At 34.2% G+C, this 72,089-nt stretch overlaps 3 protein-coding genes across 11 annotated transcripts in view; 2 read left to right on the forward strand and 1 right to left on the reverse strand.

Annotated features, from left to right (window-relative positions):
• The first annotated feature begins 1,376 nt into the window (after window positions 1-1,376).
• On the forward strand, window positions 1,377-38,712 carry LOC143253278 (uncharacterized). Of its 2 annotated transcripts, none has more exons than XM_076506878.1 (5): window positions 1,377-2,550; window positions 14,286-14,352; window positions 23,459-23,675; window positions 27,377-27,526; window positions 35,697-38,712. In XM_076506878.1, the coding sequence occupies exons 1-5, from the start codon at window positions 2,047-2,049 to the stop codon at window positions 35,743-35,745; spliced, it is 987 nt and encodes a 328-aa protein (XP_076362993.1). In that variant the 5' UTR covers window positions 1,377-2,046; the 3' UTR covers window positions 35,746-38,712. The 2 variants fall into 2 exon arrangements, with proteins under 2 accessions (XP_076362993.1, XP_076362994.1); XM_076506879.1 differs by having other exon boundaries at window positions 23,474-23,675.
• Window positions 38,713-47,801: 9,089 nt separating this feature from the next.
• LOC143253280 (caveolin-1-like) lies at window positions 47,802-58,289 on the forward strand. The gene is made up of 2 exons (XM_076506889.1): window positions 47,802-48,134; window positions 54,166-58,289. Exons 1-2 carry the CDS (start codon window positions 48,078-48,080, stop codon window positions 54,511-54,513), a joined length of 405 nt encoding a protein of 134 aa, XP_076363004.1. The 5' UTR covers window positions 47,802-48,077; the 3' UTR covers window positions 54,514-58,289.
• A 13,648-nt stretch (window positions 58,290-71,937) lies between these two features.
• Window positions 71,938-72,089, reverse strand: part of LOC143253279 (uncharacterized) — an 18,833-nt gene continuing 18,681 nt past the window's right edge. For all 8 annotated transcript variants that reach the window (XM_076506886.1, XM_076506883.1, XM_076506881.1 and 5 more), the window contains one exon: window positions 71,938-72,089. This exon is cut by the window's right edge and continues 5,172 nt beyond it. The gene's annotated coding sequence lies outside the window, so the exon portion shown is untranslated.

Consider the following 72,089-nt stretch of genomic DNA (forward strand, 5'->3'; position numbering starts at 1 on the left):
GATCGAGATTTGCCTGCTTTCAACGACCAATGGCGTTGTTGCGTTGTGCTTCAGTCAGTCTTGGCGTAACTGTATTGCGTGTCGGTGGCTTAACACTGAGCTATGGAAACCGAGAACCCGTCACTTTTATAGGGATTTTGCACATGTTGCACTTGCAGAACATGCAGATCTCTCAAATAAATTTATTGGACACGCATGCGTTTTGGCGAAAAATCCGATGTTATCCTCCGTTTTCAAAGTGCATTTTATTGTCAGTTTGGTCTGACAATCAGTGCCTTAACACGTGTAACATCACATACTCTGAGCTTGTAACGTTATTACATATATTTCTCTTAAAAATAAAAAAAAATCCCTTTTGCGTTTCTTGTTTTGAAGAGTATATATGGTACCATGTTTTGCCACACCTGTATAAAACGTTGTTATAAAATCACGGTAAACTTGTCACCCCATTTCTAGTTAATTCGTACAAATGAATTTAAGTTCAAATTCTGAACAACTCTTGTCAAGTTTTACTTTGACAAAAACTGCAAGGTATTAACAAAATTAAAGTCAGTAAGTTAAGGATCATATATTCGTAAATGTGAATCGCCAAGGGTTATATTACATTGGCATTAAGTCGCCAATCTTCTTTTGATATGTATATATCTGAGGTATATGTTCACATATCTCATGGTCAAAACCAGTTACTAAAAACTTGCTGAGTCAGCGGTTTAATACATTATTCGGGAAGGTTGAGTAAATTTTGTTTTTTTGAAACAAAAAGTCAAGAGTGTAATAAATAGTGTAATTAGGCCATGGATGAAACTTTTGTTTAGAAACCTTTAAAACTGACAAATTCATACAGGTTTGTTGTCACTCCATCGAATGCACTTAGTGTCTTTTAAGTTAGGTCATCTGTATCCGAGGTGTTTAAACCAGTTTGTCTTTTTATTCGTGACTAGGCTCGAGGCAATATCATAGCTGCATTGATACGTTGTTAAATCGTTCGCGGCATGTGAGACGCTTGAACATATTCTAAGATTAGAGTACGTGCTGATATTAACGTACCGTAACTCAAGCAAGTCCTTTCAAGCTTGTATCTACTGTTAGTTGATGGAAAGAATACAAGTTTAACCAATGCGCTTTGCTTCACTCAGTCTGTAGATCACAATTCTGTGTCCGGTTCAGATTAGTTATAGGTATTTATTGTGTCAGTCCATAAAATATATATGGGAGTGTAATATACGCGTTTTTTAGAAGCTGTGCAGTAAGTGTCAGTACCTTCACAAAATAATACGATCTATCATGTTACTTACATTATCATGACGTTATTTACATAGGTGGCCGTAACAACGGCTCTAACTTTTCGAAATACTTAGAATTGTATTATAGGTTAGTTGTATATGTACTTGTATTGTCAATGTTTTTTTTTTTTCTTAAGATAAGTTATGTGATTAATTTGCAAGACCATTCACACTCATACAGGCATGCAAGACAGAAACAGACTGTAGTTGTAATTTTAGTGACCAGTCATGATAGTTGTATAATCTTAGCAGGTGATCAGAATTAATAGAAAGACTTTAAAACTGAGTAGAAATATGACATTTTGTGCGAAAATCTAGCGCGTAAGGCGTGCGACTCGTAATCCGAGGGTCGCGGGTTCGCGCCCCCGTTGCGCTAAACATGCTCGCCCTCCCAGCCGTGGGGGTGTATAATGTGACGGTCAATCCCACTATTCGTTGGTAAAAGAGTAGCCCAAGAGTTGGCGGTGGGTGGTGATGACTAGCTGCCTTCCCTCTAGTCTTACACTGCTAAATTAGGGACGGCTAGCACAGATAGCCCTCGAGTAGCTTTGTGCGAAATTCCAAAACAAACAAACAAACAAACTTGTGCGAAAATATCGGATATCAGGCTTCTCTAACACATTCGTTCTGTTCAACACAAAACTGTTTAGTGACATTAATCCTTACGTCTTCAGAATTCAGAGAAGAAAAGTGCTGTTATCGAGCTTAACTATGAGGTTTTAAAATATTCAAAGACGGAATAAAAAATTCTCAAATAGAGAGTATGAGTATGAAGGAATGTAAAACAGCGAGAATGGGTAATACATCAACTGTAAAAACAGCGAGGATGGGTAATACATCAACTGTAAAAACAACGAGGATGGGTAATACATCAACTGTAAAAACAGCGAGGATGGGTAATACATCAACTGTAAAAACAGCGAGGATGGGTAATACGTCAACTGTAGAAACAGCGAGGATGGGTAATACGTCAACTGTAGAAACAGCGAGGATGGGTAATACGTCAACTGTAGAAACAGCGAGGATGGGTAATACGTCAACTGTAAAAACAGCGAGGATGGGTAATACGTCAACTGTAGAAACAGCGAGGATGGGTAATACGTCAACTGTAAAAACAGCGAGGATGGGTAATACCTCAACTAGCTCTTGCGGTCGTAGCCCTTCACCCAGGTCGCTTGAGAAGAGAACTGAAGCTCGGGAGGTTCGAGGTCGCTTGCCGCGTATACAACCAATCAGTAGAACTCGAAGTCAGGTGGTGGAGACAAGGGTAAGAATACCTGTTTGTTTGTTTGTTTGTTGATTTTATTGTTCTTGCTTGTTTTTCTATTGTAGTTGATTATTTTCAGCATATCCAAACAACGTTGTCTTAATAGTTATACATCTTGCTGTTGGTTTGAATTGCATGTCCAGCTTCATTAATCTAAACAACTGAAATAACTAAATGTATAATTTCATTTCAAATAGGATAGCGGTGTTTAAAACAAGCTTATGAGCTAGACAGGCCTACATACTGCACTTCTTTCACGGCATTATTGTGTTGTGTTTAGCGCAAAGCTAACCAGTACGCTATGTACGCTCTGTCCGCCACTGGGAATTGAACCTCAGATTTTAGCATTGTAAATCTATAAACATACCGCTCACTCACCTTGACGGACATTTTCAAGAGTTCTGAAATAGATTTCATGTAGGTATGCGTACACTAAGTGTCTAAACTGATTTTGATTACGTCTGCAGAAATACCAACTATTTCAAATGACTGAGCGTAATGATTGTAGACAGAGCCCTTTATCATTTGCGGCTACTATACCTGACCAATGTCTATAAGCTGTTTATTATTATATTATTATTATAACTATTATTATTTATTACTGCTATAGATTGCTCATTTATGACTGTGTTTTGTGTATTTAATAAATAAATTTAAATAATTCTTTTCAAATTCTTTTTCATATTTTGAATTCTTACTCATAAATGTCGTTATCTGCATCGTTTTTATCTTCGCCTCAGCCTTTTGTTGGTGAGATGCCGATTTTGTATGTCTAGAACAATCGTTTATCCCGCCATGCGCCACAGAAAAATCGATGTGACTGCCACTGACTTTTGATGCAATGACCGGATATTTTGCACTATACTCTTTCCTAAATTTTTGAATCACAGTTTAAGTTCTTTTAGATTTGCCAGAAACAAGACAATCTGGTGAACGAGGCCTCATTTTTCTATCTTGTGAACGATTGTATTGGTGTTTCTATGCCGCTTAGAAAACGAGAAATACCCATCTACGCGAGCGCTGATTGGCTGACAAGCACTGATGACGTAACTATGGATTCCCTCACGTACCCAGTATGGAGAAGCACCGCACTCAAACTATTGGTAGACGTTGGAGATACAAATATTTTTATTATTATTTCAAGCACAAATGGCCCGGCATGGCGAAGCATGTTAAGACGTTCGACTCGTAATCACTTTAATATTGTCCAGCCATGACCAGGTTGTTAAGGCGCTCTACTCCGAGGGTCACGGGTTTGAATCCCTTTTACACCAAACATTTTCGCCTCTTCATCCTTGGAAGTGTTATAATGTAACGGTCAATCCCACTATTCGTTGGTAAAAGAGCCCAAGAGTTGGTGGTGGGTGGTGATGACTAGCTGCCTTCCCTCTAGTCTTACACTGCTAAATTAGGAACGGCTAGCGCAGATAGCTCTCGAGTAGCTTTGCACGAAATTTAAAACAAACAAACAAACAAGCACAAACATGATTATCGCAAATAGCCATTTGGACTGTGTCTTTTATTTATTATCAAAATTTATTTGTATCTCACTACAAATTTTCTTTTCACCCCTTTCAAGCCCTGGGGGAACAATTTATCACTTTATTGTATAGGCTTATATAATATATAATAACTTGGGAGTTGCCACAAGTCGTAATATTTGTCTGTATGAACGTATAGTCGTAATGTATACACCAAAATCGTAATGGTTGTCATCTCTGCGTATGACGTGTCGCCTCTTGGACTTAGTTTTTTTCAAATTTTCACACAAAACTATACACAGGCAACCTCCACATAAGTATAATTAATTGTGAATTGGTAAATTATATGGAAAACAGCTACACAGCAACAGTTGTCATTATTCCTTGACTGAGCGAATACTGGAATTCGACCGTCACTCTTATAGCCGCACCTACAGTCCAAAAGCACCCAATACGGTTTTGCAGCTGCGGGATGCGAACCATGAATTCTAGTGTTCACAATTATGGAACGCTGATCACTAAACGAGTCCGGTCTTGCTTTTTTGCGAAAGAATAATGAGAAAAATTGAAATGCAAACCATCTTATGTTTTTAGTTAGGCTGGGTGTCATTTGTCTATCCATGTTTAGATCAAATGAGTACGTACAGTTGGAATTAAAATGCTTACGAAAAGCAAGAGAGAAAATACAAATAATAATAATTATAACATCATCCAATAGTTTTAGTTTTTTTATCGTTGTGCTCCTCTCACATTACATTCCTGAATACTTTCTGTAAAGTTATATAGAATTGACATCAACAGTGTGTGACAACTGTATATTGACGTGCATACAAAAATCTCAAGCACGAGAGTATTAGGACACAACGTAGTGCCTACGATTGAATGTTCCGCTCAAAAACGCTTGAGCCAAAAAAAAAAATCCAGAATTCTGTTTTTGCTGAAACAGTTAAGTGATAAACACAGGAAATTAAAGCAATTTGTCATTTCACACACTGCATTATTTTATTCGTGTGCTGCCAATTTGGCTTTTAATTCGCTTAAGAATCATCTCTGGGACATGCTGAAAAAAAAATTGATATCGTTAATTAGGAACTAACTGAATACAAATTCACTTTCAACATCTCATGAATGAAATATCTATGTCCAGCTGTGTAGATCTGTTAACAATGTTGTTTAGAATAATTCCAAGGGCTCCTTATTTTAATAATTCAACTAGAAATTCTAGTTTTCAATCACAACAGTTTAAATAAGTTTTAGCTAAAACACCTACCCTTCTTTTATGGTAATTAACAACATTGTTTTTAATCCAATATTTCTGTGCTGTGCGTATGTATTTTAGGTTTAGATCAGTTATACTACTGATCTTTTCCGTATACTGTAATTATGCAGATTACTACATATTTCGTTTCACATTTTTACTCAGAAGTTTTCAGTTATTTTATGTTCCCATGATTTAATGTATTACAGACTAAGATAAAACACCTGCACTCTCCGATATTTTACGATATTTGCTTGCTCGATTATATGTCATAATGTACGTGAAGTATAGTGTTCAATTGTAATATATACAAGTTGAGTTGTCATGATAGAAGAATCATATGTTAAAGAAAGCTAAAAACATGAGAACGCGTCCTCAATTATGTAAATGACTTAAAGGTAGAACTAAATATGAAAATACAAAAAATACAAATACAAAAAAATACAAAAAGTATTTATCTTGTCACGTATTATAAGTCTTCGGTTTATTGTGTTACGTATGTTAACATATTACGATTTCAACTAGTCAGGAATTTTAATCTTAATTTAAAATCTAGCTGAATGTCTATATGTATCATATTTATAACATTTGCAAATAAGATTGATACACACAATTTTCTCTCTTAACGCAAATATATTTTAATATGCAAACAACAATAGAATTTGTAATAACGGTTATTAATAATAGTTATTACAAATGATGGCTTATATAAAAGAATTTTAGGAACTTACAGAAATATTGAGTCTTATATCTGGTCTTCAACTCAATATTTTGTCGTTGGTTCAAGTCCACGACGAGCAAATTAATTCTGAGTTGTTAATGTTACGCCTCACATAAGCTAACGTTGTCTAATCTTGGTTGGCTTCACACCAGTTACAAGCTGACTTTTTTCTGGAGAAGATATTGAATGTCCTCGAAGAAATAATAACGTCCAAAGTAATTTACTGAAGTTGAACGGTTGGTAATGTCAGAAATCTATAAACTTTATCGGTCAAATTCTGTAGTTTTCTGATTATTAAGCGTTAATCACAATTATAACTTCCAAGGCTAGTAGTGTGCTGACTGTAGCTGACCAATAATAATCAAACAGAGTCTTGGCGCATTGGTTTATACTGTTTAAGGCGAGATCCCAGAACGTTCAATAATGTTCGAAAATATGCTAGTGTTTTCGTAAAACAAATATTGTTGATTCTTACTCTTAAGAACCTTTTACAAATTTAGATACCAGGCGGGACTTGAGAAATACACATCTAACAATATAGGTCACATACATAGAAAAACTATATTAAAACAAACGTAGGTATTAAACCATGCGTGTAACGGTTAAATATTTTACAATCTCTATGGTATTCTCAGTATTATAACAAATTAGAACAAATACATCCTTTCGTTGCTACTGGGAAGGTATGTCAATTGGTAAAGTTTTCCAAAGGGGAAAAAAACGCCAATAGTGCTTAGAAAATGCAGCTCTCGTAAACTTCTTCAACCATGCGTGTCTTATAGTTACGACTATTCTTTTCTTGTTGAATTTGAAAAGTTTACCAAATACGAAGATCAAAGTCTAAATAACGAGTTCAGCTCTATACTTCTAACGTTATTGTCTTCAATAGGGTTAAAACATTTGTAAGTAATATAACATTTACCGAAACGACTTGGATAAGTTGGTGATATTTCTTTTCATATTTGACATTTTTAGAACTACTGAAATAAATTTATGCTTTATATTAGCCACAGAATGTAGTATTTATTCAATAACATGAAGTAGGCGGTCTCTTATCAACTTGATTATGAATTATACATAAAGGACCCTGTCCTGGTTTTAAAATAAAGCTTCTTGTTTATTTTTGATTCAAATAATGAATAGATCTCCGTATTAATTAAGGAACAGGTAGTATATTACACGTAAAGCAACTCCAACATAATTAGCAATGCTGACAATGCTGTTCAATAAAAGTTTCATTTAATTCATAAAATTCATTTAGTTTCCGATTTATTAGTTTTTCTGAAACATTATCAGTCCCTAAAACGTCTTTTTCTCATGAAAACAATATCCTTCAAGCATTATAATATAACCAGCTTTTAAACATGTTCAAGGGCAATAAGCTGAAAAGCTCATATCCGTGGCGTTGCTACCAGTGAATGATAGTGTATGAAAATTTCACATTCATGCTTTCTATTCACAAACTTTGATACTATGTCACGGGGATCTTGCTTAAGTGCCTTATGATACTTTATAATTTCATTTCCCTTCATCGCTTTTGTTTTAAAAAGTGTTATTAACTGCTTACTTCCTGTGCTGAGCCTGTTTCTTGCTGCTCAACCTAAATAACGACCCTAAAACACTGTATTTAATTGTGGCTTGACCATGTGATAAGATTTCTTTAGTTTGTATATGAAACTTTTACCTCTGTCAAATTAATTTCTTGCTGTAAGAATTCAGAACAATTCTTCTAGTATTATGCTATGATTACAATATTATTTTCTCTAGAGGAGAATGACAGCGGAGATAGCTGTAGATAACTAAAAAAAACTACAATCGTGGTGTAATCTTGAAGTATGAAATTTCCGATGTTAAGAAAACAACAAACATTAAAAACAGAAAATATTTTAGTAGATTTTAATCTAAAGAGTGTTTGTTTCTTTGCGTGTAGTTAAAACGCAAAGCTACACAATGGACTATCGGTGCTCAGCTCACCACAGTTATTGAAACCAGGTTTCTACAGTGTAAATCCACAGATATACTGCTTTGGCGCTGGGGAGAAGTGTGTGTGATAGAGATACCTTTAATGACAAGAAAGTGTATAAATTAGATATTTAATATATGCTTCTTTCTAAAAACCGTTAAAGCTGGGCATTTTTAGCCTTGGCAGTTTAATAGCTTATTTTCTAATACCTTCTTTCAAAAGCCCGAGCACAGACATTTCACCTGCGGGTCACAGGATCGAAACCCATCACTAAACATGCTCACTTTTAAAGCAATGAGAGCATTATAATGTTACGTTTAATCCTACTATTCGTTAGCAAAGTGTAGCCAGAATGTTGACTGTTAGTAGTTTTGACAAACTGCCTTTAATTTAATATATCGATTCAAAATTAGGATCAGCTAGAGGATAAAATTGCCTTCGAGCAGTATCGAGCGAAATTGAACAAAACATACAGTCATAAAAATACTCAATGAAACAACACTTTTCCAGTTCCAACTTAAATAGTCCACTTGTAGAGAAATCCATACGCGCTGCATTCGACGACTTAACTGGTATGTCTTCTTATAAGGAATAGACATTTAACGCTTTTGGCCTCACTTTTGTTTTAATTCGTCATTTTTTTTATCGTACACAATGTTCTAGAACATTGGTCTGATAGCAAGCAAAGTTCACCTTGACCTTTGTATCCAGTGTTCTGATTCCAAACCCTTATATGGCGCAGTATATGGCGAGGATCATAACAAATCCATTTGAAAATGTTTTGTGACATGCAGTATACCACTTTTGGAATTTTTCACGCCCATGACTTATAGAAAAGGGAACAAGATTTCTTACAATTGTCAAGATACACACATGATTTGTTGAAAGTTGAAACGTATAGTCATATCTTTAAGATTAGGTAATGTTTTTTTTCTAAATTTGGCTTTCCTTTCTTGAATATGTTGCAGAAGTAACTCAAGTTTCTTCTACATTTGGATATGTTGTGGAAGCAACTCACACACACAATGTATTCTTACGCTTTTGTGGAAGCAACTCACACACACAATGTATTCTCACGACAGCTAGTATGGGTATTAAAACTTTAATTAAAATAATGTACAGAACAACATTGCGATCTTCTTAGGTCATCTTCAGGTTTCAACCTGCCATTTTTCTATGTCATCGCACCACCTTCGAAACGCTACAATTTACATGCAGCTTGCTGATTTGTATACTCGAAATCACTTTAATATTGGCCAGGCATGACCAGGTTGTTAAGGCGCTCGACTCAGAGGGTCACGGGTTCGAATCCCTTTTACACCAAACATTCTCGCCTCTTCATCCTTGGAAGCGTTATAATGTGACGGTCAATCCCACTATTCGTTGGCAAAAGAGTAGCTCAAGAGTTGGCGGTGGGTGGTGATAACTAGCTGCTTTCCCTCTAGTATTACACTGCTAAATTAGGGATGACTAGCGCAGCTAGTCCTCATGTAGCTATGCGCGAAATTCAAAACCAAACCTTTCTTTTGCTCATGTTGCGATCTGTAGCTTGAGCTAGATATACACGACTGTTTTAATATAACTATAGCGCGATTGTTAAGTTTAATTATTTTAAGAAGCGACAGTTTACCACAGATTTGTTTACATAACTATGTGAATCATACGTTGTGTAGTTCAATTGGAAGTTGTTGTATTATTGCGACATGTTATTAGAACCTCTTAACTTTCTCTCAAGTATTATTACATCATACTATCTCGTAGTGTGTGGAAATGTTTGGCCTCATTTGAGCAATTTATAAGTACGCGTCCAAAATTTAGTTCAAGTAAACAAAGTTAGTGTGAGAGGTAGTCAGATAGATCTAAACTGTGTTCTAAAGTCATTGAACAAATTAGTGTGGACGTTTGGCCAAGGAACAATTACCAACAGTAACCGACATTATAATGTTAGTGTAATTATCACCGACTGTATTGTAACAACAAAACAGAGGAAAATAATTCGTTTCGTCCACTTGGTTCTAAAATAATTGTACCACAGTGTGTGGTCTTTGACAAACAAAGACGATTGTTAAAAGCTCTGAATATAACTGTGACGAATATTTGAAAACACGTTTGTCTTGTTCTAATATATTATTTTAAGACTAGTCGACCGTGTACTGTTTGCTTAATTGTACCCATACATACGCAAAAACTAGACGACTTGTATTTGAAGTCTCATAACACTAAAAACTTGGTATCGATACCTGTCTTGCATAGCACTGATACTCCACTGTAAGCATTGCACCTAACAACAAACAAACAAAATCAGGAGAGTGCATATGTCTACTACGTCTGGTCTGAAAAAACAAAATTTGGATATTGTCCGTCATTCAAACTGCAGAGGAGCAGCATCACAGCGTACTTTTTAAACCACCTCTAATATGTTTTTCAAATTCGTGGCCGATGGGTCATCATGTCGCCATAGAACAACAACCTTCTTCAGTTATGTTTTATCGAAGAAAAATGGTTGAACAACATTAAATTATTTAAGGTCACGTCAAATTACCTTGTCTTTTCCGTTCTCTCTAGTTCCTCCAATCAAGTATCGACAATGATGGCAGTTCTTTTTCATCGTTGCTCTAAAGGTTGGCTCTTTTGACCAAAATACCTTAGGGTCGAAGAGTTGATCCAAATCCTCTGCACCAAGAACCATTCACAAACCTCCACACGCTTTTCTGTGTAGTTATCTGTCATCTGCTATCAGGGACATGTGTGACTTTATAAGGATTTTGATTATTTTGCTTTATAATGAGCTGTTGACTTATGTCTCCAAAACTTTCCCACAGAACTGTGCCCTAAAGAAGAGCAAAGGATCAAAAGAGGTTATCTACCATGAACATAAAATTCCAGGTTTCAAACTTTCTAAAGATACTATTTGGCACAAATAAAATACAGATAAAATATGGTGTTTTTTAAAATTTTGAATGATATTTTAACTTTTTAGTTATTAGTTTTCATTGTTATTTTGCTTAAGAGATGGCGCTATTGTTGATGTTTGTTTGTTTGATTGTTTGTTTTTGAATTTCGCACAAAGCTACTCGAGGCCTATCTGTGCTAGCCGCCCCTAATTTAGCAGTGTAAGACTAAAGGGAAGGCAGCTAGTCATCACCACCCACCGCCAACCCTTGGGCTAATCTTTTACTAACGAATAGTGGAATTGACCGTCACATTATAACGCCTCCACAGCTGGGTGGGCGAGCATGTTTGGTGCGACCTATTGTTGGTGTTTAGATTTTTTTCACTTTTTCACACATTTGTTAGTCTGTAACAAAAAAAAAATTCATTCGTAATAGTGGGTCCAAAAGGTTTGTTTGAATTAGTACATATATCGTTTTTTCTTTAATGTCTTCATTACAAAGACATTATATTTAAGACATTAAAATAAAGACATTATAGCAATAGTTATATGTATTATTTTAAATATAAATTATAAGAATTTTTGTTGATTGGTTGATTCACAATGAAAGTGATAAACTGTGAATTTTTTTTTTTTATGTAACTATTAATATTGTTGTTAGTCTATGTATTAGAAAGTACAAAATGAAATGTGTAGATAAACAAATTGGAAAAATATTTTTTTTCATTTCTTAGTTCAGTCTATGTTGTTTAAAGAGGTTTAATTTTTATTAAATATGTTGGTGATATAACAGAAAATAACTTAATTTAGAAACGATTTACATTTAAAAGTGATATTTTTACCTTCGTGATAAATTTTGTGCACTTGTGTCTAGGCTAAGTGATCCACACTAATTTTTAGGCTTATTATACCAACATTCATTACACTTATAACGTTTCACAACTCCCTTGCACCTCCGTCACTAAAATCTTAATGAGGAGAAAACAATTGAATTATTCTGTCTGGATAAATGCATTTTGACTCTAATGACTCTTAAAATTTCGAGAAGTCAAGCGTGATGTAGCACACACTACCTTTTATATAAGTTAGATAGCGCGATCGCTAAAGTAAATTAGTTTTAAAAGCTGTAATTGTGGCAAGTTTACTTACGTAACTGTTTATGAATCATTTGTTATGTTGTTCTGTTGTTATGAATTGATGTCACGCTACTCCAACTTTCTGATTTTTTCTCGTTGTTTCATTGAACTTTGTTACGTCATAACATCTCGTATTTTGTCTTGAAAGTTTTGAACCTTGTTCGGACAATAAAGATATATATATATACATACATAGGCGACAAAGTTAAAGTGAAAAAGTGAAGTTACACTGCGTGTGAGCTTATTTGTAATTTCTATAGTGAGTTTCAGTAATTGTATTGTAATAAAAGAAATAATTTGTCCTGTCAAATTGAACTCACCTGCGTGGATTTTGACCGAAAAAAAAGAATTATTTAAAGCTCTGAACAACTAATACTGTAAAATATTTGTGTACATATATATTTAACTGTTTTGAACATATTATTTTGATACAAGTGGACTGAGTGCTGTCCGTTTATTGTTGAAATATATATGCCAACAAGTCACAGACATTTACTGTAAAGAACGCGGTCTTATAAAACCTGACAGATAGAAAAAGTTAGTCTTTAAACATAAGAATGTAAAACCCATGCAGATACAGTGTTAGTATTGCATGTCCACAGGCAACAGGTATGTGTTAAAGCTACATTAAATAAAAGCTAAACTTCTGAAATTTCTGTTGGTTAAACTTGACTAGAATATTAAAAATTTTGCAAAGAATTTACTACAAAAGTCTTGCACTACTTTTTCCTCATTTTCCTTTGCAAAATATCTACTTGTATTCTCACTGTGCAACAATAAACCTTTTCATGGATAAAGATTTTACACTACTGCATCGATAGCTCAATATTCCTTGTGAAACGTACAAAATAATTTGGTAAGTTTGTGAATAATCTTAACACTATGGTTTTGTTTGAATTTTGTGCAAAGTTACACGAAGGCTATCTGCGCTAACCGTCCCTAATTTAGCGGTGTAAGACTAGAGGGAAGGTAGCTAGTCATCACCACTCACCACCAACTATTCGGCTACTCTTTTACCAACGAATAATGGGATTGATAGTCACATTATAACGCCCCAAGTGCTGAAAGGGCGAGCATGTTTGGTGTGATGGGAATCCGAACCCGCGACGCTCGGATTACGAGTCGAGTGCCTTAACTATCTGACCATAAACATAAAGCATATAATGCTATTCGAGTCCCACGGTTGGTAAACGATAAATTTACTAAAGTATAATACTAATGCGTACAGCCAGTTGTGTAGTTTTTGTTTTGTCATACAAACACAGTATTGACAACAACATACTAATACTTGAATACAACTACTTGAACACCAAGTAGCGATAACCCTCTCACTTTATACAACTATTAATCATCACCTACCTTAGTCTAACTGAATGGAATGCACTGAACAAATTATTTGTAATTTCTAATATATCAGTCCGGCAAGACCAGGTGGGTTAAGGCGTTCGACTCGTAATCTGAGGGTTGCGGGTTTGAATCCCGGTTGCACCAAACATACTCGCCCTTTCAGGCGTGGGGGCGTTATAATGTTTCGGTCAATCCCACTATTCGTTGGTAAAAGAGTAGCCCAAGAGTTGGCGGTGGGTGGTGATGACTAGTTGCCTTCCCTCTAATCTTATACTGCTAAATTAGGAACGGCTAGCACAGATAGCCCTGGATTGGCTTTGTGCGAAATACAAAAAATTAACAAACAAAAGATCTAATATGTCATCAATATTTACTTCACTCAAACATTAACTTAAGTTGTGGTATCTGTTAGCTAAACGTATAACACAAATGTTAAAGATCAACATCAGGTGTTCATATTTAAAAAAAAAATGAAAATATATTCCTACAGCCCATAGCCTCATACAAAAATTACCAAGGCTGATGCATTTTCCAGCCGAGTGACAATGGATGTATACATTTTCCTCCCTTCCTAGAACCTGGTACCCACTGAAAAGTAGACTTTTCCATATACCCTTGATGACGACAACGTTTGTTTTCTCTCTTTACAGCGCCCGGCATGGCCAGGTGGGTTAAGACGTGCGACTCGTAATATGAGGATCGCGGGTTCGCGTCCCTGTCGCACCAAACACGCTCGCCCTTTCAGCCGTGGGGGCATTATAATGTGACGGTCAATCCCACCATTCGTTGGTAAAAGAGTAGCTCAAGAGTTGGCGATGGGTGGTGATGACTAGCAGCCGTCCCTCTAGTCTTACACTGCAAAATTAGGGACGGCTAGCGCAGATAGCCCTCGAGTAGCTTTGCGCGAAATTAAAAAAAACAATACTTTCTTTATAGACGATCAGAGAAATTCATACGCAGCAGCTGTCTGAATTAGGAGGAAAGAACAACTGTAAGAGACCAGGTAAGATGTTTATATTATTTATATCTAAAAAAAACAACTATATTAATTGTTTTGCGTCTGCTTTGTTGTTAAGTTAGCTTGGCACGACAACAACCGCGGGATGTAACGGAAAATCGTTTCCCTAATTGGAATTGCACGGAGCTATTATTCAGAAAAGTTAGTTTTTAAGACAGTTGCACCAATTTTGAAAGGTGTAACTTATTATTGGGCACTTAAAAAAGGTTAAATATTTAGAATGTTACTAACCTAACATTTTTTTGCACTTATGAAGATATGTTAAAAGCAAGATATGGCATTAGCTTTATATTAAGTTTATATTTTGGCGATTTCATAAAAACAATTGTAACAGTGTAATTATAAGTAAGCAAAAAGAGGTGGGATCGCGAAAGTGTATACAACTTCAAAACTCGTTTTGTTTTATTTGCTTTTTGATTGCTGAATTTTCTGGAAATTTTTCGTGTTAGATTTGTCCCTTGCTTTTAACGTTTTGTCAATACTATAGTACTCATCTGTTTGTTTATAATGGTCTAACATTAAAACACTGATGAAACAAGGTTCCTGCAGTTGTTGTATGATCCTTTCACTATTGTGTAACTGATCTGTGAAAACCTTGTTATTGTTAAGACAGAACTATAAAATAACGTTGGGACGTCTTTTTGACCGCATTTTTGTGGGATTGACTAAGGTCATTTTATTGTTCTCTTGCTTGTGATGACTTTTATTTTTTTATTATAGTAACATCTCGAAAGTAATAGTACTAATAGTATAATAAAGCGATAACAAGATAAATGTTCGTTGTAAATTTTTTGTTAATTTGTTTGTTGAATTTTGTGCAAAGCTAAAAGAAAAGTGGGGCTGTCTACTCTCGCCGTCTCTAATTTTGAAGTCAGAGATTAGAGGGAAGGCTACTAGACAATGGGCTACTCTTTTACCAACGACCCTATGAATGAAAGGGTGAACATGTTCATGGACGAGTTTAGATCACGTGAACTGCAGATTGCATAGATCGCACTCTATTTAAACGATTTGCATATGCTCGTATAATGATGTGGCCATGAGGTTAAGAAACATGGACAACGATATGCTCAACACTTATATGTCTTGTTCACAGCGAATTTTTTACCACTCTGCATAAAAATCTTTCCAAAAAGAAACATTTATACAGCAAGTTTGTACAAGATTTATAGCCAAAGGAAACGTTTTAAAGAAAGGAGTCGTCAGTGTTGTTCTTGGAAGCGAAAATTTGTATAAAAGATTTATGACAGCGACAGACTTCTAAACCACACCCATCTCCTTGGGAAGAACTACTTCATCTATACAGTAAAGGCTGCTGATATCACCAAAGCTAACCCTACAACTTAAATAAACCAAAAAAAAAAAACAATTTGGATAAAGCTAGGCATATCTCCTGGTATCATTAACAAGAGTGTAAACAGACTTTTTTCATGTTGACAAATACAAACTAGATATTCACAAGCATCCCGTCACAATTCGAAATCAACGTCTGCTTTCACAAGAATGATGGCCGAAGATATTATAATCTCAACATGAGTCAACAATTCCGTCTTTACCGCATGTTGTTTAGTTCACTGACTCAATAAAATTTATCTTTGTGTATGTGTATTTGGTCTTCTTAAATTTGGTATTAGAAATCGATGCTCACTTACAGTGCAGAGTCTGTGAAAAGTCCGTCAAGACGTTTGGTTTAAGATTTTCACCATCATTTACAGAAATGTGTTACAATATAAATTTCAGTGTTGGTTAATAATGTGTAACCACATTTCACACACACATATATAATAACGTGTTTTCATTAGTAAAATATACGTCAGTCTTAACTCGATCTGAAAAACAAGACTGGCCAACAAACCTTGATTCATACCTTGAAAGTAAAACTTCCATGACATTTAAAGATGTAGTATAGGTTTATTACATAGATGCCGTCTGGTGGGACAGTGGTAAATTTACGATCGTACAACGTTAACTTCGGAGTTCAATTCTCCGCGATGGACACAGCAGATAGCTCGATATGGCTTTTTTCTAAAACAAAAAAGCATTACATACATCAGTTTCCACATATAAAATTTAGCATGTTGACTTTGAAACGCATTTTATTTATTTATTTTTATAAATTAAAATACTTAAAGTACAAACGCTCCTTGTGCATTGTAACTAGTCAAATGTCGCTATATTTTATAAAATATTTAAGACTAACTTATAAGTCATCAAAAGTGGTAGGACACGTACTACCAACCCCACACGATAGTGTATCTAACCTCACATTTCACAGCAAACTGAAATAAATAAAATTTTCAACATCAAACTTCACCAGCAAAAAGGTAGAAAAGTGCAATCAAATTAATAAAACGTAGGTAAATTTCTTTGTGAACCAATCAAAATTAAGACCACACATGAAATAGATTCATGGCATATTCACAAAATAAGTATCAGTGAAAATCAGATTAACAACTTCTAATGTATGTAGTGAAACCGGTACGTTTTGATAACACTACGTTCCAAAAATGGCTTTTATGTCATGTCGCTTAGCAAAATAAAGTATAATCTAATATTGCTATTAGTCTATGTGTTGAAAGTACAAAATTAAATGTATAGATAACAAAAGATGTGTTGTTTTCTTTTAAAGCGTTAGTGATATAACTGAAAATACCTTAACTACCTGGAGTACCCGCCCCGTGAAAGGAAGTTATGTAAGTTCTTCATTAATGAAAGGTTATCTTAGTCGCTTCTCTCATATGTAATTCTAACAAAAAAAAACGTCCATAAAAACTGCAAAACATAAAATCTGTAACTGTAAATTTGCATGTTTTCCTCATGGACCCAACAAACCTTCATGCTAAATTTGGTGAAGAACCATCAACAGGTACTGAAGTAGTGGTAAAATACACCACACACCAAAAACGCAAAACTGAAAATTTGTATGTATCTTCCCATGAATCCAGGGAACATCCATAACAAATTTCATAAAGATCCATCAATAGAGGGCGAAATGGTGGTGAAAAATGCCCACCAAAATGCAAAACTGAAAATGTAAACCCGCATGGCCCTAATGAACCTCCATAAACTTTTAGTGATGTTTTATCCACATCCTGTGAAATAGTTACATAGACATACAACTGACAGTACTGTTATATTTATATAGGCTCAGAAACGATTTAAGTTTAAAATTTCAATCGATATTTTTACTTTAATGATAAATTTTATGCTCTTGGCTGTAGGCTACATGATCTCACAATACTTCTTTAGTCTCAATACTTACTACACCCATCCTCCCTTGTGGCCTCCTTGCATGATCCGACGATACTTCTTTAGATTCAATACTTACTACACCCATCCTCCCTTGTGGCATCCTTGCATGATCCCACGATACTTCTTTAGTCTCAATACTTACTACACCCATCCTCCCTTGTGGCCTCCTTGCATGATCCCACGATACTTCTTTAGTTTTAATACTTACTACACTCATCTTCCCTTGTGGCATCCTTGCATGATCCCACGATACTTCTTTAGTCTCAATACTTACTATACCCATCCTCCCTTGTGGCCTCCTTGCATGATCCACGATACTTTTTAGTTTTAATACTTACTACACCCATCCTCCTTTGTGGCCTCCTTGCATGATCCCACGATACTTCTTTAGTTTTAATACTTACTACACTCATCTTCCCTTGTGGCATCCTTGCATGATCCCACGATACTTCTTTAGTCTCAATACTTACTATACCCATCCTCCCTTGTGGCCTCCTTGCATGATCCCACGATACTTCTTTAGTTTTAATACTTACTACACCCATCCTCCTTTGTGGCCTCCTTGCATGATCCCACGATACTTCTTTAGACTCAATACTTACTACACCCATCCTCCCTTGTGGCATCCTTGCATGATCCCACGATACTTCTTTAGACTCAATACTTACTACACCCATCCTCCCTTGTGGCCTCCTTGCGTCCCCGTTACTAAAATCTTATCTTATCTTATCTGAATAAATGCATTTTGGCTTTTACGACTCTTCATATTTCGAAAAATCAAGCATGAAGTGACACATGCTGGCTGTTATATAGGTTATATCATTTAGACTTTTATATCTGTTTTGTGCTTTCTAGGTCATAAACGTATAGAATATATTCCAACTTGCTTACATATACGCACACACGCACATATATACATCAATTCTGTGAAATTTACAGACAACTGTACTGGGGCTTTTAAAACACTGCGTATGAAAATAAGTAATAAGTGATCTTCAGCCAGAAAAAAGCTATAAAAGTATGTTAACTTTTATGATGTTTTACAATCCATATCTGTAATGAGACGTTTAATGAAGAAAAAAGTCGATAAGAATTCTTAGGTCGAAGAGCCCCCCGCTGGTACAGCGGTATGTCTACGGATTTACAACGCTAAAATTATAGGTTCGATTCTCCTCGGTGGGCTCAGCAGTTAGCTCGATATGGCTTTGCTATGAGAATACAACCACACAACTTAGGTTGAAATACTGAACGAGAGATTTACAACGTATAACGATTGTGAATACGATATTCACTGGTTTGACATGATTTAGAGGCCCGGCGTGGCTAGGTGGTTAGGGCGCTCGACTCGTAATCTGAGGGTCGCGAGTTCGAATCCCCGTCACTCTAAGCATGTTCGCCCTTTCAGCCGTGGGAGCGTTATAAGTGACGGTCAATCCCACTATTCGTTGGTAAAAGAGTAGCCCCAGAGTTGGCAGTGGGTGGTGATGACTAGCTGCCTTCCCTCTAGTCTTACACTGCTAAATTAAGGACGGCTAGCGCAGATAGCCCTCGTGTAGCGTGGCACCAAATTCAAAAAACAAACAAACATAATCTGGTATACAAATCATTTGAGGAAACAATATCTCTTCAAGACTGTATGTATTGTGTTAAATAGTCCGATTTATATAGTTGTCAGCTATATATTTAGCTGATGTATTTGTTTCGATATCCGTGATGGGTACAGCACAGATGATCCATGATATAGCTTTGTGCTAAACAACGAAACAAACAATATGTTTGTTTGTTTTTTGTTTATTTCTCATGTGTGGTTTATACTCATTATTTTGATATTATTCTGTCGTGATGGGTTGTTGAATAATAATTACCGAGTTTTGTATGTCTGTTATTAACTTTTGTTTACATGTTTATTTCTTCAGTTTATTGTTGTAAATAGTGGTTTTGTTCTCCACTGGGCGGCCTATAGGTGGTTTAATGTGTACTGAACTTGTATTGTGTTGTAGCTTCATTCTACTGTTCTGACTTTACATTATTAACATGTCCTCTGTATGTTTTCAGTGAAATCGTCGACATCGCTTCATATGGTTGTGTATCTGTAATTTTTTTTTTTCTTGGCGTATAGATTATTGGTATTCAGTCGTCAAAACCTTAACATAAGCACTTGAAATCTTGTGATTTAACACTTGATAGCAAAAAATCATCATTAGAGAAAACATTACGATGTGTTTAAATTAAATGTTTAGACCTCGATACTGTTATATGCTGAAATATCTGTTCGCAGTTATATACACTAGCACATTCATTAAGTTTGAAGCGCCAAAACGTTGATTGGAATAATAATTCGGAGAAAGAAAACGATTAAAACATGTTTGCTGTTTTGGTCGATGGAATTTAAAATGCACGTAGTTCATTAAGTTGTTAGTTTGAGAATTACTCGCAACCTCTCCGACTTTGCACACTTCTCCGACTATTCTGTCCTTGTAGTCTTGTAGATTTCCAGGTCTTATGAAAATGACTGTATTACTGATCTAAGAAGTTGTGATTGGTCTAGTCATTACTGGTTAGAATATGTTGAATTGGACAGTTTAAAATATAATTTTATTCGTTCATTTTTAGTGACCATTTGTATAAAAATATTTCTGTGTATTTGGTATTAAATCTTTATCATTTCGCTAAGATTAAATAATAGTTTTGTAGTATTTGTTTGTTTGTAGCTAAGCACAAATCTACACAATGGGTTATCCGTGGTGTGCCCGCCATGGGTATCGAAACATGGTTTCTAGCCCTCATACACACGGTGGGGGTAAAAAATGGGCCCACTTGTGTTTAAGTTGTTATAGAAATATCAAAGGTGTGACTTTCGGGCCTAAAAATGTACCTAATTTAATCTATACTAATAACATACTATACTAATACGTTTAACATGTATTTTATGCAAATGGGGTATTACACCCCTTGTCTAATGTCGAAATTCACGTTTTCCACATTGGGGGTCATTTTTGACCCCCGTTTAAAAAACTCAATTACATTTCTGGTAAACAATCAAATAATATATTGATATGAAATTTTGTGTTCTAGAACACTCTATAAATGTTCTCGAGCATTCTAGAATATTCTTATCTACGTTGCATAGAGAGCCCTCAATCGATGATGAATCAGGAAAACCTGAAATAATATCATACTATAACTCCACCAAAGGAGGAGTCGATACACTAGACCAAATAGTTAGATTCTTTTCCACAAAAAGACCAGAAGGTGGCCAATGGCACTATTTTATAACATTCTTGATGCTGCCGCATACAATGCTTACCTTCTCTATCGCCAGCGCCATCCAGAATTCGCATCAAAGTACCAAAAAAGAGCAAGACGTGAATTTCTGAAGTTGCTTACTGATGAATCACTGCCTGAAGACGATACAAATGAACTGATCCCTCCAAAAAGACAAAGAGTTGCTGATGAGAACGTTAGGAAATGGTGTCAAATATGCGCACGTGATTCAAGGAAAAAAACTTCTTCAAAGTGTATCAAATGTAGTAAAATGACTTGCAATGATCATAAAGTTACCCAGAGTGTATGCATAAATTGTATAGAATAAATATTTTGTCCAAATTTATACTTTGTTTATATGACAATAATTTTTTTAAATATTTTTGGTGGGGTCAAAAATGACCCCCAGTGTGGGCAACGTAATTTTTTTGAGTGTGTGTACTAGGGCTAGCGTTATAATTTTAAACTCTTTAGTCTCTTCCATCACAGTATTTTAACTTCTTTAACTCCGTAATATATATATATATATATATATTTAGGCATCTAGTAAAAAAAACTGTAATATGGCTTGAGTGTAAACATAACTAGTCATTATTTAATACTGTTGTAACGGATTTATTAATATATATATTTATATTATTATCGATGTTATTTGAGTTAAATATGTATTTAGAGATTAATATAATGCGTTGCGAAAGCCCGCCTGTTCTCTAAATCTGTAGAATATTCTCGGGTGTAAGAATCAACAATATATGCTTTGCATTGTTGCCAACTGAACTTCTGAGAACTTTGCCCAAAGCTTATAAATCGACGCTCGAATAAGCAGTTTTCAGAATACTGTTAGCTTATTAAAGCTAGCATACTATAAGCCTATGAAGCTATAATTGTGATTAAGGCTTATTAGTCGGGAGAATGCAGATACTTAACCAAGAACGTTTAAAGATTTCGAACATTACAAACTTCTCAATTTCGGACGTTAATATGTCTTAGACGGAGACCCACTCTCTTTTTTCACCGAAACATTCAAAATATTCAAACAGTCCACTTCTTCTATTTCTAAAGTGAATTGTACTATATAGGTGATAGAATTAACGTGTTATTGCCATGTTGCCATACCAGAAATGTCATCCACATATTTTACCCGCAGCACCGGCTTTTTCACTGATGTTTCTAATGCTCGAGTTTCAACATCAAACATGAAAATTTCTGCTAACAGAAGTGATGATGTAACCCAACTGACAAACCTTTACCCTTTTTATAAATTTCATCACCATTTTTAAAATGGGTTAAACATTTTTTAAGTTTTAAAATATCTACTTCTAGACATGAAAAATTTTGCTAGCTAGTAATCTATTTTCTAAACAACATAGTACTTCTTCTGTTGATACATTTGCGAACAATGAAAAAGCGTAGCTCAAGAGTAGGTGGTGGGTGGTGATGATGACCAGTTGCTTTCTCTCTAGTTTTACACTGCTAAACTATGGACGGCTAGTACAGATAGCCCTCGTTAGCTTTGCGCAAAATTCAGAAAACAAACAATTGAGATTTGTCTTCATACACTCACTGAAAACGGATAAAACAGTATAAGAGATCTTCGTCTGCTGTGGAGTAGCTGTATTCTTTATGTACAACATTGTTTGTACCTTTTTACATTTCTATGTTTCTGCTGTCAGTATTTAAATTCCAGAAAAAGGTTACTCATTGTATACATTTATACTTGCCATATCAGTAGTGTGTACAAAGAATTATCTCATTAATAATAACAACATCCAGTAACATGACAAGGGAAATTAAAATGAAACTATATATAGTGTTAAATTCAGAATAATAAAATATATTATACTATCAAATTTCATTAAAACAAAACAACACTTAGACAAGGATCAAAAAACATAGAATACTGATGGCAACTGCGTGAGTACACTATGTTAAATCACGTTTACTTTTGTTATGTTAGTATAAATATCAGAAAAGTTTTAAAAAATATAATTCTGTGAGACCTCTTTTTGTCTTTCCATACATTTTATGTGCAGAAGTGTTAGGAGTAGATTTAAGGCATATTGTAAAATTCATTTCCCTAAGGTTGTGCAGAACAACTTCGTATAGAATCATCTTCCACAAAGTTTTTAATTTGGAAGATTAACAGTCGTAGCATGTAAAAATCGAACCTCGTCACGAGAAAGAATGGCAAGAGAAAAGTAGTTCTTAAAGTATTACTCGTTATGTAAACTGCATCAGATTTCTTCTTTATTGTCGCCTGGTCATTTAATATCTGTACAAAATATATTGTAAGGAAATTTCAAAATTAGATGTCAAGGTTTAATGCTTTATTTCTGTGCCTGTGATCTAATATATATGCATTACTTGCATATCGTTAATTACATTTATTGAGTAGTATTTCAAATTTGATTCCAAAAAAGCTGTTTATGGTAGATTATTTTCAACCAAATATATGTATGTTTATTTCCTCAGCGGCCTTGCGTAAAACCATAAACTGAGAATTTCAGTATGTTTTTAAAATCATATAACTAAAGACTTTTTTTTTATTCCTGGTCAAACGTTTCCTTACTCGTAGATAAAATTTATCCAGATATGATTCCAGAACCAGACTACAATGATTCGGAGGAAGACAAAGAACGAAAAATTCGTCAGCCTCGGTCTAGATCTCGATCAACTAGTGGGATTCAATACGATAAAGAAGGTTTTATCCTGCCAAGGAAACCTGCTAATCCTTGTCTAGAATCATCTGAGAGACAAAGCCTCCATAGAGAACTACTTTTCAACCAGAGAATGTAGGAATTCTGTTTCTTCTTATGTTTGTTACTGTTATTGTTGTTTTTTGCAAGTGTATTTAAACTTAAATATGATTTAAGACTCATTACTTGGGAATGCTATTTTATAACAGTAAAAAAAAAAATTAAAGCATTACTCCACAAAAGATTTAGATTAAACCTTCAACAGGAACAATGCTTCAGGTAGTTATGGTACAGGTTCGATTATATACATTCGAACGCATGACCTAGTAACAAGTCCTGGAGTATCTCAGTTATAAGCTTAAGGACTTATAATGCTAAACATGGTTTGATACCAAGGTAGGCAGAACAGACGTATCTCATTTCGTAGTGATAAACAGCAACCCCTCGGTGGAATCAGCAGATAGCCCGATGCGTCTTTACTATAAGAAAACACACAAATTAACAGCAAACAAACCAAACCGTGCTACAAGTCTCAAACAATGGAGATGCGTCTACCGGAATTGGGAATTTATTTTAAAACGAAAAGTGATCAAACATATTTTTTAACTTTCAATAATTTGCTTTCTTTTAACAAGGTAAAAAAAAAACCCGTTAATATATATAATTATATATACACACACACCAACACCGCACAGCCAGATAAATAAGTAAATAAAGCAGAAAGAAAAGAAAATAAGGCCCAACGTTCTCGAATCTCGCCAAAAACAGGTGAAAACAAATAATGTTGTGGGAGTATTTCTGAAAACAGCAATAACTTAAAGTTTTAATTACATTACTGGAAGAGAAAAATTAGTTTTCAAACTGCTAATGCAAGATATTCATTAGACTTGGAAAACAGACTGATGTACTGTACGAGTATATTGGAATTACAATCGATAATATCGCTAATAGTGAATACACCTAGCTGACGAAACAATGCATTATTATTATACAGTAAGTAAGAACATGTTGTTGTTTTTGGAATTTCGCACAAAGCTACTCGAGGGCTATCTGTGCTAGCCGTCCCTAATTTAGCAGTGTCATACTAGAGGGAAGGCAGCTAGTCATCACCACCCACCGCCAACTCTTTTACCAACGAATAGTGGGATTGACCGTTACATTATAATGCCCTCACGGCTGGGAGGACGAGCATGTTTAGCGCGACGCGGGCGCGAACCCGCGACCCTCGGATTACGAGTCGCACGCCTTACGCGCTCGGCCATGCCAGGCCAAGTAAGAACAATATATTAAATTAGATCTATTCATTATTGGGTGTTTTTAGTTTTGAACAATGTAGGTAGGTTATTTTAATTACAAGCTAATATTTATATATATATATGTGTGTGTCACATATGTGTATAAGTTTAACATATGTAAAATTACTATCGGTAATAATAACTTTTAAATCGTTTTTTTTTATTCTATTAAATTAAATAGTACTTAGTTATATTCAATGGATCATACCTATTGTTCCGATTGATGCCAAAGAAAGAAAGAAAAAATTAACTCATTTTTGTCAATGGCACTTGCAGTTGCCGTTTTCTTCTATTAAATTATTTCTTGAAGTAATGTTGTAAAATTTTTAATGTTATAAAAAATAATATAATTTCTTGGACAACACCAAATCCACCTGTGATATGACTTTGTTGACACTTGATATGACACTTGAATAAAGCAGGTAAGCTTCATGTATATATTTGTACTTCAATACAAAATCAAACGAACAACAAAAGGTGTGCGACTTGTAATCTGAGGGTCGCGGGTTTGTATCCCCATCGCGCCAAACATGCTCACCCTTTCAGCCGTGGGGGCGTTATAATGTGATGGTCAATCCCACTATTCGTTGGTAAAAGAGTAGCCCAAGAGTTGGTGGTGGGTGGTGATGACTAGGTGCCTTCTCTCTGGTCTTACACTGCTAAATTAGGGACGGCTAGCACAGATAGCCCTCGAGTAGCTTTGTGCGAAATTTAAAAACAAACAAAGAAAGACAAAAGAGTAGTCAAATGATACTTAAATGACTCCTTAGCATCTGAGATTGAATTCTGAGGTTAAACTGTAGTGATAATCATCAATACATGTGCTAATATAGACTGTAATCAAACATTAAAAGAACAATAAGAATCTCTATGCCATTAGTCGTATGCATGTTCCAGGTGTCCTGTTCTGAGAATACAAAATTGTTGTCACACATTTGCACATACTTCCAGCTTCAGAAGGGTTTACCCAGTTTGTTGTTTTAGCTATGATTACTTGGTGATTTTTGTGTTCACCTTTGGCCATTTTACTGTATGATTATGTCACAGTGTGATCACTTGATAATGCACAGAGGTATTTAAAGAAAGTACAGGCTGTTAGAGCTGTTCAACTGATGAATATTAGAAAAACAAAAATCAGGTAAAAGATTCTTTTGGGGTTTTTTAACACACTATTATACAACTGGTTTGTAGAGTAGGCATAGTGAAGAATCTTTTAGCTCATACATTGCTACACTATGTATAGCATGACTTTTGGAATTACAGTTTACTGCTTGTGCATTCAGGATAGTAACAGGATCAGGTTTTACAAATCCAACTTAAGGTACAGAAAAGACTTGCTTCTGTCTCATAGTTAACTACATTTCACATCTTGTTTGTACTTCTACAAAGATCATGAACATTGAAAGCAATACCACTGGGTGCTTGCAATAATCTTCACAGACTTGACTTTTATGTGTGTAATTTCTTTTAGTATTATGTTACTGAATGTGGTTTTTTCTGTATCAATTCAAATGGTTTTTACAGACGTTATTGTGATTTGGAGAACCAGATTGGCTTCACAATGAGATATCAAAATTGTATTGGACTCACTTGTATGTCTTTTTTGCAAATGTATTTGGCCCAAACTTTGTTTTTGATACTGGGTAATGTTTTATCTCATTGTTTAAGGATCATAATTCATTGCTATAAATATAACAAGGAAATAAAGATCATTTATTGGTCAGCAGGATGTTTTGGTCTAATTTTCACAGAATACTTGTGGAACTTCTTTGAACGCCAGTGCTAACCTAACCTACTATGTTATATTAGGGAGCTTAACCTTGCAGTAATTAATGGATTAGGAAGGCTACCTATATCATCATCTGCCAACTGATTTGAATTATGCCTCACAGAAGTAGAAATGTATTTATGTTAAGAGTAGCAATGTTATTCATTGCTAATCATCTCTCTTTCCCAAATATGCTTTTTTTCTACCTATGTAATCAGTCAGTTCCTAATTTAGACCATTTTGAAACTGATGATACTCATGTTACACAGGTTGCAAGGGGGACTTAACTATACATCAATTGTAGTCAACAAGTAAATGGTGTTTCTAAAATAGAAGAATATCTGCCCTTCATTTTGTTGAAGAATAACTTAACTATAAAATATGTGTTCTTAAACATTTTTGAGTAGTTTAGTTTGCCAATTTCTGGATTTGGACATTGGTAGGTAATCCATAAAATAGTTTGTTCTATAGCAATTAAACAAACAGTTTATTTATATTTCAAAATATGTGTCTTCTTTAAGATAATATAACATCCTATTTAATCACCATCATACAGTAACGTGCATATTTAATGTTCAAAAAAATGTGATGAACTCAGTCACTTATTATTTCTTGTGAATAAAAATGGCATGTTATGAGGTACATGGCCAAATACATACCATTAGTTTTCAACCATGCCTCATTTTTTATTAAATTCATGTATCATATTTTTTGTTAATGGGATTTATCTATAGAGGAAGAAGTGTTCTAAATCAGAAAACAGAACTACAGAAGGCTCTAGAAAAATTCAAAGATGAACAGAAAAAAATGGAGATAGAAGAAAAAATACACACTAAATGCACAGCCTCAGAAAAGAAGTTGAAACAGCAGGCCATTAAAATCAAGTAAGTAAGATTTATAAATTGTGTTTATAAACCATAAAATCTGAACATAGTCAAAGAATAACAAGTATATTCACATAACAACATTTTTTTTTTGGAAACTGCTAAAATCTGAACCAAACAAATATATAAGAAGTACTGAAAAACTTTGTATAACAGAACTGAATATATTTCACCATGTGTTCCTTCTCAGATTTTGTTCAAAGTATAACTGAGAAAAGATATATATTTTTGCTTCCAATCAAGATATCAAATATTTAAACAATGTTGCATTCTATCTGTTAAATTTAAGATACCATACAATTTGCTTTGTGACAGTATAAGTTTATGGAGAAAAGTTTTGAACAAAAGAGCTTATTTTACATCACAAGATGAAAAAGATAAGTTCTGATCATAGATTTTTCACAGGAAGGTTTTGTTATTCTCATTTAGTAAACTTTACTATTGGTCATAGTAAATGTTTTTAAAGCTTATGATGTGAAATGAAATATATTTATTGTAAATGCTGCTGCTTTTGTACATCAATGAAATAAATACATTTCATAATTTTAAATATTTTTAAAGGTAAGTATTTGTTTATTTTAACATTTTATTGCCTGTTATAATGATTATATTTTGACATGATATGTAATACATTCATATCCTTCTTATGTGGCATATTTTTATATTGCAGTTGTTTAATTATCACCTATACCACTTTTTAAAAGTTAGCAAGCAGATATTTATCAAAAGGAGATTATCATTGACTTTTTTTGTGACACTTAACCAATCTATCAAAATCATCCACCTCTGGCAAGTGAAGCGAGGCAGAACTGAGTATGGAAATTAGAATATAAACATTCTTCACATTTGTACTGTACATATGAAGCCATATCTACATGATGACTATCCAGTATCAAGGAGAACTTTCTGTCTGTCTTTTGATGCATCTTCTTCTTCTACATGAGTTGAATTATCCAGACCCAATTTGGCATACTAACTTAGTAGTCCAAAAGCAAACTAAATTCATATTAAACCTCCCATAAGTTTAGAAATAAAAATATCATATGGAATAATCCACATATCATTGCTGCAGTAGCTATTAAAATAGCTGAGATTTGACAAAACTTCAAACCACAAGAAAATTCTACAAGTCAAATATTATAAATAAAATTTTTGGCATTTTAGATTTTTCCTGTAATAACCAAAATATACAGTAATAAAATATCCAGCTGCAATAAGGAGAATATATATTTTACTGCTGTTTAAGTTTCTCACTATTTTCTGATTCACACCACTTAACTCTGGTTTGTACTAGGGTTAAAATACATTCTGAAGCCTGAATTAGAGAAGTATATCATAATTAAAATATTCATAGGATATCTTTATCTTCTTGATGTAATACATATATATATATATAGTTTTTCTTAGAAGCAAACATCAAGATTATTATTAAATTTAATTAATTAAATGTACCAAACTCAGAAAGTAGAAATCTTGAACACATCTCTACTGTAAAATGGGCTGCTCTGAAAAAAAAAAAAAAAAGTAACACAACATCTTTGCCATTTCTGTCAAGTTCCTCAACTTGAGTACTTGCCTCTTCACTTCCCCTGTTTTACAACAATTGTTTTGGAGAATGAATGCAAGTCAAAATCCTCATAGAGATTTTGCTCATTTTTAGCCAATTTTTGCACGTTTTCTATATTTTCAAGAGAAAAAAAAATATAAGTGCACTGTCCTTAAAATAACCAGCATAAATTTTATTGTAAAACATTTAAAGAACATTGCAAGAGCTTCAAAAAGAATGCCCATTATGGACTGAAAGTTCATTTTTATTGTTAGACTTTCACCATATCTTCAGGCTTTCAGAAACCAAAGGCAGAGTTAGGTATGTAATTTTTCTGCTCAAAAAATTTAATTATCAACTATAATCAATCCAGCAAAATTCTTGAGAAATTACAGATTAAAAGTTTGATCTATTTTATCTAATAAATAATTTAGGAAAATGTGGATTTTGTATCTTCTGCTTCAAAAGTACAACACTTATAAAATATATTTTGATATTATAGAATGAGAATAACCTTAACAGTGTTATTAAAGAAAGAGATTACAGTGTAGTGATTAATTATATGCAAAAACGGCTCGTTTGGGCTGAGAAAACACTTTACGTAGAAGAGCGAACAACGTTCGACCTTCTTCGGTCATCGTCAGGTTCTGATTCTGAACCTGACGATGACCGAAGAAGGTCGGAACGTTGTTCGCTCTTCTACGTAAAGTGTTTTCTCAGCCAAACGAGCCGTTTTTGCATATAATTTCTCAACAAGTGGGTTTCTCGTCATCACTGAGTGTAGTGATTGATCAGCCTCTTCAGCCATCCAAGCACTGTGCTGTATCTAGTGGTTGGGCAACTAGGATTTTAGGTTGTATCTACAGAAATATTGAGTGACAAGTTTAAAAAGGTTATAATTTCATTGTATAGGTCACTGGTTATACCACATTTGGAATATTGTGTTTAGTTTTGTGTTCCTAACCTTAGGGAGGACATTGATTTGTTGGAAAGGGCTCAGAGAAGTGTTACTAGAAAGTGATCATGGTGTAATCGTTGATCATTCTCCTAAGCTATTCAAGCAGTGTGCTGTTACTAGTGCTATGGCAAATAGAATTTTAGGTTTTATGTACAGAAGTATTGAATTTAAGTTTAAAGAGGTAATAATTTCATTGTATATGTAACTTGATAGGCCACATTTGTGGTATTGTGTTCAATTTTGGGTTCCTTACGTTGATTTATTGAAATGGGTTTAGAGGAATACCTGGAATTAAGTGGTTGTTGTATGAGGAAAGGTTAGGGTTTCTAAAATTATTTTCTATTGAAAAGAGAATAATTAGAGTGAATTAATCGAGGTATTTAAGGTTGTTAAAACAGTTTACAGTGTTGATGTATCATATTTTTATATTTAATGGTGGAAATGGTAGAACTAGGGAGCACAGATATAAATTTTGTCAGGATAGAAGTCAACATTTATTTATTTGTTTTTTGAATTTCGTGCAAAGCTATATGAGGGCTATTTGCACTAGCCATCCCTAATGTAGCTGTGTAAGACTAAAGGGAAGGCAGCTAGTCATTACCACCAACTCTTGGGTTACTCTTTTACCAATGAATAGTGGGATTAACCATCACATATAACTCCCACATGACTGAAAGAACGACCATGTTTCACGTGAGAGGATTTGAACATGTGACCTTAAGATTACAAGTTGAGCACTCTAAACACTTGGCCATGCCAAGCTTAGGAATCATCTTCAGTGAGACAGTTTTACTTTTTAACAGGGTGGTTGGCATCTTGCCTCTAGATGTTGTGAAGGTAGTAAATTTAAGTGAGTTTAAGATAAATATTGATAACTATAAGAATGATAAAGGTTGGCTTTTTGGTTTTGTATTATTTGTATTTTCTGTTCTTATTGATTTTTATTTAAATTTCACAGTTATAGTTTAGTTTAGAGGATGGGACAGCCTAGATTGACCATTTAGTCCCTTAATTCTTGTCCTTAAACATTATGTCATGTTCACAATGATAAGAAACCCACTTGAAGTACAAATGTATCACAGGACGGCTAGTATGAGTTTCAACACTCTTACAAAAATAAAGCAGAAAACAACATTTCGATGTTCTTAGGTATGTTCAGGTTAACAAAGAGAGAGTTTGAAATTGATCATTGCCAAACGCATGCCTTAGGGATGAAAGTGTAAGTGTGTACAGGATTGTAGGGGGTGTTACAGTTAGATGTTAGGTTAGTAATTTGTATAAGTATTAAGGTGTTTCTTTATATTGGCTTAATTTTGGTTTTAGTTGTTGTATAAGTAGGGCTACTTCGGTTTTGCATTTCTTCATATTTGTTTCTATATGTAGTATCTGGGTGTTTTCTATGGTTATGTTGTGTTTACTTGATTTGCTGTGTTCAAAAACATGAGGTTTTTTTTGTGTTGTTTCTAAACAGCTTTATCTAATTTTATTTTATACTAAAATATTGTCATTATTTTCTTTAACACTTCCTACTTTTTTATTCCCATACTTATCTCAAATTATAATTTTAACTGTTAACAAAATGGTATTTTTTCATTTGTTAAAATCTTTATATCCATCTTTTTTTATTCATAAAATAATAAAAAATAGGGTTCAGTGCTATCAGAAGTGGGGGTGCAGTCGCATCTTCTTTTTCAAGTTAAGGCCCCATTGGCATTAAACTGTTTATGAATAGATATGCAAAAACATCTAACTCTTTATTAAAAAGATTATTTCATCAACAAACAAATTTGTCAGTAGAAACTACATAATATAATAAATGAATGAGCTCCCTCCACAATGTCATCTGATGTAAAAAATAAAGTAAAATATATTAATAAAATTCAGAGCTAGCAACTCTAATGAAAGTAAAATGGCACTTTGTATATTAGAGTAGTGCCTGAGTATCATCAGTATGGTCCCTATACAACTGAGTGGCAGAATCCAAATAATCTCATTTAAACCAGAAAAATAATAGTAAATGTTTTATAAGCCATAGCCATAGCCACAGTGAGGCACCTCAGGTGTGTGCTCCATAAAATTAAATATATAAAGGAGCCCAATGGTAGTAAATGGATAAGAAAAGGCCCTTACAAATATAACTACTACTTTAATCTTTGTTGTTACAGTATAATCAATTGCTTACAAATCCTAGATAGTACTTAAATTATGTTGATTTTTCTGTCCACATGAACATTGATTTATTATTCATTAATCATTTTGCAGCAATTAGTTGTTTGGGGGTGTCAGTTGGTATGATTTTTATATTTTATGAGAGATAATTAATTGTTTTGTCCTGACCCATGGCTTTCAGATTGCATAATGGTATTTTAGAAAAGTATTCTGATAAACCTATATTATGAATACTTTTTGCATTATGAGCAAATACTTTTATATTATGAGCTGATTTTTAACACCATTTTCACCTCATATTTTCGTTTTTTAATAACTGTAATGTGCAAAATTTTAATATCTTTATTTATGTGGTTCCTGGATTAGAGTAAATAGTAAATTAGAGTAAATAGAGAAAATTGTACCTTCCTTTTCAGAATTCTTTGTATGGGCCAAAGATAAGAGCTAGATTTCATTTCTGCAAAGCTAGTACCTTTAAAAAGATTTCCCAGGTTTTGTTATGATTATTGTTATTTTTTGTTTTGTATCTCAATTTCCAATATGCTTTCTTTCAAAATATTTTGGAAAGTTGTCATGATCAAAACCAGTTTCTTTGGTATTGAGGCTAATACCTGAGTCATTAAACAAAATATAATAACTTTATTTGAATCTACAAACAAATATTTATTCACTATAACATATTCTTCAAGTTAAGCCTCAGAATTAAAGACAATCAATGTTTTAACAACTCTCTTTCTTCAACTTTAATTACAAATCAATACTCTAGGTTCTTGAAAAATTCTTCAGCTTCATGTGAAAGACAAAGTTTCTCCTTTACTTTTGTGAAATTTACTCTCCTTTGTATCAAAAATTTTAAACATAATCTGTTAATATTAACTGCCAAAATATATCCATCTATTGGATAAGGATATTATACAGGAGTAGAATTAACAAATTACGAATACAAATTTTTAACCTTTTATATCTTGAACTTTTACCTAAACATAATAAAGAACTACCAACATCTACAATGAAAAGTATTTTGAGAGGATTCAGGCAATTATTGACAAACTGAATAAAACTAATTTTGACATCATTATAAAACACTGTAAAGTTATGCATTCAAAATTTAGACATATTCCTATAATATCATGTAACTTGTACAACATACTGGAAAGTTGTCAGAGCTTTTGATTAAAAATCTTGGTTTAGCATGTTCATTACAAAAAAAAAAGGTTTCATGTGGGGATGTTATAATGTGGGTGTCAATCCCACTATTCATTGGTAAAAGAATAGCCCAAGAGTTTGCAGTGGGTGGTGATGACAAGCTGCCTTCCCTATAGTCTTACACTGCAAAATTAGGGACGGCTAGTGCAGATAGCCCTCGTGTAGCTTTACACAAAATTCAAAACAAATCAAACTACTAAAAAAGAAGGCATTTCCTGCACTCTTTTAGTATTGGGGCTGTGAAAAGTGATTTGAAGTAGTTAGGTAACTGAAATTTGTCAGTGCATTCGGAGTTTTACAGTCGAGCATGAGAAGCATGGAAGTTTCTAAATGGCACACAGAGGTATTTAGGAGCCATTTAAAACACTTTGGTAAATATTGTACAAGCCAAGTACAATATTATGCCTGTAGCTGCTTTCAAAATGTTCCTGTCTGCTCATTCTACTGCTGCTATAATGCTTCAACTTTCCCAACCAAATCAAAGGTAAAATTGTTTGTGTATCTCATAAAAGGTTGGCAGTTGCTTAATTAATAATGCAGAGAATGTGGCTTTATTGATATATATATACTGAATTTACTCAAAGCAAGTAGATAAACTTCTTCTTCGTGTACAATGTATATATTAAACTTATTTGACTGGTGAAATATTATTTACGAAAATAAATAAATATGTGTGTGTGTTTTCTTGTAGCAAAGCCATATCAGGTTATCTGCTAAGTCCACCAAAGGAAATGGAACCCCCGATTTTGGCGTTGTAAATCCATAGACTTACCGCTGTAGTAGCGGAAAGCAAAATAAATAATTATAAGATGGACTGGATCCTCCTCCTACATACAAGGGGTGTGCTGTGCCGTATGAACCAAAGCAAAAATTTTTTTCACATATGCAGCATTATTAAATGAAATAATATGTATATACACGTGTATGAGGAAAGTATATGTTTTAAATCGATAAATTACTTAAATAATGCTGTTGTATTAAGCAGTTTGGCATAGATGAAACAAAGTTTACTAAGCAGAATATTATATGGAGTTGCTGCATTTAAATTAAAGAAATGTAAAAACGTGAAATGGGTATAAACACCTTGTTTTAGTGACTAATAGTAGTCTAATATCTCGAGTCCTCTTTCTTCATCGAACTAGTGATAAAATGACGTTAAAATAGTAAAATTTTAAAATTAAAGTATGAATAATTACAAGTCCAACTGTTTTCATTTGCCTCTATTTCACTTATTTTTATTTCTATAATAGTATAAACTACATATTTTACTATCAACCACATCATTAACAAATTATCGGGTACACTGTAACCAATAAATGGTGTACTATTTTATTTCAATTGCAGGTGAATTCATTTTTGCATATGATTGCTGATTTTTAGGTGCCTGTATAAGAAATATACTGTTATGGGTTTTTTTGGAGAGTGGTATTTCTTGTTTGTATATATTTGCTTAAATTGCACATATATATATATCCTCTGACACCTGTGATTATTTTCTTTCACACATTATGTTAGCTTTTAAGTGTTGAAAATGCATGAAGCACATTTAAACTTGTAGATATTTAGGCACCTGTTGGAATTTTTTATTGAAATGTAATGATGTTACATTATTTATAAGACAAGGAAAGGTGAAGAACTAACTTGTTTCTTTGCATGTTTATTTATTTAAAAGTAATTATATTTAAAGTTAACATCATAACAGTTGTAATTTTTCACTCATATTAATGTAAAAATTCTGCTGTGCTATTAGACAATACGAATATTGGGTTCCCAGGTGAGCGAGCATGCATACACGCATGGATTGACTGACATGAATTCTTCTTTTATTTCTAATAAATAGCATAATTATCCCCCACCCTAAACACCAATGTGTGTGTGCAATGAAGCATAGTTAAGTATTTGTCTCTTATCTAAATTATGTACCTGATTTACTTTTAGATAAGTTATGATATCAAGTAGAATACAAACAATAACTGGAACTTAACACACTGTACTTCAGCTGTATGTTTTTTAGTGTTCACCTAAATGTAACGTCCTAAAGCATTGAAACATTAAAACTGTATTAATAAAACAAAGCAGTTTATTTCTTTGGCTTTCAAAGCCTGTAGACTTTTGTGTATAAGTGTATAAATATCATTTGGTTTATAGTTCTGAGTCATTTAAAAAATGCATGATTAGTAATGAGTTGTGAAAAGGAAAATAAATAAATTGAATTAAAATTTTGAATCTTTGCTGAAGTTAAAACTCACTTTTAATCCATTCATTTTTATCGAATGACTTGTCTGTTTCAGTATGAAAATGGTGAAAAAACCCAGAAGAAAGATGATTCAGAATATTTAAAGATACATGCCAAAGTTCATGCACAGATGATTTTGTAGGAATGTGCTGGTTGGTTATATATATAAAGCAGCAATTTGACTGTCAGTAATGACAAAGTCATTCATGTTGAATTGTATAAACTCAAACAGATAGAGAACCAATGGTGAGCCAACATTGTATGGTGATTGGATTTTGACATACTGCCGATGTTGATAAAACTACATTAACTCAAATTAAGCTCTCTGACGTTTAAATGATTATTGTGTAGCAGGTAAAAGTTAATAAATGGCCAAAACTTGGTTAATGTATGAATATGTCTTTAGACTCATGCTCTGGTAATGTCAATCAATTAAAATTTCAGTTTATAAAAAACTATGTATGTAAAGAGTTTTGTGAAAAAGTCTTTTCTTTCCCTCTTCTTCTTATTGTCATTATTATTATTATTACAATACTTTCATCTTACCAAGTGACAAAAAGTATAAAACAAAACTACAGAAGAACTTTTAAAATTGGCTGTTTGAGTTGGAAGCATGAGAAGTACTAAGGTCATTATTAAACCATCTAGCTGTTCTTAACGTATTATTTATAATGCAATCAGTTAACACTTTTCGCGACCCAGCATGGCCAGGTGGGTTAAAGCCTCCGATTTGTAATCCGAGGGTTGCAGGTTCAAATCCCGATCGCACCAAACATGCAAGCTCTTTCAGCCATAGGATCACTTTAATGTGACAGTCAATCCCACTATTCATTGGTGAAAGAGTAGCCCAAGAGTTGTTGGTGGGTGGTGATGACTAGCTGCCTTCCCTCTAGTCTTACACTGCTAAATTAGGAATAGTTAGTGCAGCTAACCCTCAAGTGAATAGCTTTGTGCAAAATTCAAAACAAACACACACTTTTTATTTACAGTTAACTGTAGAGGTCACTGTTTTGTACCACCCAATGTCTTGTTGTATGGAGTGCATGTGCCAATTATTACTACTGCAAATTAATAATGTACCTAAAGTTTTGTTATAAAAATAAGCATATGGGTGGTGGGGTTAAAGGTTGTCACAGGTCATTATTAGTAACATATAATGACTATGTTTAAGATCATTATGACAATGTATACTCACAGTAAGTGTAGGCTGTTCATGTGTTAGAGTTCTGGATTTTAGAGCTGGCAAGCCAAATTGAAATTTGTGCAATACCACTAAACCTTTCCTATGGGTGAGTTATAAGAGGTAAGGTCTAATTCCATTATTTAGTATAACAAAAGTAACCTATGAGAATCAAGACAAGTAATGGTAGGTAAAATTTTATTTACATTTTACGTAATAGCAGCATTCCATAAATGCTTAATAATGCAACACTCAGCAAAAAGGATCAATGTTAGTCTAATAGTCCAAAAGCAAATGTGGGTAAACTTTAAACCAATCTTGATCAGCTGTCTGAATAATTAATATTAAAATTCAGAACAGGTTGGCTTTATGTTAGCTATAGCCATTCAGCCATTATTCTGTCAGCACTGAAATAATGAGTAAAAAAAGGAAAAAGGTTAAACATATACATATTATCTAGATCATTTAATATTTAAAGACTTTTATATATTTAACTTCAAATAGTGTATATATATTTTTTTTTCTACTGCAGCATATTCATTTAAAAATTTTGAATTGTGTTAATGAACCAGTAATTAGAACCTTTATAATTAAGTTGAGGAAATTTTATATAGGTGATAGGGTAAGCCAAACACAAATACTAGTTTTATGTATTTCTTTTTTTTTCAGCTTATTAATAGAGATTTCTTGTATCCATCTTTTGTACATCATTGAGTCACTGTTTCACATGAATGTTTATTTATCAGTTCATGAAAGTTTATGTTATTGTAGAAAATGCATAGAGCTGCAAAATAAGATGTTTTAGTGGCATCCATCTTTACAACAGTATTAATAGAGAAAGTGTTAAGAATGTTAAAATAAATATTTTTTCAATAAAACTTAAATGTATATGCAAAAACATATGAAAATATGAGAAAATATTTTCTCAACCCAAACGAGCCGTTTTTGCATATATATTTCTCTACAAGTGGGTTTTCTCGACATCACTGAAAACTTAAATGTGTTGTATTAATTTGACTAAGCATTTTCATTCTGTTTGTAGCATACATATTTTATGTATAAGTTAGTTTGAAAACTTGTGATTATGTTTATATTATGTCAGTCAGTTTAATTTTGATAACGTTAGAAATCTACAATCTTGTATTTCATACATCGTATGATTAGCTCTTCCATAAATAGGTGTAACTGGATCAGACGTGAAGTTTTACAAATGCCTGTAGAGCACTTACAGAAATTTATGGCCACTAGATCACAGTTGATTTTTTTATTATTTATATACGTATTAACAGTAAAAGGTAAAAACATTCCAAAAAGTAATGTTGTGAAGCATTTACATGTCACATGTTAAGAGAATTGGTAGATGCGCTCTATAAATGTAGAATCCAGAAAAAAGAGATTGAGGGGAAAAATCTATCGTAAGGACACAGAAAACTGCACAAAGAAGTAAAAAGGTGTTTTTATAAAACATTTACAGTAGCAACTAAAATAAGCCTAAGCCAATTATTGAAACCATGTAAACTGAGTTAATAATTAAGCTGTTAGTGTTATTAATACAGTTTCGAATTAATGGCTTCCCCTTATACACTTTCCATTATTGTTCAACACTTGCTATTAAACTCTACTGCATAGGTTTTGTTGTTATTTTTTTAATACGTTTTCACCTGTTTGTGTAACTATCTTTGTCTTGCAGGGTTTAGGCGTATATGTGACAATAAAAAATAAAATGCGTATTTCGGAATTTGCCATTTTATATCATTCCTAAAATATAGGACTTACTTATTTTGCTTTTAAATCTGTTTGTGTAATTTTCTTTATCTTTTTGAACAAAATAAATTTAGAAGTGTTAAATATGATAATCTCAATATAATTTATTGGATTAATTAGATCGCAATAAGAGCAATAATATATATTTTTATCAAGTTTTCCTCTATATAGTGTTTCAACAGAAATGCTATTGTTGTGACATCTTTCGTTAGCACTTTCTTTTCAATTATCTACAGATAATAATTTAACGTCTTGTCCGCGTAATAGTTACGAATTATTTTTATTTCTCCCTTCAATGTGTCTACCAGCTTAAATACTTGTAGACTGTCATAAATTGTTGTAGGTCTTTGTTATGACCTTCACAGCGTTTTGTACAACTCTGAGACTAACGTAAAATAATGATCTTACATGTGTGACTTCTTGGTTGCAAAGAAAACGTACTGAAAAACCAACGAGATAATGTTTGTTTTCTATCAGGTCTTTCTTTATCCCATGGTGCTTTGTGTTTCCAATAAGTTGAATGTAACAGCATGTTACCTACACTGTGTGTTGTACGTTGGTGCCAATGAGGCCCTAATTTTTCTCGTTTTTTATTTACGTAATTAGGTTTTTCATAATTTTAGTAATTCTTTTTTCTCGAATTCTCAGTTAACACTAAAACATTTTGAAATTTTCTCAGCTCGTGAATAACTACTCGCAGGTTGATTGGATTTACGATACACAAAGCCTTGGCTTGAAACTATATATCAGTCATTTAAGAGATGTAACGCATAGATATTAAACGCTGTATGGTTAATTCGTAAAGTATTTAAATTATCTGGTTTTTGTTATTCACTTATCGCTACATATCATACCTGAATTATTTTCATCAAATTTGCCCAACTGTAGCATATTTTAAGATTTTTAAAATTTATAATACAATATAACTGTTCTAACTGCGCCCAACCCTCTATTCTCTCTACAGTGCAAAAACAATCACAACTTCACATACCACCCAACTTCTTATTAAATTATCTACTTAGTTCAAGTTGATAAAAAGCTCACATTATCTATCGCGAATAAAAGAAATGTCTTGCGTACATTTGTTCAGTCACCACTTGTAATATTACGATACTGCTAAATGAGAGACCTTACTAACATGATATAATAATGTTTCTTCGAGTAAGTAATTCATCAAAATAACACGTATTTTTAAGTTTTTCTCTCCTTATAAACCATTTATTGTAACGTTTTTTAATACATTACATTGTTTGTCATTGTACATGATAGCAGAAATTAAAAAATTCTATGTGGTATTTGTAGGAATACGGTATAATTAGTGTTCTAAAGTACTGTTGAATATTAGTGTATTAGATTTTACGATTTTAACAATTTATATGTCATATATATTGTGAAATGCATCGTAAAAACAATATATTTACCATGTAAACTTTGGCATCCCAGTTAAAATAAAAATTATTGAAATATTTCTTTTGTCCAGCTCCTCAGTATTTCAATCACTTTTTTAATTTCCATAAAGACTTAATTAAAGTTAGGACACAGTTAAATTATTTCAATCCAAAAACGTAAGAGACAAAGACTTTAAGACTAATTGTTTTGACTGATTTAATGCCTCATGATAAGAACAATACAATTTCGTTGTATTTTCCTTTTCTAACTTCATTTAATTATCACTCACTTATAGTGTACTAGCAGTGAAATTGTGTTTATAAAATATTGTATCATAAACTCAAAATTATATATATCAGGCTTTTTCTCATGGACTGGATCGTAATTAGAAAATCATAGTAACAATGTCACAGCAAGCCTGCATTTATTTTGTATTATTAATTCATAACTAAAACATTATTCAAAAGATGGTATGTTAGTGTACGTTGTTGAAAAATGCTGTAGCAGCAAACGGTACTGGAGTAACTTTATTAGGATGGTAGTTAGAGTACTCGCTTGGTGTTCTTAGATCTATATAATACCAATGAAATAATAAAACTTATAATTGCCACTGGATAAACTGGTAACGAACGTGGATCCTTGTTTGTCATAATGTAAGGTTGTGTCAGATGGAGTTGTTTGAAACTCTTATTACCCAAACACTAGTGAAGTAGTCCTTCAGCTTCGTTGGTAGAACGCTTCTCTGGTGTAAAGGTAGGCTCGGTTTCGATCTCTAACTGATGGAATCATCGCCTTAAAATTTCCGTTCAATGTGGAGCTGTCTAATAGCGCAGATAGCCCTCGTGTAGCTTTGCGCGAAATTCCAAAACAAACAAGCAAACTAATAACCAGCCATTTGTGTGTGTGTGTGAGAGTGAGATAGAAAGAAACAAAAAGATTGCGGTAATATGAGTTGTTATAACGTGTATTACAAGCAAATTTTAGTGGTTTAGTTCAACTGGTAGGACACATGCCTGGTGTACTAACAGTCTCATCTTTAAATACGAGCTAAGTAAATAATAAAAATAGAAATTACCGTAATATAAACTGCTTGTTTTTCATAATGGAAGAATGTGATAGTTTGGGTTAAAAAGTGTTTTACATCTTAGGAGATAGCTCATTTGGTAGTGTATTCGTTTGGCCTCTAAACGATATTAAAATAAATTCCAACTTATGATCGAAATAATAAAAATTCTAAAACAGAAAATACTGAACAATTGAAATGAACTTAGTAAACTGTTCAATTAAGAGTTATAAAACTAAATTTCAAATTTAAAAACTTAATCACTTTTGAAATATAGACCTTTAAATTGTATAGAATCTGTTTCGTCAGAGTGGAGAAATGCATGATATTTGTTTAAATTTTCAATATATTTAGTCCAAGAATGTCAGAGACAAATCTCAATTGAATGTCTTAGCAAGACAAATATTTCCATCACGTATAAAATATTTTGAAGAAGCTTATCAAGATGCAACGAGACAACCATATGGTTACTTATTGATTTGTAACCTCAAACGCCTGAAGAGATTCGTCTGAGGACCGGATTTTTTCCTGAAAATAACGTTAGAGTGCAGTACCAAAGTAAGTTAAAAGTGTTATTTAACCGAATGTATGCTCAGGAACCTGAGCTAGCCACCGAGCAAGTCAGACGTGCCAATATGCTATTCAGAACGAAACGTTCATCCTCGCCAGTCAGGCCGTTAGTGCCGCCTGTAATCGTCGACGGCTTACCGCCGAACCTCACGCCGTACCAAGTCGCCATGTTGATCGCCCGAGCCAAGCCTGGGGCAACCATCGAACCGTCCAGGACCCGTATTTTACGCCGGGGAGGAATCCTCATCCAACCAGCCACTACTGCAGACCAAACCTATCTGTGCCAGCCATGGAACACTGAATTTAAAGTAAGTTGTTCCCCTACGAAAAGTCCAGTCAATCTTTATTCTGTATTCCTCAGGGGCGTCGACCCATCAATTCAACCAGAAGAAATTAGACAAACCATAGAACCCCAAATACAAGCCAAGGTATACGCAGTTCATCGAATTTATTCTAAGAACAGTAATCATCCCACACACTTCATGAAGATAGTGACAACATCGAAGTACAGTGCCGACTGTATTTTACGAGATGGCTGCTATTATCATATATTTCATTTTAGAGCCGAACGCCCACATCGACGACCACTCAAGAATGGTTCAAACCAAGCACCCAGATATCGCAAACAACCAACGGAAATCTTCCAACAGGAAAATACCAAAATACCGCCGAGTCCAGACCGTATTAGAAGAAACATGAAGACGGATTCAGACAACCCGACTCAGAAGAAGACAACACCCATTGTTAGCAACACGCCAAATTCGAGTAGTTCAAGAAAGAAAAAGGACAGTTCCTGCCAGACTTCAATCCTAGTTCCGCAGAATTCAACAACCAGCCAGACTCAAACCATTACGAAGATAACCATCGACGCGACAGCACAAACTGAAAATCAATCTACCTCCACGCAGAAAACTCAAACCAAAATCTCGAGAAGAAACAAAGCATCACAGACCAGCGAAGAAAAACTCACCGAAGAACAGCCAGTAGTTCTACCACGAAGACCACGTTTCTCAGTTGCACCATTGGGCTTCAAGTGTGGAAACAAGTTCATGATGAAGTTACCACCCGATCTACAAGACTGCAGCTAAAAAGTTTCCACGTACACCATCAACGTAGTTCATCAGTTTTTTTTTTGTTTTTTTAATTTTGTGTTGTTGTTTTTTTTCTTTCCCAGCTACTTCCGGGCACGGTCTGGGTAGATTATTCGGCGCCCAGGCCGTGAAAGTGGGTTTTCTCGGGGCACTCCCGTTTCCCCCCACAGCAAAACCTCTGGCATCGGACCTGTAGGTCCCAGCCTCATTCTGAAAAGGGCCGTTTTCCCAGTCAAGGGTATCTAATCAATTACAGTAAATTTTAAACCAATTCGCCAGCCGCCAGTGTACTCCATCCTCGAGCCAAAGTCTGGCTCACTTCACTTTCGCTGCTTTCGTCCAGTTCTCCCGTCCTTCCTCTCACTCACAAATACACCACTACATTTTTTTTGAAATGTTAAAAATAAAGTAAAAATTCCACGGATATCTTAAAACATTTCTCATGTAAGGGGACGAAGAGGAACTACAAAGTTCCTGAACACCCCAGTTGGGGAGAGAACTCTTTTGATTTCCTCTCTCTCTAAACTGAACCCCTGCCACGTTAGTTTAGTTTAGTTTAGTATGTATGCTCATTTATTATCATGGCTGCAATAGTGATATAACTAGAAGGATTTTATTTAAAGAACGGACCATATGTATTTAAAGAACTTGGATTCAAATGTTTAGTTACTGGGCATATAAACATGTTTTTGTTTAAACAACCGTTTTCAGATGCTGATTGTCATCAATGTTATTGGGTGTCATAAAACGTTTATAACATTCTCAGAAATCAGATATTGTCAGCTAACCCTGCCTGTGGAGTGTGGCTAGTTTGTTGAAAGAGATATTTACGACCGTTTATACAAAAGGGAGGAAGAAAACCTAGATATTGGGAAATCTGTTTAAAATTCTTTGTTACAATCTGGAATTGTTTGGATGCCCCATGGTTGATCAACTTCCATAATCGAATTTGTCATGCCCATTTCATGTGAACAATTAATTATCATTGTAGTATGAGGAAAGTTGATATCATATCTAAGTTACTTTAAAAATAAACGTTTTTTTATATGTTATACTCACAGTCTCTTTTCATTTATCCATCATGACACTTAGAATCAAACATCAGGATTTGTTACGTGCATTACCTGAAGTAACAGGTAAATAGATTAAAGGAATAATTGCAGGGGCTTCAAATATCTTGAGTATTTGTGAATGTGCTTTAAAAGTTTTAAAAGGAAATGTTTCCGAGACGAACATACAAAAGCAAAAACTTAGATGATACAAGCCATTATTGAGAGAGTTAGCTGATAAAACATATATTAAACGGTAAAGAATATTGCTAATACAGAAAAGAGGGGTTTTTACCATTACTTATAGCTCCAATACTTTCATTATTTGATGATTTGGCTGGACGAGTTATTGGTAAACGTGCTGAAATCTAAAAAAAAACATGTGGCAAAACGAATGGTTCTCGTTCCAGAAGAACTGGTACATTTTCCTTATTAATCCAAAGTTTATGAAAGGCCTGTACATAAAATATTAAATTCTATAGATAACCACATGAAGTCAGTCATACAAAATGGTACATAACTTTTATATTATAAACCAATTCCAACAACGTTTTTAAACCTTTCATTCACAAGACATCGAATTCATTAAAATTAAAATTAAAAAGTCAACTCGCGAAAATTTAGAGATCGTCGACAGCACTCCTCAAAAATATAAAATGAAAGCTGGAATTCTACTAAACTTGATATCTAATGTGTGATGATCGTACAGAATTAGTGATTATTGGAAGATCCATCCCAAACAGTAACAAAATCGACCTAATCAACGATGTGTTACAAAAACGAATGAATTTTAACCCTATAGAAGGGAAAGAATTTGCAGGAAAATTATTATATATGAATATTCTTTGGAATTGTGGACAAATGGAAATATATGAAACATGATGCACGTGATAAAAGGCCTAAATGTACTGTATCTATTTGGGATCATTTTAATAAAATATTATTGTATCATTTATTCAAATGTGTTTTGATTGTCATCATGGCTATTGTCAGCCTTTTACGCTTAGTAATGTCTTGAGTCATCTAAGAATTAATACTGTATATTATAAAGGTCAGACTATTATTACTGTTAGAAACAAAGTTGATGTACAAAATTAAGTAAAAGTAGACAGTGTAGAAAATAATTTACAGTAAACCACTACAATCTATTGTATTGACAACCCTAAACATCCTGCTAGTTTTGAAGTGCAGCCATTATTTAGATCTGGGAAAGCACTAAATAAACCCGTAGCTCAAAATCAGATTAAAGACTGGTTAATTAAGTCTACGGGATACAAACACTCTACACAAACCAATAAAATATAATTTTTCGAGAAACCGAGGTATTCTCTCATGGATCAAAGAACAATAGCAGGCTAATTTGGTGGATCTCTCAAGCTTAAGTCAATATAACAATAAGTTAAAGTATTTACTGTTTTTATCCAATCCAGAGCAAGAAAAGTACAGCACTTGTAAAAATATTTCAAACATATTTTAAAACAGGATCTAAAACCTTATAAACTTCAAACCCATGCTAGGACAGAGTTTACTAATTGCTTCTTTCAACGATAACTCAATGAACATGACATTCACTTGAGTAGTACACATAAAATAAAAGCATCAACAGTACAAAGATTTAATTGCAATCATAAAATTAAAATGTTGCGCGACTTTACACACCATGGAACCTATAGATACTTCACTGTATTGAATCACCTGGTCAGTGCCTATAATCAGTCTATAATCGCAGCATTAAAATGAAACCAATAGATCTCTCTAATCAGTCTTTGGTGCGGAAAACACTTTACTAACCACCCAATAAAGTAAAATTCCAGTTTAAGATAAACAATCATGTAAACATTAGAAGAGTGACGCGTCAGTTTAACAAAGATTATATTCCTGAATGGACAGAAGAATTATTTACGACTTACCAGAGAATATAGAGAGAAGTTCGCTAGTGTATAAACTGCAAGACTATCTTGGAGAAATCTCAAATGGAACTTTTCATAAATCTGAACTAAAAAAGTTATAAAATCTCTAGATGACATCTACGCTGTAAAAGAAGTATTACGTGAATGAGAAAGGGGCAAAAAATCAAACAATATTTCTTACAATTGAAAAGATATTCTGATAAATTCAATAGTTAGATCCCTCAAACAGATCTAAATCAACTGTCATCATGAAATGTTACGTACGCTTGTTTTTGGAATTAAGTGCAAAGCTACACACCGTCAACTCTTGGGCTACTCCTTTAACAACAAATAGTGGGATTTATCGTTACATTATAACGCCCTCACGCCCTAACCACTTGGCCGTGTCTGGCATCATTATGATAGTCAAACCAGTGTTTTAGCTGAACATTTTGTTGATAAAGACTGTGTAACTGATAGTGTAAATGAAAAATACAAAGAAGCCCTATTAATTTCAAGGAATAAACCACCATTGAACAAAATATCACACTAGATTTTTTTAATTATTACTGTTCGTATTTAATTAATATAGGAGCAATTTACACGTGCTTTAAATAGTATGATTTTTACGTTTGCATATACTTTCAATTTCATAATGCACAATATAATTTTAAAACACTTATGAAATATTTTGTATAAGCATAAATCAGTTCTAAAAGCAACCTTTACACTCGAAGCATTTATGATACTATTATTTTTACAGATGTTTCGCCTTTGCTACTTCTTCAAAGCTACTTTATAAACCTGTTTGATACTATGATATTCATTAAATTATAAAACTCTGTGATTTTCTATTTCTTGAGGCTCTAATAACGTATGTCTAACAATATATCGAAAATAGGTAGCCCTGTCTGCACTGAACCTTTCATACAATCTATGTTATGGCGATGCCAAGAAATGAAGGTCGGAGAAGGCACAATCAAGTAATAAAACTACAAACAAATTCTGTGACCACTTTTTGTCAATTACAAAAAGTGGCGTTATATTTAAGTGTAATTTTTCTTATTCTGATTGCATTTTCTTATTTGTCAAGTATTTGTTGGTAGTCTGCTGTAATACATTTGATGGCCTGGCATGGCCGAGCGCGTAAGGCGTGCGACTCATAATCCAAGGGTCGCGGGTTCGCGCCCGCGTCGCGCTAAACATGCTCGCCCTCCCAGCCGTGGGGGCGTTATAATGTTACGGTCAATCCCACTATTCGTTGGTAAAAGAGTAGCCCAAGAGTTGGCGGTGGGTAGTGATGACTAGCTACCTTTCCTCTAGTCTTACACTGCTAAATTAGGGACGGCTAGCACAGATAGCCCTCGAGTAGCTTTGTGCGAAATTCCAAAAACAAACAAACGTAATACATTTGACACGGTTGTTTTGTTAATAAAAATGCATAGATGTGTTTGAACAAATGAAATATGAGTCAGGTTACACCACAGAATGTGCCCATAACCGTTTTACTTCCATAATGCACGATCTGGTGAGGTATTACAAGAACCAAGAAAAAAGTGAAAATATGGGTGATGTAATTATTTTTCCGTCACTAGTTAACGTGCTCTGGCAGTTAATTTCATGACAGACATAACGCGTTTTAATAAAATATATAATAAGACACGTAACACATTTGATGGTAACCTTATTTCAATAATCATTTTATATCAAACAATTAAGTATAAAACGTGGTAATATGTAAAAATGGTGTCTCTGTAACTGCTAAGGGTTCTTATTTTTGGTCAACAGTGAAACGATCACAATACGTTGTGGCTGTTAAAGAACAAACAACCAGAATGTGTCCTGGTTAAGATGAAATAACACAAGTCGAAAATGTATTTCACTTTGTGTACTTCATTTTTTGGCTGCTGTGCGCAAACTAAAATGCATTGGTAATTTTAAGGTAAGCAAAAGGAAGGGGGATAAAAAAAACTAATTTATACTCGTTGTTGGTTGTTTTGAAAAATCCACTGGCCTTTATTGGTATTTTTTTTCACGAAATATTTTGGAAACCAGCTGAAGCTCGTTCAATCCAGAATTAGGAAAATCAATAAATATTGTAAGCAGAATCTTGCGTGCAAATATTTGTGTTTATATCAAGAGAAAGTCTGTATGCTCATACTCCTTCAAAGTGTATACATGTTTTGTTTCTATAGAAACGGTTCAATACTACGTTCCTGAAACTAAATCTGACAATTTGCGAGAGTTTTAAGGCTGTCGAAGTTAATGTAGTAGAATGAAACAGCTTACGTGAATCGCGTAATGGGAAAAGTTATCTTTGCTGCCGAAACCGACTAAAACAAAACTTCATAAAGCCTCAATCTTGCGCTTATCGTTTTTGACCAACGACAATTGTTCGACTGTAAGCGTATAGCCTCAGCCGTTAAAACAACTGACGAAAAATGGGAGGTTTAAACATAAATAATCGAGATCCGAATATCTTGAATGAGTACCTACAGGTAAGAATCCAAACTGTTTTCAGACCGTTTTATGTTTTTCTGTGTTAAGTACTGGAAAGATAAGAACAAAAATTTATAAATCTGTGTTATTCTGTCAATTATTTTTTGTTTTATATCACCAATTTATACAATTAGCAGAGTGCTCAATGAAATGTTCACCCCAACCCTACAATAGCATTTTTTATTAAATATTTTTTAAAAATAAAGTTTTCTGTCTGGCTCCTTTATTTGTTGTTGTTTTTTTCTTGAATGTTCCTAATCTACATTTCGTTTTTCACATTATTCATAGATTTTATCAACATAGTTATTTGGTAACCACAGTAAAGAAATATGAATTTTCGATAAAATACATAAATTTATAAATTTATTAGATGAGAGTTAGATCCACGAAAAACATGAACACTGCATAGCTTTAAAAGTTGGTCTAGAAGATTGTTTCCAGGTGAAAAGTTTAGTTTTCTTCGACATTTGTGAAAACTGTGAAAAAACAAACGAAAATAAAATCACAACACAAAGTTTGTTTAGACAATGCCACACAATGTGCTATCTATACTCTACCCACATGGAAAATCGAATCCCTGATTTTAGTGTTTTAAGTGCATAAATTTACTGTTGAACCACGGGGTAACAGAGAAATTAAGGCAAAAGTGTATGACCATAAGTGTTTAGTAGGAACAACTTTTCTCTCTCTCTCTTTTTTCCAGCTAGAATAATCGGCTTCTAACCTTGCAATCTAACGAAGTGTCCTGAATACTTAGAATAGATATATAAAAAAAAGAATTTACAAAACAACAGAAAGAAAATCAGAAACGAATACCACTGGAGACTGGGTATTTTAATAAATATAACATACTATAAGTTTAACTAAAGCTTTCGTTTTCAATTATTAGACATACTCCAGTTATACAATATTATTCTTTATTATCGCAAAGCCTGCGAGTTGTCTACTATGCCCACTGAAGGAATCGAACCACTGCTATTAGCGTTGCAAATCCGAAAATTTATCGCTGTCCCAGCGTGAAACCGGTTGTATAGCGTTTAATATCTTATATTAAATATTGCCTATGCAAATCAGTAAGTCATGTATGAATCACGGCCGATGTAAAAAGACAGTGGAACGCCATGTATTAGGAGCACATTTTTACGCTGCTTGGTATTACGTGAATAGTGTGATGACACAGAAAATTGATTTATATAACAGCCTTTTCCGACTTAACATATTCATAAATTCAAATGATAAAGGCATCTTCAGGTGGAGGGTTTAGAATTTCCAAGACGGAAATTTCCAGTGCACTTAATGACACATGAAAATCAAGTATTATGGGTCAACATGGGCAATCTAGACTGTTGGAAAACAAAGTTCGATGATTGTAATAAGCAAGAATCCACCTGTTAATAATAACACAATTAACGTGTTTGTCAACATTAAACAATATAATATTATCAGAGAAAAATGGTATTTTGTATATCACAGATAAAATATAAAAAATAGGCCCGAAATAAAAAACTTCTCGCATAAAAGACAGAGAGATAAAATTAGGGTAGCAGCTACAATAACTTCAAGCCAAATATATCTTTGTACGAAAAATTTATTTGTTTGTTTTTAATTTCGCGCAAAGCTACACGAGGACTATCTGCGCTAGCCGTCCCTAATTTAGCAGTGTAAGACTAGAGGGAAGGCAGCTATTCATCACCATCTACCGCCAACCCTTAGGCTACTCTTTTACCAATGAATAGTTGAATTGACCATTACGTTATAACGCCCCCACGGCTAAAAGGGCGAGCATATTTAGTGCGACGGGGATTCGAATCCGCAATCCTCAGATTACGAGTCGAATGCCTTAATCCACCTGGCCATGCCGGGCCTTGTACGAAAGAAATTATGAAAATATGAGTCATCAACAACCCAGTATATCAGATTTAACCAACATACAGGAAGACCCAAACAGCAACGAAAATACATCTATCAGACTTTATTCTCAATCCTCATGTGCGGAGTGAAATTAAAACTAAACAAATTAAAAACAGTTGTGGATGCTCGACAATTAGCCCTATTTTTAGATATATACAACAGGTTCCATTTAAGTATAGCGCGATCGTTTAATGTACTTATTTTTAGAAAAAAAAAAATGTTTGTTTAGAAGTAAACACAAAGCTGCACAATGGGCTATATGGGCTTCTCCCACCACAAGTATCTAAACCACATTTTAGTGATTTAAGTCCGCAGACATGTCGCTGTGTCACTGGGTGGTTTTTAGTTTATTTCAGATTTGTTTACGTAATTGTTTTAAAATCATACCATGTGTAGCTTAATTGTCGTGAATTGGCGACTGTTGTGTTATTGCATTATATTACCAGAACCCTCAAAGTTTTCTCTCTGTTTTAATTAAATAATATTGCATTACAATACCTCTTAAGTGTGGAAAGTTTACTGTTTTGTGTCCAAAAGTTAGTTCAAGTTACTTAGTTATATAGATATGGTTAGTTAGAGAACGAGATCAAGACTGCGTGATTGTGAGTTAAACCATAAAAGCGCATAGTGGCGATTTTTAAATTGAAATTATTATAGATTGTATCGTAATAAGGTAGCATGAAGAAATAATCCTTTTGTCAAATTATATTCTTACGTAACTGAATCAGTTTGTATGGACTTACACTAAACTCAGGAGTTAGTTCCCCTTGGTAGACACAGCAGATAGCACGATGTGGTTTTGTTAAAATAAACACACACACACATATAACTTTAGTAATAAACATTACAACAAGCATTTATAAATATATTTGACTTGTTTTTGTTTTGTTTTTTTAAATATAATACTTTTAAACAAGTAGACTGTGTCTTGTTTGTTTATTATTGAAATTTTTCATCAACAAGTCACCGACACATACTGTAAAGAATCCGGCCCATACATAATACAATAATGAAATTGGCAAGCCAGCCAAGATTCTGAAGTTGTAAATGGCAGCAGATGTAAACAAAAAATGGACAATGTAAGCTTACATATGCACGGCTTAGGGTGGGAAAAATATTGTTGAGATTACAACCATGATATACAACCATGTTTACTGAATTTGATAATTGGATAGAAAGGTATGCTTGAACTTGGGCTGAAAGACAGCTATCCACTGGAGTTTGTTAAGCAACAACAAGAACTAGAGAGAGAAGTGTGTAAAAAAAGAAAGAATTAAGAGACTGAAAATAGAGAGGTTAATAGCACAAACTGAGATCATCAAGCTCATCCAAGAGAAAGATGAACGACCCAATAACGAGAAATTTGCCCAAACTTGGTAAACAGAAAGGCAATGTATATTCTTTCTTGATAAGGTATGAAGGTTTTGCACAAAGTAAGAAATGGAACAAAAGCGATTAGACAGTCTGTTTTAACCTCATTTTCACAGGAAAAGGCCAACAACGAAATATATGGAAATGTTAACCGGAAGATTCAATGGACTAGGAAAAGTTAAAAGTAGCTTTACTGAAATGATATGATTTAATAAAGAAGGTTTTAGTTAGAAGTTCAGAGGAATCAGAACTGACATTGGAGACATTGTATTTTAATTTGGGACATGTCTGCGATGACGAACTGACGTGGCCAAGTGCGAAAACAGTTTTGAAGAACTTATAGATCTAATAATGCATAAACAGTTTATGATGATATGCTCCTCTGAAGTGTCACTGTTCTTAAAAGGAAGAGTACCGAAAGATGTGGACGAGATCATCAAGCTGATAGAACAATATATGGAAGCCCATGGAGAGAGTATAACTGGCAAGTCCAAGAATATTCAGTCAAAGTCTAAACCAGGAGTGGCTGATCAAAACAGGAGGCCAAAGAAGGTGAGAACAAGTCAACAGAAAAAAGGCAAGAAGATATGCTAGATAGTTATGAAATGGGACACATTGCGAGTGAATTCAAGTCTTTTTCCAACAAGCAACAGCATAAATCTCAAAAACAACAACTGGAGCTACCTACAGATGTGGTGCCAAAAATAAAAGAGTGATGGTTACCATGGGTGTTGCTGCTGGAAGAAACACAAGGAATACAACTATCCATATTTAATACAAGAAGGAAGCACTAGCACCATGATTAAACAATGTATCATTGATGGTCAGCTCCAGTTAACAAATGGATCAGCAGTGCTAGTAGTGATTGGAACATGTGACAAACTTCGAGAGGTGCCAATAAACTATAAGATGCTAGTAGATTAAGGCTATGTCAGAGAAAAGAAAGTGAAGGTCGTATGATACACTGGGTGCAGCAGAGAGGACAAGTTTAGCACGTGATACCCAGATAATAGGTGAAGTGTGCTGATTGATGAAATAGCTAGAAATCTTTCCAAACGTGAAAGACCTTAATGTCATGTGTATGGAAGCAACTTTGTGATTGACAATATACCAGGTAGTATAAATGTGAAGGAACTAGACAGAAAGAAGACCGTTGAAGTGTCTACAGTCATCACAAGAACTCAAGAAAGAAAAAGCAAGCAAGGCATCAAGTCCATACAAGTCTTGAAAGTTTGTGTGAACTGAAAAAAGCATAGAAGAAAGACCCTTCATTGCAGAAATTTTGGAACAGTTCCAAGGGGAAGGTAAAATACGCAAAAAAAAGACTTAAAGAATAGAGAACCCTTCTAGAAGAGAGTGTTCAACAGATCATAGTACCAACAAAATATCAGACAGAATCACCAGCAACTTCCATTGGCCAAAAGTCATAGGAGGTGTGAGCAGATTTTGCAAATCATGTGACGTCTACCAAAGAACAGTACCTAGAGGGAAGGTAGCAAAGGTGTCACTGGGTGAGATGTCTCTCATAAAAGAGCCATTCAGCTGTAGACATATTTAGACCACTATTGCCTGTATACGACAAGGGCAACTGATACACGCTGACAGCAGTCGACTTTACAACACATTACCCAGAAGCCTTATTATTACCAAAAATCGATATGGAGTGAGTAGCAGAAGTCAATATGGAAGTGTTCTACAGAGCAGACTTTCCAAAAAACTCTGAGTGACAGAGGTTCACAGTTTACCTGAGAAATGATACAGGAGGTCTACAGACTCATCAATACTAGGCAACTCTTTACCACCACATACAACTCCAAGTATAATGGCGATTTCTAAAGTGAAATTGTCACAAATTGTACTGTAATAAGAGATAAGAGAATAATAATTCATCTTGTCAATTTATGTTATAAAGTAACTGAACCAGTCTGTGTGGACTTTGACGAAAAAGAGACGATTGTTAAAGACTCTAGTTATGATAACAAACAGTGTAACAAACATTTGATTTGTCTTAATATATCATTTTCAAATAAGTGAATTACGTGCTGCTTATTCATTGTTGATTAACAAGTCACAGATACCTTCTGTTAGGAATCAGGCCCACACCTCTATATAAAACTTGACAATTATTTTCGTATCCCAGTGTTTCTAATTTATACCAATAATTCAAGAGAATTTATGAAAACAACAACAACTTTTATTTGAGATGTATTTATTACCAACATAAATATACCTTTAATCTCGTTTTGAGATTATATTTGGTATCTGATACATTTTTTAGATAGTATTCGTTGTATATGAAATCAATCATACAAATAAGTGCTCACTATTATTGATCAAGGAAGATGTAGGGTGAATTATTAAGTCATTAAAGTTTCGAGGTTAAATTTTATTTTTCATTTTCTAAATTAGCAATTACTGGCCTAGATATATTATGTTTTATTATGTTGTTCATACAGGTGGAATATTGTGAGCTTGAAATTCTATGTATGTTCACATTTAAATTGTTATTTTTGGGCCTATTTTGCTATAACTTTACTTCCCAGGTGAGGCATGCGAAAAGAAATTAAGTGTGAAAAACAGTATACACTCTGTGTTTGCCTGTTGCTGTAGATTCTTTTTCTTGTCGTAGTAAAATACAATTTACCCTTTTCAGGTAGTATATTATATCACAGTTTACTTTTGCTGTCTGCTTTGAGCATATTATACGTGTAATTGTTCTGAATGTGAATATATATATTTTCATACTAGGTTGAATTTGATGATATCATTGCCGAACCGGAAGGTACCTACTCTGTTGACTGCGTGTGGAAAGCTGCTTATTTTCTCTTCACGGGAACAAAGAACTGCTGCTACAAGTTTCTCACTATTGTGTGCGCCTTTCCAATAGCCTTAGCAGTCGGATGTAGCTTCGCAATTCTGTCATTCCAACATATCTGGTGTATTGGCCCAGCTATTCGTCATTTCAGAATCAACTGTCACATTGTCCGAATGTACGTCCGAACCTGCTTGGATTCATGCCTTGCCCCCTTGCTGCATCGTAATGGGAAATATTTTCAGTCGAATCTCCATTACAAAAGGCCCTCTGCCGGAAGATGAAGTTATCTGAAATATAGATATTTTTGTGTGTGCAAGTTGAGAGATTTGGCAAAGTTAAACACAAGTCTAATGATCTTAAAACACGATTACAATAAACTAAAATTGTTTGGCTGCGTTTTTTCTGCACGATTAGAATGACAGGATGTGAGTTTTATAGTCGTGCTATACTGTTTTAACTACCGCATTTAAGATTTAAGAAATTTCAAAGTTTGTTTTGTTTTTTTTGGAATTTCGCACAAAGCTACTCGAGGGCTATCTGTGCTAGCCGTCCCTAATTTTGCAGTGTAAGACTAGAGGGAAGGCAGCTAGTCATCACCACCCACCGCCAACTCTTGGGCTACTCTTTTACCAACGAATAGTGGGATTGACCGTCACATTATACGCCCCTACGGCTGGGAGGGCGAGCATGTTTAGCGCGTCGCGGGCTCGAACCCGCGACCCTCGGATTACGAGTCGCACGCCTTACGCGCTTGGCCATGCCGGGCCAACAAATTTCAAAACATATCGTTAAAAATGATTTGGGTTGACCTAAGAAAAATAATGTATCGCTAAGTGCTGTTTGTAGTTTTGTTGTATCAAGTAAAAAAAAATGGCCTCGCGTCCTTTGCAATAATTTAGTAGAAAATGTTACTCGTAAAATATCTCAACTTGTATACAACGTTACAAAAATACAATAGCAACTACCAACGTGATTCTTTATTATTTAGCATTTGACAGTTCCACTGTGTTGAAGAGATTTGTATACACCTTTTACTCTGTGCACTTAATAGTATCCACTGAGAAGCTATATAAACTTACATATTTATTCATTCATTTCTTATTATAGTGTCAACATAAAGACGATTTGTAGTAATGTGTCTCGTGCAAGGAGACATAATTCAAACATCAACTTTGCTGTAGTGTCTGAAGTTGAGTAATCAAAATATTAATTATGAATTGGGTATGTGAGTTAACAGCTCTACCCTTCACCTTCTCTTTAATTTCAAAATTAAATTACTTATTTTACTTTCTTAGAACATATGAATTTACTTAATGGATGGAGTCTACAATACGATATTTAGGAGAATAACAATATTTTTTTCATAATCCTACTCAACAATTTAATCATTTACTTTTTCTCATCAACTGTTATTCATGCTGTACGACACCGTAGTTAAAAGTTAATAGCGTTATTTGTAAAAAACGAATAAACAAGGAAATCAAATCTTTATAAACGTACAAAACATTCAAACAAATAGGTTGTAATTCACTAGGCAAATAACCTCTACGTTTTATCTTCAGCTATTACTCGCCCGATACGATTTCACGCTTAAATATTCGATAATGTTGATGACGCATGAACAAACAAGGAAACTAAATCACTAAATGAAAATAACAATAATTTGTATACCAACATATTTTACTATAACACCGATATAAATATACTACATGGCCAAAAGTATGTGCACACCCGACCATCACATCCATCTGTGCTTGTTGAATATCTCATTCAAAAACCATGGGCATTAATATGGATTTGCTATCTCCTTAGCTGTTATAACAGCCTCCACTAGATTTTGGAACATAGCTGCGGGTCTTTGCTCCTATTCAGTCACAAGAGCATAAGTGAGGTCGAGTACTGATGTCGGGCGAAAAGGTCTGGCTCGCAATCGGCGTTCCAATTCATCCCAAAAGTGTTCGATTGGGTTGAGGTCAGGGTTCTGTGCAGGTCAGTCAAGTTATTTCACATCAATATCGGCAAACCATGTCTTTGTGGACCTTGCTTTGTGCACGGGGGCATTGTCATGTTGAAACCAAAACGGGCCTTACCCAAACTTGCCACAAAGTTGGAAGCACACAATTCTCTAGAATGTCATTGTATGCTATAAAATTGAGATTTCCCTTCGCTAGCACAAAGCATGAAAAACAGCCTCAGGCCATTATTCCCCCTCCACAAAACTTTACAGTTGGCACTATGCATTCACTCAGGTAACGTCCTCCTGGCATCCGCCAAACCCAAATTCGTACGTAAGACTGCTAAATAGTGAAGCGTGTTTCATCACACCAAAGAACGCGTTCCACTGTTCCAGAGTCAAATGGTGGTGTGCTTTACACCACTCCAGCCGACGCTTGGCATTACACATGGTGATCTTAGGTTTGTGTGCGGCTACTCGGCCATGGAAACACATTTCATGAAGATTCCGACTAACAGTTCTTGTGCTGATGTTGCTTCCAGAGGCAGTTAGGAACTCGGTAGTGAGTATTGCAACTGTGGACAGAGCTGTATGACTACATAAGTAAAGGAAGGAAGATTTTGTTTGTTTTGTTTTGAATTTTACGCAAAGCTACTCAAGGGCTATCTGCGTTAGCCGTCCCTAATTTAGCAGTGTAAGATTAGAGGGAAGGCAGCTAGTCATCACTACCCACCGGTGAAGCGCCAACTCTTGGGCTATTGTTTTAATGAACTAATTCAGGAGAAAAAATATACTGTGAAAAATTTAACGAATAAAAACAAATAGCGATCTACCACTAATCCTAAACATTAATTCGTTGTCTAATGCAGTTCATATACTATTGTGTCCGGCATGGCCAGGTAGTTAAGGCACTCGACTCGTAATCCACGGATTCAAATCCCCATCACACCAAACATCATCGCCCTGTCAGCCGTTGGAACGGTATAATGTGACGGTCAATTCCACTATTCGTTGGTAAAAGAGTAATACAAGAGTTAGCTAAATTAGGGACGGCTAGCGCAGATAGCCCGCGTGTAGTTGTGCGTGAAATTCTAAACAAACCAATCCTTCTTTTAGCGGGGCCATTTACCCTACATCAAGAACGTATGTTTCCACCATAAACTTCGGGAGAAATGTATATCGCTTCCCACACGCTAGTGTCCATATTATTATAAATATTATGTCATTGTATACTAGATAATACGCATTGCCTTTCTGATCAATGCTTGGAGCGGTTAAATGCAATTGATAAATACAACACTTACTGTAAAATGCAGTTTTAATGAGTCAGATAGAGCTATTTTTCCTTCTTTATCATCTATAGGGTTCAACAGAATCTCAAGAAGTGTATTTTTATAACTCAAAAAGGAACCACATCCCGTCTTTGTTATAACTATAAATGACATAATAAAACAGGAATTTTTTAAAACCTTCTGCTTTTCCATGACACTCATTTTAATTGATGAAAACTGCATTCAAAGCTAAGGTGGTCGTCTTATCTTGCTGTCCTTTATTTACTTAAAAATGAAGGATTAATTTTGTTTCAATGCTGGGGATCTGACGACTTAGTGCTCACTTTAAATATAACTATAGAAATTAAAATGGACAAATGGCGCCAGGACTTTTGTTGTTGAAACAGTAACAATAAAATATAAAGAGGAATTTCAAATGATTTCTGAAAGTATTTTAAAACAACACATTTAAGAATCTGTTACAAACTGGTTACTTCAGTTATGAAATTTCTTGTAGCAAGCCATGATTTGTTATAAAACGTTTCCAATATATGTTTTCAAGCCCAGGAACAGTTGTTTGAAGCTTAAAAGTTTTCTAATAGTTCATGTGAATTTTTATATTTGTCGAGTTTTATGAGTAACATAATCGCAGAAATAATTTTTCACTGTTGTTCTGGTTCATCTTTTATTTCATTATGTTTACTTAAATTGTACTTTTATTAAAAATGTTGTTTCTGTAAAATGTTCAACATGTTTATGCTGATGTAGTACCCTTTATTTACTGTTCATATTATAATTTAGTTTGGACGAGTCTCTTACTTATTATGTTACGTATGTTGACGTATTACTATTTTAAATAACAGTAAATTTGAAATGGAATTTAGAAGTTAATAAAATGTTAATATGTATCAAATCAGCGTTATTTGCCAACAAGATTGACACACACAATTTTCTTTTTTAACACATAAAAACAATATAATTTATAATAACGGTTATTTGTAATATTTGTAATATGTAACAGTTTTACAAACTCACAAACAATACTAAGTTTAATATCCAGTCTAGAACTGAATATTTCATCGACGATTCAGGTCCACGACGAGCAACTTAATTCTGAATTGATATTGTTGCACCTTGCCTAAGCTACCTAGGCTTGATTGGCCTCACACCGCTTACAACTTCACTTCTTAGTTCGAAGTTTCTGGTCCAATTCTGTAGTTTTCTGATTAATAGATGCTAATCATAATTATTGCTTCCTCGGCCTATAACCCACTGACTGTATGTGTTCAATAATATTCTTCTCTTCCATCTCTGACTAGAATATTTTTATAGAAATTACGCGAGTTTGAGAGAAATTTCAAGAGTATTTTAGCGCGCTTTCGTCAAACAAGTATTGTTGATTTTTATACTCAAGAACGTTCAACAAATTTCGAGAACAGGCTGGACTTACGCAATACAGTCAAGAATATACGTCACATGCAAAAAGAAAAATATACAGAAACAAGTGTAGGCACTAAAATTAATGTACAACAGCAAATCTGTTACATTACTTGGTAAATAAATACTGTGCTTTGAAAACAATACAATGAAAATAGAGATTTTTAAGTGACAACACAATTAACTATTGTAATTGTATGATTATTTATCTTTAGAAGTGAGACTAACATAGCCTTGCGGTTAGTGTATTAGATTGAGGAATAATGAGGGTCTTAAATTCAAAAAGTGATGCTGTGATCACGCTTTTCACTTTCAAATGTGGTTGCGCTAAAATAAAACGAATTCTTCTGTTTGGTTAAAAATATCCACTTCAGAAGGAGGATGCTTCTGAACCTTCGCATTTTTTCTGGTCTGCAGATCAAATTTCGGGATGACTGATCTATAGGAGTCTTTGAACTGACAGTTTAATTCGCTATGTGCATAAGATGTCGTCTACATGAACAAACAAATAAGCCCTATAGAAAGGCGTCTACTAAACAGAGAAGATTGAAAACAAACACCATATTTAACGTATGAATTTGAATTTCACGCGAAACTACTCCAGGACTATCTGTGCTAGCCGTCCCTAATTTTGCAGTGTAAGACTAGAGGGAAGGTAGCTAGTCATCACCACCCACCACCAACTCTTGGACTACTCTTTTACCAACGAATAGTGGGATTGACCGTCACATTATAACGTCCCCACGGTTGAAAGGGCGAGCATGTTTGGTGCGACCGGGATTCGAACCCGCGACCCTCAGTTTACGAATCGAACGCCTTAACCCACCTGGCCGTGCTGGGCCGTGAAAAGTGTTAATTGGTTGCATTATAAATAATACGTTAAGTACAGCTTAACGTTTAATAATAACCTTATTACTTCTCATGCTTCCAACTCAAACAGTCAATTTTAAAAGTTCTGTAGTTTTGTTTTATACTTTTTATCACTTGATAAGATGAAGGATAAGGAGTCTGTCGCCTTCAAGTACCTTCGAGATTTCTTCTCTAAGCCTCTGAGGCAGAGGTCAAAGCTGGTGTCTTTGTTGGAACACAAATAAAGAAGATCCTGGAGTGCACAGAATTTCCCGAGAAGCTCTGTAGGAAGGGGAAAAAAGCTTGGAGCAGCTTTGTCGCAGTGGTTCGGGACTTTTTTGGCAATCACAAAACCAAATATTATGTGGAACTGGTTGAGGCTTTGGTGAAGAACTACGGCAAAATTGGCTGCAGGATGTCCCTGAAAGTTCATATCCTTGATGATCATCTTGATAAATTTAAGGAGAACATTGGAGCATACTCAAAGGAGCAAGGCGAGCGCTTCCACGAAGATATATTGGACTTTGAACGCCGCTACCAAGGAACGTATAGTGAAAGTATGATGGGAGACAATATTTGGGGGCTGATATGTGAAAGTGATTTACATTACAGTCGCAAATCTCGAAAAAATACTCACTTCTAAACATTTTTGTTTCACTTCAGTATAAATACATGTAAATCTTGATTCATATGTTGTTTTATTCAGACCCTATTAAATGTGCAAATTTGCCTGTTTTTACACAGAAAATAGGTTAATTTCTAACTTTCATTATCCAGGTCAGAAAAGCAAAGTTTAAAGGGAATAATGACCATTTTCTGTACTTTTACAACATAAGCAATTAAGAAATAACACATACTATCCAGGAACAACATTTACGTTACATAGCGTTATTTTTGCCATAAAGTATTAAAAATAATCATTTGTATACTAACTCTTGTTTCCCTGAAAGAGAACCAAAGACCGCAAGGAAGGGTCAGGTCATCTGTTTTAACCATTCAGAACACAGTATAGTAGTGTGTTATCCGTCAGTCAGTAGATATTAAAATTACATCACATATGGGATACGAATACTCGTTTTAATATAATTTGAAATAAAAGTCAAGGTAGTACATTAAATGGTGTACATTTTGTTAAACAAATATTTAATCGTCACATTATAACCCCTGCCACGGATGAAAGGACGAGCATGTTTGATGTGAGAGGGAGTCGAACCCGGAACCCACAGATTACGAGCCTTGCGCCCCAACCACCTAGCTATGCTGGGCCGTGGTGGGGGAAGAATGACAACCATGTTGGAAACATGGAGTTTTTTGTTTATTCATCTCTGCTTAAGAGCATGACTTTTAATTTAGCAAATTCCTTAAAAATTTAAGATATAATTTTACAGAATACTAGCTGGAATACCCATCTCATGGACGGAAGTTATATATATTCATGATGAACAAAAGGTTATTTTATGTAATTATGTAATTGTAAAAACTAAAAAAGCACACTCATAAAAACTGCAAAACACAAAATGTAAAACCTTAAATTTGCATGTATCTTTTCATGAACTCAGCAAACCTTCATGCCAAATTTGGTGAAGATCCGTCAACAGGGTGCAAAGTAGTGATAAATTTGTTTGGTTTGAGTTTCTCGCAAAGCTACATGAGGACTATCTATTCTAGCCGTCCCTTATTAACAGTGAAAGACTATATGGAACGAAAAACCAACTTTTGGGTACAGTTTTACCAACGAAAAGCGGAACTGACCATCAAATTATAACGCCCCACGGCTAAAAGGGCGAGTATATTCGATGACGGGGATTCGAAACCGCGACCTTCAGTTTGCATATCGAACGCACTAACCACTAAGTCAAGCCCATTTACGATAAATAGACATATCCTTCTGAGCTTAACAACACTTTACATACCTCTTAAGTTGAAGTTAAGAGATTTTGTATTTTTCTTCTTTATCTTCTAATAACTACTTAGCTCTTCAGCTGCCGATGGTATCCCTAACATCGGTATCTAGTATTATGACCATCATCAGTGCTCCTCCATAATGCAGCTCCATTAACAATAAACTGCAATTTTACGCCAAAGCGTTAATTGTCGATATGGCCTCGTATTTGTATCTCTCCAAAACAACCCCGTTCATAATGCATGAACTAGGTACCTTCAACATAATTTAGGTATTTTATTCATTGTAATTTCTTTGTTTAAACAAAAAACCTGTTGAAGTAATGAGCTTCACTGGTTTCACGTTGACAAAACAAATTTTACCCAAAAATCATTTGCTGTATAAGCGGCTCTAACTCAAGCGTTTCTTTTTGAGAGACATTTAGTGATGTTAATTTTTTTCTACACTTTATACCCTAAGTATACAAGCCATTGAAACTTAGATGCTTACCAAATTAGTTCATTTTCATGAAGAAAGCACTTTCAAGAAATTATTACGTGTCATCCATTCTATTACTAACTCGTGAGCGAAAACAAATTCAACCTGTCTGAGATGGGTACTCATATATTTCTATAGTTTATATTATGGCAGCGCTTCTCTAACTGTTAGTTAATTTGATAGAAACGCTGATAGTTCCTCAAAAATCCATAGTTTTAAGGCCTTGCTAAATGGTATTCAAGGCAATATCAATCTCTTTTAAGAAACTGATAATGACTTGCATGTGAAATGCGTAGGGTTGTAGATTTTGAACAGATATTGGAGTAAAAAAAAGCAAAAACAATACATAATCAAAATAAAATAGTCCACATTGTATTAACACTGATCTATAATTAGATATGTACGGATTTCTAGAGGATATATAGCGAAAGTTCGTATAAAGCATTATACTTATAACTTGTTTTTCAGAATATGAAAGACGACCTTAAGATAAATGTATATTCTATAGCTAGCCCATTAAGGTGAAATATCAGTCCTCACTTGTGCCAAATAGCTAGTCTACTCTAACTTGAAATAGGTAGCTGCTTTTAGTGCGGAATAGCTAGTAATCTTTTGGCTGAAATAACAATCCCCTCTACGTGAAATATCTCGTTTCCTATAGGGTAAAATAGATTTTAAATAATTATAAATTTAAACTAACTAGTTTAATATAAAACACTCAAATGCAGTAATTGGAGTTCAATTATGTTTTTATAAGTTTTAAAATATTAAAACATATTTAAAATTATCAGATAAGCTGGCGAGAATAGTTCTTCCATAAACAATAACAACAACAAAAAAAACACACTAATTAATCCAACGAACCGCATTTGAACAATACTTTCTTGTTAATCAACAGACGTTTATAGATCTACAACAAAATTAGAATTGACGTTCACGTTTGTTTTCTTGTATTCTATCTCCTAGTTTTAATTTTCTCTGTAACGAGATTCAAAGTTTGGGAAAATATAATTTATGAGCAATCAATCGCATCTCAGTGTGTGTATATATACAGGTGTGGTCAAAGCGCGGTAACAGGGGTCACTGCCCCTCCATTTTAATAACTTGAACTCCTGTAATATATATATATGCTCCTCAAACAACAAATAGCAGAGGTAGAAAACCAAAGTATTAACAATTCTTAAGAACTTACGACTTTAGAAACTTTAATGTGTCTCACGGTAGTACAGACCCAGTTTAAATTGTAGCCCTTCCCTCTAGTCTTACACTGCTAAATTAGGGACGGCTAGCACAGATAGAGTAGCTTTGTGCGAAACTAAAAAAAAAACGAACCATTGACAGAATCCTAACATGGTTGCTTCCAACCCCATGTTAGCAGCCCTTCGGGCGTTCACGTTTATGACGAGAAAAAGAACCATAATTATTCTAACGTTGAATCAACTAGTCTCTTCAAATGGCGTTCTTCCAGGGCTCTAATGACGTATTTTGCTACCTTACTTTTATCTAATTACAAATTACCTTTTGTTGCTTGCTGCCAATGCATTGTCGTTAGCGTGTTATAGTCAAAGAATTAGTTTATTTCGGATGTTCTCGCAAAGACACACAAGAGTTATCTGTGGTAGTTAGTTAGTTAGTTACCACCATGAGATTCCATCTAGGAACATAGGGCCGCAATCGCTTGCGGATTCTTCAACAAATATTTAAGTGAGCACCGAGCCGTCCCTAATTTAGCAGTGTAAGACTAGAGGGAAGACAGCTAGTCATCACCACCCACCGCCAACTCTTTTACCAACGAATAGTGGGATTGATCGTCACATTATAACGCCCCCACGGCTGGAAGGGCGAGTATGTTTGGCGCGACGCGGGAACGAACCCGCGACCCTCGGATTACGAGTCGCACGCCTTACGCGCTAGGCCATGCCAGGCCCTATCTGTGCTAGCTGTTCCCTAATTTTGAGTTAAAACACATGAGGGGAACAGCTAGCCAATAGCATTAATCGACAATCCTTAGGTTATTGTAATGGAATAGTTGAATTCGACTATCACTCATATAATGCACTTAAAGTATTTCTTTTCAGCAATAAGACATGTCATGATCCCTGGGACTAACAACCTAGCGACCTAACTAGTGTTCATGCTCGACTCAATACATACGCATAAAAATACATTAATGTGATTTTTGCACAATAAACAATTAAATTATAAACTTTTCTTCAGAGAAACTGTAATTGGTATAAATTATTTAAAGGGCATTTTTGTGCTATGCCAGTGGTTCAGCGCTAAGTTTGCTGACACATAACACAATAAACAAACAAACAGGTTTCAATATCTGTGGTGGACCCAGCACAGAGAGCCAACTGTGTTGCTTTGTGGGTAACTACAAAAAAAAAAACATTTTTGTTACAAAATTGTCGAATTTCAATCCAAGTTTTCTTGATGCATCCAATTTTTGCCACTTATATAGTTATATGGTGGAGTAAATTGGAAATTTGAAATATCAATATTAAGACATGCTCAGTCATTCCTATTGACTTGACAAATGCTTTTTGAAATGTAAAGTGTTCAATTAATCTGTTAAAATGAGAAGAAGGCTCACGACAGATAGGCAAATTTTATTTACAATGTGATGTAACTCCTTATGCATGTTCATACAACTATACAATTATATTTACAACTTGCATGACAATAGCATGTTTTTGCAATTTGTGCGCACGATAACTACGTACCAAAGTTTCCGTTTAATTGGGCATGATTATTTTCTTTTGACATTTAGATTGAAATATTGAAGAGACTTAATACATAACTGTCTGTTTGTTGTTAAGCACAAAATCTCACATTGGATTATCTATGTTGTGTCTATCACAGATATCGAGTCCTGAAACTTAGCGTTATAAGTTCTCAATCTTTCCCCTGAGCCAAAGGATAGAATTTCGCATTTAACGTGTAAAGACTTTATAAGGTACCTGTATAGCTTTATTTACGTTGTGAGATAATGATACTGCATTCATATAATAAAATTTCAATTCCATTATTTGGACTAAAGAAATTCCGGCCAGAAATCAACTCATAAACCTACCATAAACAATTCAGTTCTTAAAGTAAAAGCTATGAAACAAAAACTTTGTTAACGATTATTCACTTCTAACGAGGATATTTAATATATTCAGTCTGAGAGGCACCTTATGTAAAACAAAACATGGTATGAATGACACGGTCAAAGGTGCCATTGTTTAGGTTTAGCAGTCCTTAGGATTAGGAGTAGGCATAACCACCACCTGTAGAGCTACTCTTAATTAGAGAGCAAGACTGACAGTCACTTTTATAGTGTCCACAGCAGAAAGTGTTAAGTGACATAATGCGTGTTCAAACCTTGGAATTTACGTTTCGTAGCCCGGATTGATAACTACTAGAACACACTCGAAGTCGTTCCTAATGAAATGAAACAGTTTCTCTAGGTTTACTTTTGAACTTTACATATCTTCTTCAATTTCTCTTCCTTGCTTCACGCCATCACTTTCTTTTCATTTACACTTTACCTCAGTTTGAGTTTGTTAAGGAAATTTGTCAAATATAGTCTGATACTCTTACATTAAATTACAGTTTAATTTGTTTTGAATTTCACAAAAAGCTACACAATGGCCATCTGCGCTAGCCGTCCTTAATTTATCAGTACAAGACTAGAGGAAAGGCAGCTAGTCATCACCACCCACCGCAAACGCTAGGGATACTCTTTCATCAAAGAATAGTGGGAGTGACCGTCACATTGTAACGTTCTCACGGCTGAAAGGGCAAACATGTTTGATGGGATGGGAATTCATCCCTCAGATTGTGAGTCAAGCGCGTCTAACCACCTGGCCATGCTGGTTGAAAAGTATGGTTGGTTTGTTTGTATTTAAGCATACAGCTGCATAACGGGTTATATGTACTCTGCCCACAACGGGTATAGAAACTCTGTTTCTAGCGTTTTAAGTCTGTAGATATTCCGCTGTGCCACTGGGGGGCTAAATCATAGAAATGTTCAAATAATATAATGATTTTATGTTTTCGATCATAACAATTAAAATCTCGATGTAATCAGCTAGCTAAATAAATTAAACTGTGTGTCATCAATAGGTATATTGAGTTAAAATGTGAAATTATAAAGATTCCTTAATAAAACATAACACATTTCAATTTTAATCATAATTTATTTTCTAAGTAAATAGTTAGCGGAATTTAAGCAAGTGATATGATGCGCTACGTTAACAAAATAATCTTTTACGGTAATTCAACAATATATTTAGTGAGCGGAAAATTCTAAACTCATTCATGAACTCTTCTTTAGGTGAGACACAATCAGAATATGACCTCCAAGCTTAAAACTGCGATTCATAACAGGAAAAATGTAGAACAGACGGCGTGTTATATCAAAATAAATATATATATACATATACATGTATATATATTTAAATAATTATAATGAAAACTACAAGAATAATAAATAAATAAATAAAGTAATTAATGGAACATAATAATCAAATAAAATTAGGATATAAAGCTAAGAAAAATCATTTTATTCCACAACTTAATGATATGTGTCCTACTGTTGTCATGATTCAATTTCTGTTCGGGCCCGGCATGGCCAAGCGTGTTATGGCGTGCGACTCGTAATCTGAGGGTCGCGTGTTCGCATCCCCGTCGCACCAAACATGGGGGTGTTATAATGTAACGGTCAATCCCACTATTCGTTGATAAAAGAGTAGCCCAAAAGTTGGCGCTTCACCGGTGGGTGGTGATGACTAGCTACCTTCCCTTACACTGCTAAATTAGGGACGGCTAGTGCAAATAGCCCTCGAGTAGCTTTGCGCGAAATTAAAAAACAAGCAAGATTTTGAATCATTTGTTGTGGGTGCAAAGCCAAATATTTTAGACTTTAAGAATTTATCGCAATGTGCTGTAAAGGTGTAAAATATAGATTTTGTGTGCTGATTTGCTATAAAAAAGCAGAATTTTATCTTGCAGTTGACATATCCCTAGAAGCATAATCATAAAATATAAAACCAAAGGATAACAATAAATACGTCTTTCAGCTTCATCCTAGAATATCATTGAATATTACCAAGTTGGATAAAAAGAGACCCAAATGTTCACATTTACAGTGAACAAAATTTCTTTTCAGTTACAGCATCTTTTGGCATTCCTACCGTGAAATGTGTATAAATAGTCCATAATTCAGGTAGCTAAATTATCTCTCACAGACCAGAGGCTGAGAATCTAGAATTGCCTGTGTAAGTAAAGCTGTTTGCTAAAAATACTCTTGCTTTATTAATTTTTTTTTCTGAGTAAGTAAAATATCCAGTTTAACTTGAATGTACAAACATGCAATTTAGGATAATATGAGCATTTCGCCTTTAAAATTGCATGTACTGTCAAAGGCAAAATCGTGAATGCTCCTAATTTTTGCTCAACAATGGCTCGTTTCTTCTTTTCATTACACAAAAATACATTTGTTTGAAAAACTGCTTAACAGTTTGGACTTTTCAAACCACTGCTTGCAAGGTACTGAATGATTTCCAAATATATTATTGAGGGAGAACAAATTTTATCAAATTATCCTTGCTAATATTTCAATAGCTTATTGTCACTTCCAGCACTTTATATTCATTTTTTTTCTATTCAGCTTCTTTTCAAACAAAATTTAAATTGGAAATACGACATTTTAAGATTAAACCTAAAAAATCTTTAAAAAACAACAACATAATAACTGAGTAGAAACCAATCAACCAGAAATACATCTTATATTTGAGCATACTTGTTCTTTTTTCAATACAGAGTTTTAACAGACATAGGAAGGTTGCATTTATAACCAAGTTCTAAATACAATATGATTCCAACTGCAATATTTATTATGTATTGTTGACTGGTAATTCCTGTTTTATTTTGTACTTAAGTTTTTTTAAGGGTCAAAATTTCTGTAACAAAAGTAACTTCAAGGAGTAATAAAATTGGTTGACAACATTGGTTCGGGTTTTGGGTTATCATGTAATAAAAAGAAACAGAAGAAAGAATAACAAGAAATTTAGATTTTATACTATAACATTGTTTTTTAATTTCGCGCAAAGCTACTCGAGGGCTATCTGCAAGATAGCCTAATTTAGCAGTGTAAGACTAGAAGGAAGGCAGCTAGTCATCACCACCCACCGCCAACTCTTTTACCAACGAATAGTGGGATTGACCCCACGGCTGAAAGGGCGAGCATGTCTGGTGCGACCGGGATTCGAACCCACGACCCTCGAATTACGAGTCGAACGCCTTAACACGCTTGGCCATGCTGGGCCTACTATAACATTTACAGACATTATCAGAACTTGTGATCCAGCCATTACATTATTATTATTACTAAAGGAAACACTATACAGTATTGTAAAGTTCTGACGACTATTGAGGAGACATTTAATACATCATTCCCATGAACAATCCTATCTATCCCTACACAAACAGTGCTGCCTCCTGCCTGATACATTCAGTTATTCAGCGAAACCTTCGAATGATATTTCATGGTCTTGGTTTTGTATATCCAAAGCTTTCAAAAGAAAGTATTCTTGTTTCCTTCATATTCACCCTATCTTGCTGTGAGGGCATCAATAATTCAAACAAATGGGCAGAGCACAGATAGCCATTGTGTAGCTTTGTGCTTAATTACAAGCAATGTTTCTTCAAAAATACTTTGGTTTTTATAGGATGGGTGGAAAAAATAGTAAAACGTCAGATGGAAATACATAGAACATCGTGAAGAAATATATTAAATCTAACTGTTAATAGCATGCATAAATTACGCTTTTATCGCAATAAGAGAAACAATTATAAAAATTCTGCATACTAAAGATTGGAATTATGTATATTATACTTTTTTAAATTTGAAAAAAGGAGAAGAAATTACCTTGTGTTTGCTATGAAACTATATCAAATCAGAAAATATTATAGCAATGCCTTTTTATTGCATAGTGAACAGTAACAGTTTACTATCGGTTACCCTTGTGGTCGAGAGGTGGGTTTGGTTTTGCTGAGTATAATTGGTGAGGCTTTGTTGAAAAAAATAAAATATAGAAGGTAATAAGAAAAATAATATTATGGTTAGTCTTTATGTTCGTACTTATGCTGGTCGTATACTGACTCACAGATGAATGTAAATAGTATTATTAAGCTACTAGAGGCTTCTCCCGACATTATGTGTGCGAGATTTGTGTGGTGAGAGGAAAAACGTCAGAATCGCGTTGGCGACAGGATTATTTAATTGTAATACAGCTGAAACCGTTTTTGTCTCTTTGTCATTGGTTGTAATTTTGTATTATTATCTTCCACGGACAACTGCATCAAGAGAAAAGGTGTTAAAGAATCAAAATATTTCGCCGAAGTTAATAATTTCCCGAGATTTTAAAACTTGGTAAGGATTTTTTTTTCTCCAAAATCTCCATTCTTTGATGCATAATAATCAAAATCGGCAAATGAACATGAACATCCAAAAAATAAATATCAATAGAGAATCTCTCTCTCTACCAGAGATGAATGACTTGGTGGCAGGGATCAGTTGTGAAAATTCTGGAATTTATCCGATTTTGGTGAAGCTTATAGAAGATATGGTACATGGTGAGATATGTTTGTTTCGATTTACAGTTGTCCAAACAAACAATTTACCGACTTATGACTGACCACATTATTAGCAGAAACATTTCTGTTGTGTAATCGACTGATCCACTACGTGAGCTTTCTTCACCCGTTACTTCCTTTGTTTTTCATACCTGAGCTCAAAAGATCTTCAGCAGATAGCAACAAATCTCGCTGAAAATAACTGCAACTTTGCTACAATTCGACGTGTTATTATTATTCACCATTATTCCCTTGATTACATGCATTTGCAAGGTTTTAAAATGTTCGATTTACAACCAGTGTAGCAGCTGTAGATACGATCACGACACTTTTTGACAGTCCTTGTTGAGACAAATATCAAGCCCAAAAATGATACAGTAGTACTTAGATATACGTTTGTTGCTAGCACGAACAGTTTTACTTCTAGAACTAATAACATTAGAAGATCAAAAACAAGCTCCTCAAACCAGAAAAACAGAAAGAAATAATTCGTATGACCGTTAGTAGTTAGGCAGTGCGGCCATGGGAGGAATGTATTTCTTTTATTCTTAATTCCTGATTGAAATGTATTATCATATGGAGTGCATATTTGGATATAGAAAGTTCGTGACTTTTCAGTAACTTCCATGAAAAAAATTTATGGGAACTTTTCGTTCTTTGGATTGCCACAAATAAACACTTCGCTTCTGATTGTAGAAAAGATCCTGTGTTGAAAAGAAAAGTGACAATCAAATTTGAAGATATATTAGAATGTATTAAGTACGCGCATACTGATTTCAAACTATAAATTTCATAATTATAAGAAGTGTTTCAAACTAAGTCATAAATTAAAGTATACAATTTTTGGTGTGTTACTGAAAGTTATTTATCGAATTTATTGTGGATGCCTATTCTTAAGAAATTCGAGTGATTTATTTTGTAGGATTAAGAAAATACATATTTAATATTGTTATTTTTTGAGAGCATTAATTAAAACGTGGAGTTGAAAGGGCAGAAAGTATATATAAAAAAAAAAGCAACACACCTAGATATGGTTAGTTTTGTCTGTGGTCAAAAGGTATGAGGGTGTTCTATGACATTTTTAAAATGACATCAATTGTGCAATCAATCAAGGCCCATTAGCTGGGTCTTTTGTTAAAACTAAAAGCTAATAATTTATATGCGTGCTTGCTACGTAATAGCAATTTTTAACAACTATTAACGAATTTATTAAATTAGCCATTATACATAATTTCAATATATAGAATTTACTATTTTGCTACAAACACAACAGAAAAACTGTATCCATATCATGTATTTTTGAAACAGTGTTCTGCGCTTTTGTACACTGGGATATACTACATATTATGATTTATCTTGGACGAGTCTCTTGTTTATTATGTTACGTATTACTGTTTGAAATAGCCTGAAACCGAGTTACCTTTTAATTTAGAGGTTAAATAAATGCCGAGATATATCCAATTTATCAGCTCCCAGGTGGCAGAGCGATATGGCTTACAACTCTAGAAACCAGGCTTTGATACCATTGAAGGGCAGAACACAGATAGCCCATTGTGTAGCCTTGAGCTTAATTTAAAAACAATAAATCAACAGCAAGTATATTTTAATAAAGAATAATAAACTTATAATAATGGTTATTACAAATAGTTATTGCAATCAAAATGTAAAAGATCTTCAGCGTGTAGTGAAGACTTCCCTAACAAATTATATTCTCCAGGATGGGGTGCTTTGTAAATTTTCTGGCGAGTCAAATACATATTGAGGACTATAATTATGTTTCACTGTAGTGAAAGGAAGTTCGTTTCTCAAAGGAAACTACGCGTGCTATCATGACTTCTATTGGGGAAAAATACTGTAACTTGGGGATTAGTAATCTCACATGCACTTCAGCACTTCATTATCCTTTATTAGCCATATAATCCTCAAGTTAAGGATAGCAGGCCCTCTGTTTCTGTATTAAGTAATTTTTTTGAATAATTATATCACCCTTGAGATCACTATAAAATTGAAAACAAATCAAGTTGCACAGACTATCTGTGCAAGCCATCCCTAAGATGCATAAAATTTATGATTCTCCTAGTGGCACAATGATATGTCTGCAGGTATTCAACAAAGCTAGGCTGAAAACAGCAGGCATTTGGTATACATACTTTTACTCCAACCATACTTTAAAACAAAAACAAAAAAAAACAGGCCAAAATACTTTATTATGGTACTTAACTGCAAAAACTAATCATTATGAGTACTCTCGTTCTTGTTATTAGAGACTGTATTACATAGAATGCAATATAATGATTACATCCTTCAGCTTCTTTTTTTCTTCAGCACTACTGATATTAT

The sequence above is a fragment of the Tachypleus tridentatus genome, chromosome 6, assembly GCF_004210375.1.
Source record: "Tachypleus tridentatus isolate NWPU-2018 chromosome 6, ASM421037v1, whole genome shotgun sequence".
NCBI classification, from domain to species: Eukaryota; Metazoa; Arthropoda; class Merostomata; order Xiphosura; family Limulidae; genus Tachypleus; species Tachypleus tridentatus.

What these genes read in the sequence shown, in the direction of transcription:
- LOC143253278 (XM_076506878.1), top strand. Translation starts at nt 2,047, where the DNA reads ATGAGTATGAAGGAATGTAAAACAGCGAGAATGGGTAATACATCAACT. An exon ending in GTCAGGTGGTGGAGACAAGG is followed by an intron (nt 2,551 to 14,285) that starts GTAAGAATACCT and finishes CTTTCTTTATAG; the next exon opens with ACGATCAGAGAAATTCATAC. An exon ending in CTACTTTTCAACCAGAGAAT is followed by an intron (nt 23,676 to 27,376) that starts GTAGGAATTCTG and finishes ATTTATCTATAG; the next exon opens with AGGAAGAAGTGTTCTAAATC.
- LOC143253280 (XM_076506889.1), top strand. Translation starts at nt 48,078, where the DNA reads ATGGGAGGTTTAAACATAAATAATCGAGATCCGAATATCTTGAATGAG. An exon ending in TCTTGAATGAGTACCTACAG is followed by an intron (nt 48,135 to 54,165) that starts GTAAGAATCCAA and finishes TTTTCATACTAG; the next exon opens with GTTGAATTTGATGATATCAT.